This window comes from Purpureocillium lilacinum, assembly GCF_023168085.1.
Source record: "Purpureocillium lilacinum CBS 284.36 DNA, scaffold_1, whole genome shotgun sequence".
In the NCBI taxonomy this organism is placed as follows: domain Eukaryota; kingdom Fungi; phylum Ascomycota; class Sordariomycetes; order Hypocreales; family Ophiocordycipitaceae; genus Purpureocillium; species Purpureocillium lilacinum.
This window is the reverse complement of record NW_027072111.1, coordinates 1175395-1238737: the sequence shown is the minus strand read 5'-3', so window position 1 is coordinate 1238737 and position 63343 is coordinate 1175395. Positions and strand designations below refer to the sequence as shown.

Genomic DNA, 63343 nt, shown 5'->3' with positions numbered 1-63343 from the left:
CCCAGTGCGTTGGAGATTACGGGGTCCCTTGGGCGGCAAGATCCGTAGTGTAGTAGCTACCAGAAAGTACAGACAGCACCACTAGGAAAGCTGGAGGCCAGCAGGGTGAGGTGGCGCGCAACAGCGACGACACCGACCAACATGCCCCGTCTCTGTTGTTGCTTGCCGTCTGGCTGCCCGTCGTCGTCCGTGTGCCGGGCGGGATGAGAGAAGAGACAACAAGATGCCGCACTCCGAGTTGGCCCAACCCTGCCCTTGCTGGTCCCTGCCTGCTTTGCTAGCCCCCGCCAGCGGGTTCTGATGCGCCGTGCACATCCATATTGTGGCCGCCTCGTCGTGTGTGTGTGGGCTGTTGCTCCAGCGCGCGAACCCGGTGAGCGAGCTGCTGTCGCTGGGTACCAACCACAGTGGAGGACCCTTCCCCAACTGCATGCCCGCACCCGCACCCGCCCCTCCGGCTGATGATGCCCGCCCCACGAGGACAACATGGAACGATAACGGCAGCCGTACTGGTACGTCGCCCGCAGCCCCCATTGCGCGGATACCCGTGGTAGCCCATACGTGCTCCGCTACCAATCGTGGGGCTACGTTGCGTCCTGGCGACACGGTGGCTGCATCGAGGCAGCTGCACGGTGCGGCGCGTGGTGTTCAGTCGCTGCCAAAGCAAGCCTCTCAAGCCTCCCGTCTTGTGTCTGCATCTCACGGGGATCGCTGCGCTGCATGGGCTTCGCTGGAAGCGCCTATGGCGTCACGGGGGCGCTGATCCATTTTCTGCTTTCCCCGCCCTCGAGTCGAGTCGGTTGGGAACGGTCCCCTAACGGCCTCGTCTAGCGTAGGTCCCCTGAAACCACCAGGCGGCCCTCTCGACGTTCCTTTGGGTCGCGGAAGCAAAAAGTGGAGGAGGGTGCCCCCCGTCCGTGACCGCGGGTGGATGCGATGCGCGCCTTCTCTCTGGGCCCCCAATCCAATTGCCAACCCACTGCGTCGTGCCAACGTGTCGAGCACATCACTCACCCAGACTTGCCAGACTGCAACCCTTGCGCGCCCCGGCTCGCTGGAGCGGTGGCCTAGCGCGGCAGCCCACCTCAGCCCGCGCACCCGCTGGAAGGATGGAATGGCAAGGTACCTTATGGGGCGCCTCCCATTCGTTGCGCCCACCGCCATAAGCCTCGAGCGACACGGAGGTAGTGGTGAAAATGGTACTTGCATATTAGCGGCAGGTAATATGGGACATAATATGGGACATTGATGATGCAGGAGCATCACCATCATCTTTGCAGACATTGCGGTGTCGACGGTGGGTCGCGTCCATGTCCCGCCGTTTGGGCGGGCGGCGGGCGACGCAGGGTCCTGTGACAGCAGCAGCAGAAGGAGCAGCAGCGACCTGGGCTGGAACAAGCAGCTCTGCCAAAGCAGCCCGAAGCAGCCTCCATTGTAGCAGGCTCGTTCCGGAGACGGGTACCCAAAACAGCCACTGCCATCTGTACCTACCTACCAAGCAGGTGCCGTCTGTTGGTGCGGACTGTACCCGTGCTACGCAAGATGTAGTACTATGGGGAAAGCGCATCACGGGACCCCGGCGTCGTGCAAGAGACGGCGTCCACGGATCCCTTGTACGAGGGCGGCCTGTTGCTCTCCAGGCTCTCGGCCGCGGCGATTCACGACACCGTCTCGTATGTCGGGGACGGTACAGTACAGTACCGCAGGCGCAGCCTCGTCAGGCGCATGGAAGCAACACAACGCAACGCAATGCCCAGCCAGCCAGTCCACTCCCTAGGTACCTAGCTGCGGCCAAGCAGCGTGCGCGCGCATCGTCATCACCTGGCGACGAGAGCATGACGGGCCCCATTTGTGTCAATCCGTCAAAGTCGCGTGTCAATCATTCCATGGGCCTCCACTGCCTCGTCCCAATCAGCAGGGCCCGTTGCTGCTTATGTCCACACACACACACGCGCTCGACACACTCATCACTCACACACAAAAACGCAAGCTTGACAGGTACAGACGGAAAGGGAGCAGAAAATGGATGGATGGATGGATGGATGGAGGGCAGGAGGGCAAGGAGTGACGGGAAGAGACGCTGTCTGCTGTTCCCCACCGTCGCCCGCTCTGCCCACCCACTCAACTTACACCCCGGGGGACGCTACAGTGCCCTGCTTCAGCGACCGGGCGCCTGCCCACCAGGCAGGCACCTCAGTACCTGGGCACCAAGCACTGGAGCGTCCCGTCCATGCCAGCCCTGGGGCCCGGGAGGACAGTGCCGCGCCGCCGCCAGTCCACACTGCCCTGTCCGCCGCCATCTGCTCGTCTCCGCGAGAACCACTCCGGACCCAGCAACGACAAGCACACCACCAGAGAGGGCCTCGTTCGCTGGCACACGACAAGGGAACGTGGACGAACAGAGCGGGAGAAAACACCCAGTTCCTTGCCACCGGAAGCGAGATTTCTCTTCCTCTCGCACCCGTCGCAGCCGCAGGGTCTCGCAGGTGTGTCTGTCTCCGTGGTGCTGCGTGCCCGACGACACACACTGGATACAACTACAAAGTCGGAAGAAGACAAGAGCTCCGCGCCAACGACGGCCCCATCGAGACAAGCTGGAGAGCCTGACCGCCCTGATGAGTCGCAGCTGCCAACCCTCACTCCAACACAAACGCTTTGCTTCTTCGACGGCCCCGGCGCGAGCAGCAAGCAAGCAAGCAAGCAGCACGTCGCAGGCTCTACCTTCCCCACGGACCGACAGCCAGATCGTCTTACCGCACCGGCCCGCGCTTCTGTCCACGTTCCACCTATTTCTTGTTGTTGGACCCAACACCCGGCGGCGACCCTGCGCTTGTCTGTCCGAGATACAAGACAAGACAAGCAAGCAAGGGCGAACGGGACGGACGGCCGGTTGAAGATACGGACTGTAATCTGCCCAAAAAAAAAAGCTCGCTCGCATGCACACTGACTCGTCTCGTCGTCTCGACTTGGCCTCTGCTGGCTCGCCTCCGGTTTGATCGCCACCGGCGGCTCCGCGCGCGCGCACCGGCAGCCTGGCCGCATGACACGCCCCTTTCGTCATCAGCACTGGGCGGCCAGCCCGGCTCTTCATTGCTGCTCTGGGCCATTTGATGCTTGCTTGCTTGCTTCTTCTGCTCCTTCCGTGAATTTATTTGCGCCCTTGAACATTATGCCGACCCGGGGCACCACTAGAGTCCAGCAGCCAGGAGCAGACGGGGCCTATCACTGGGTTGCGCGCCGCCTCTCCCCTTGGGCACTGTGCTAGGCGCTCCGCTGCACCACTACGGGTAGCCCAGCTTTGGACGGGCTACTGGCGATTACTGGCGCCTCCACTGGACCGTGCTGGACGGGCAGGCCAGTCCGCCTGCCCAATGTCCTCGAGTGCCCCCCGGAAACTGGGACCCCCCCCCTTCCAGGTTCGGGCTGGCACCCCTGCCGGCCGGCGCTTCACTGGCTCGACTGGCACGCTCAACCGCCCAGCGGTGCCGTCATAAGTCGCCTCCCCCTCCACACCCACCCGTGGGCCTCTGCACACGATCCACGCCCCCGTTAGGTACCGCACCCTAGGTACCCTCCCCTACCAAGCCAACCTTGGAAACCCCTTGTGCACCTCCTCGTCATTCTCGCGCGCCCCCCCTGGCCTGGCACGGTACGCTAGGTACACGCTTCGGTACAGCACGGTTCGGGTACTTCGTCGTTGGGTCTCCCCCCATCCCATTCTCTGCAACTCGACTCGACTCGACTGCCCTCGAGGTACCTCCTCCCCGTTTACTTTACCTCAGCCAACCTTTAACTCACCTGCCCACCAACACCACCATCTCCTCTTCCTCCTCTTTCCTGTCCACCGACCCCGTCCGTCCTTCAACACCACCCTCCTCCGCCGTTTTTCCCTCCTCCTTCCCCGACCAGTCTGCCTTTGCCAGCACCCGCGATCCGATCGTTTGCTGCAACGCCACTGCGCAGCCTTGAGTTTCCGCCTGGCACCCGCCGGCGCGACGCTGCCTGGATCTGGATGGTCGCACTAGAGCTTCCCGACGCTTGAATTCTGACGGAGGATCTGGGGGCCTCCCTTTTCCAGCTCTACTCGCCGCCTTCCGCACAGGCGACCGCGCCCACGACGCACGACGAGCTCGACGAGTGCTCCCTCACCCTACTACCTCTCCAACTTCTTGCCGCCGTCGTTTCTTGCTAGCGGCGTGCGCTTTTTCGACGCGACATGGACGATCACGAGACGCAGTCGGTCGGCTCCAACGCCAACTCCAACGCCATGGAACGATCCGACTCGTCGGCCTCCACCTCGCCCTCCGAGAACAACGAGCCCATTATCCACCAGCCCGTGCCGACGCGACCGCGCCTGCCCAGCCGCAAGAGCAGCGGGCCCATGGTCGTGCCCCGCGACTCCTCGGCCGTCGGGCCCGTCGAGCCTCATTTCGGACCCGACGACGTCCGCGCCATGAGCCCGCGGCGGACCAGCGAGGACATTGACAAGATGGGCAAGGAGGCAAGGGAAGAGCTGCGAAGGCAAGTAGACTGCTATCGCTCCGCTTGCCGAGGGCGTCGAGCAATGCTAACAGCCGAGGGCAGACACGCCAAGGCGCTGCAGGAGTCGCTCATCACCATCTTCAACCGGATTGAGGCGGTGCGCGAGGAGCACGACAAGCTGGACAGCAACAACAAGTTTCTGCAAAAGTACATTGGCGACCTCATGAGCACGACCAAGATCACGGCCTCGGGCAGCCGCGGCAAGAAATGATTTGAGGGCGACGCGCAGCCACCGGTCTCGACAGGCATGAAGCAAGATGCAAGCATGCACCACAAATGATACCCCCCATATACAACGAGACGCCTCGCCGCGTTGGACCTCCTGGCACGGCCGGTATTGCGCTCCGGAGGCGCGCCACAACACACAACACAGCATTGCACCCATTCTCATGACGGCATAAAACGGAACACGATTTCGACACGAGGAGCGGATCCATGTTCGATCCTTTGCATGGCGCACCGCCATGACCACACGACGCTGCTCGACTTGTCCTGTATAACTACTACCACTACTTGCACCACACCTTCCGGCGGCCGTCCTTTCGACAAGCTGTTAACTTTTTCCATTCACCGCGGCTTGCGGAGCCGCAACGAAGCGGTCGACAGCGCCATTGTGCGCCCGCGGGAGGCACCACGGGACTCGCTATTTGCCGCCAGCTTATTTTGTTCTCTTCCTTCTTTTCTTTGCCTGTACACCGAGCGTCTTGGGCGCGGTAGGTGAGCATCTGGGTCGGCGTTGTTTTTTGGGAGCGAGCTTCTGGGATTTTCCTTTGCACCACGAATTTTCTTGTTCTGCATGGCCAAGTGCAAAGTAGACGGCGCGCGGGCAGGGGGACACTTTTTGCCGAGTTTTCCTGGGCGTGTCCGGTAAAAGGGCCAAGATGGCACTGGGATGATGGTGTTTTACAGGCCGAAGGAAGTGAGGTGCGGCGATGGGAAGCGCCGGGCCGAGATGCAGACGGCGGCGCGGAAGCTGGAAAAGCAAGGCGGTGACAAGAAAGACGAATAACAACATCATCATCACATCACATCACGTTGCAGTTGAGACATGTTTGTTGCCGCCACACTTTGGGCCGAGTCCTCGCTTATCGATCTGCGATTTGCGTAAATTACGGTGGAGGGCGACGCATGTCACTGTCCCGAGGCTGACGCCACCAGGGGAACAGGCGCGTGTATGACACGCCCCTTGCCCTGCACTGCCCTGTCCCCGAATCGAGAGTGGTAACGTTGCCGGGGCGCGTGAACCTTGGGTCTCGCCGTGCGAGCGAGTCGGAGTATCAGAGCGTGGACTACGAATTACATACGGCCCGTCTACTGTACAGTACTGTACCACAAGAAGTGTGGGCGGACGGGCTCGCCCGCTCTTGGGCAGCCACGTCGGGACTGGGCGGAAAAGGCGTGGACGTCATGGGGACAGAAGAAGCGGTCGGTGGACGAACATGGCATGACATGAACTTTGGACGTGACGGCCAACGGCCATCGGCCTGTGCGAGTCTACATGCGTGCGTGTGTGCATGCATGCCGGTCGACGCAAGGCAAGGCAAGGCAAGGCAAGGCGAACGTGAAGGTAAAGGCAAAGAGGCAGGGGCAGAGGCAAATGCAGGACAGAGGCAAAGGCAGAGGCAGAGGTTAAGGCAAAGGCAACCCAGCTCAACGGGGCTGCATGCACGCTTATACGCAATCGGAGGCGGTTTTGTCGCCCGTGATTCACGGCGAAGCTATCTGGAGATGGCAGTCGATGGATGAGAAAGCCACTACTGTACCACAGTTAGCCCTTTTGACAACGGCACGACAGCTTGTCACCCTGCCCAAGCAAAAGGGTCCTGCTCGTCCTGCCATCCTAGGGCTCCCCATCCCATCCAGCCACATGCGAGCGTCCAGCGACAGACGGGATGCAGCAGCCCCAGGAAGCGGCAAACGGCATCAGCAAAGAACGGACAGGCCAGGGGAGCCATGTGGCCCGCGCTAGAACGCGGACAGGCAGGCGGGCGTGCATGCATATGATCCATGGGGTGGGTTTGGTGCGTGGTGGTGGTGGGCCAGGCCAGCAGACCACACGCACATTTCTCAAGTTCAGTTACTGGACCACAAGCGCGCACGCCGCGGCGGGACGTTGGGGCTAATAATTTGGCGAAATCTTGGGCCAAAATGAGGGGACCTGCGAATTAGGGGGGCGGTAGTTCAGTTAGTGGCTAATAGTTCAGAGCGGGAGCGCTGCAGAAGCGCATGATGGTGATGGGAGGAGCAAGTCCCCCGTTCAGGCGGTGAAGGGGACACGGAGGACTGGGAAGGACGGAAAGGAAAGAGGACGATGAGAGTGGTTGGCGGCGGCTCCTTGGCGTCTCCCAGTCGAGTTGCTTGTCCATCTCGCACCGCTCCTAAGGGCGTCCACCACTGCGCGCGGCGCACGTGGGACCCCGTGCTGTGATGCAGCAGTGGGCTGCAGGAGCTGAGGTGCTCACGACGTGTTCTTGCTGAGTTTAGGTAGCGCACAGTACCTTGCCTTACCTACTACGTACCTTGCCTGCTTTGCATTTGCAGCGAGGAACAACGTATGGGCGCTGAGAGCTAGCAGGCGGCACTGCGAGCGCATGGGGTTCCCTGCCGTCTGCATGGGACGAGCGGGAAAAATGCCGGTGTTGACGAGCGCAGGCGTTTCGGCCGGGGCAAGCGAAGCGGGGAGAGAGGCCATCGTGAGGTCCCGTTTTGGCGACCATGGTGGACACTCTTGGTGGTGCTCCTCCTGCCAAAGTTCCAAAATGGGCCGGTGAACACACACACACCCATGTAGGGAAGGGGAGGGGAGGGGGACCCCATACTTGGGTAGCAACGCCTTTTGGAGCGAGTGAGAGAGTGGAAAAGGGGAGGGGACCGACCGGACCAATGTTGCCGGAGGTGCAGCAGGCCAGGACCCTCCGGAGATGGGGAGTTTCTCCTGGGTCCCTGGGAGAGCCTTATCTGTGTGTACGGAAACTCCGTACACTCTGTAAACATTTGCCGAAGTCCACGACAAAGATTGAAGACAACAATCGCCGTACCGTACAGTACCGTACCGTGCACAGTCGGCAGCGGACTGACGGGCGGAAGGAAAGGCGGGTGGCCGGTCGGCAGCGGGAGTCTGTCCGTCCGTCTGTTTGTCTCATTGTGTATCGTGTAGACAGACGCGCCGCCCAACAACCTACGTCGGCGACGGCAGCGACCAACGACAACGGGACCGACAACGCGCCAGCCCCTCCACATCCCGTCCGTCCACAGTGGGACAGCGGCACAGCACAGCACGGTACCTACGGGACCTTGGTCCGAGACCTTTGTCCGCAGATGAGAGGGACGGACCCAAAAAAGAAAAAGGGTCGCGCGCCGGAGCAAAAGCGCGCGCCAAGGAGACGCGGGAGGAGCTAACCCTCGATGCTAGCCGTTGCTGGACTCCGTAATTACTCCGTCCTGGGCGCATCCGTTCCTGGCGCTGGAATTCTGCTCAGGGCCCCGTCCGGATTGCAGCGGCGAGCGGGTACGTTCTGGTGGCGAGTCAGGCGTCTGTTGGTGGCCGTGCCGGACATGACTTTTCGGGCGAGTAGACCAGACATTTCGCTGTAGTACTCAGGGTGCTGACGCCTGTCTATGGCCGATAACGAGTTTGTCGCGAAAGGTACAGCAGTCAAAGCCGTTGTCGTCCGCTTTGTTGGTCCATGTCTGGTCTGCAAGGCAGAGTCTTGTCATGACGTCCCAAAAGGAACATGGGACATATCTGGGATTGAACGGCGTCCCATTCGCCGGCTCCTTTCATGGCATTCAATGGGTATCAGAACGCTTGGCTCATCAAAGGTGAGTTGCGAGAAGGTCGACATCTGGAGGCAGCCCATGAAGATCCGGAAAAGTGTTTCGCTGGCATCAGGTTAGCTGGTCAGTGGAGAGGGGTTGACGACACACATACGTAGAATGTGAATCCTATGGCACCTTATACAATGGCCCATGCGATCCTTTAACCTAGTTTCCTGTAGGTTCCTTGTTTCTGAGGTGGTTTCTTCACACAGTCACCGGTTCTGGCCGCCGGACTGCCCGGAGCGTACCCTCGCACCTGCGCCGCGTTTTAATAGCGCCGGACGAGTAACGCTGTGTCGCCTGGCGCGTAGCGCGTGGCCTGTGCCTGTACCGAAGGCGGTCATATAGCTATGTTAAAGCACTTGTATATAAAGGCGTCGATCCGGACGCTCTCTACGCGCGGCACGGTGGAACGCCGGCTCTCTTTGCGGCGTCCACCGGGCCACGTTGACGTGGACGACCCAGTTTATGAGAAAGCATCGATCCTATGTATAGCGGATATTGATGGGCGGCAAGCAGAGGAGAGTAGAGAGAACGAAATGGGTTCTCACGCATCTACTCTGCCGGGGCGGACAGTCGATGCCACTTCTCATAACCCTATAAGACCGCTGTCTCGATCGCACTTCTCTACCTCGTGGGTGACAACGCTCTTGCCATTCTTTCCTACTTCTCACACCCAGACATTGTGCTCAAGCTTTTCAATCACAGCTCCGAGACAGGGCAAAAATGCAACTCGTCGGACTTGTCCTTGTCGGCACCATTGCCATGCTTGCGACGCCCATCAATGGCTGCAAGTGCCTCAACTATGGCCGTACCAAAAACAACGTGGCCACTCGGGAATGTTGCTCCAGCCTTGACGGAACATTTCAGTACGGGGAAGACTGCAAAGCGAGCTCCATTTCTGAGCGGCTGCAACAGTTTGACCGGTGCTGCGACATGAAGCGCACCAGCTCAGACTGTCATTACCCATAAGTACCACGCGCATGGAGACCGCGGGCACAGTTCGGCCGTGGATGTGGACGGACTGGCGATGATCAAGTCAACTCTACTCTAGTTACCTGGTGGTAGATGTATTACCGACTGTTCCAAGTTACTTTACCGCCTCTCTGAATAACCATTCCACGTACTCCCTGCGACTGAACCCTGAATATAACTACATTACGGAAAGGCTGAGCCGTCTTACGGATGTATGCACAAACTGAGGATTCAGTTGGCGTGTTTTGAAGTGAGCATACCCTCTGAAGTAAGTACCGTAAGGCACGGGAAATTTCGGTCTTGCCCGTTAACATAATGCACCGTATGCACCACACGCCCTACTCTGAACGTGTCCATCCCTCACGGAAGCTGCCTCTCTGCCGCAAGGTATCTACAGAACACACGCGCCTCTCCTGCGCGGCACCAGACGGGAGGGGCGTGCCCCATGCATGCACGCTCCCCTCCTTCTATCCTGCTCGTCGTCTCCTTCTGGACTTATTCGGGCCGCAAAGGGCCATCCTCTTTCTCGCACTCCGCGTGGTCCCCCTGACCCTTTGGTAGTGGGCATGATGGTGGCTGCCTTGACACACACATATTGTGCCCTAACACTAGCACGCTCAGTGCTGTCTGACAAGTCTCTCGTTACTCTGATGTACTTTACAGCCCACGGCTATATATAGCTACCATTCCCAGGCGCGGCAAAAGAAACAACGCGTCTGGAGCGGTCTACATTTGCCCACGCAAGGCTTCGGACCCGGGTTTTGCGTTCCACATTTGCCTCGCTCCCTGTCACCCCAGATCCGCACCCCCAAGAGGATGGATCACATCCGCCGGGCACGTGGGAATGCCTTTGCAACGCACACGTTTACGCTTGGCACTGTACATGGTCATTATCTGGTCACGCGGCGAAGTGCGGCTCGGCTGGGCGTGCCAGGAGGACCACATTGTGTCCCCGACTTGCATGCTGTGCGAGGGTCAGTCTACATGTCTGTACTTGACTGTACTGTACCATGTAAGTGCCTCGAGCCAACAAGATCATCATCCGCCAGCGTTTGCAACGGCGAACAGCATACACGCCCATGTTGTACGGAGTATGTATACCTGTACTGTACAGTGCCGCCGGAGACCGTCGGGCAATAGACGCTCTGCACCTCCGGCAAGCGCCGCAATCTCCGGACCAGCCTGCCAACAAGACTTCGCTCATCCTCATCCCCAATCACGACCAGATCCGTCGTTAGCCTGCCCCTTCCGCTCCGAGTTCCGCCCCGGGGTCTTCTTCTTCTTGCTCTTTCCATCTTCCCATGATCCGGCAACTTCCACGCCCATGCGTCCAAGCCCCCTGCCCCGGGTAGAGTTCAACACGGGCAGACATGGCCAACATATAGCCGCCCGTCCCATCGAAAGCGCCAACCACAACTCTCCGATATCAAATCACTTGCCCACGGCTCGGAACGCCGACAGAACGCCGACAGAAGAGACTTCCTCATCCTCCCTTAGCCAAGCGCCGCGGCCAACACGCCCAGTGCCGGCACACCCCAAAAGGCTACGAGCGGGACCGGCTCGCCCGCCCGCACGCACACCCACCCTTCGCGCAGTCCGCCCAGTGCGAGGGCCGCCAGAGCGGTGCCCTCTTCCCACCCGTGCGGGCCGCCCGACCGAGCCCACTTGACGTTAAGGAGCACTGTCATATGCTCGTCGTGTCAGTCACTCATCTGCGTGTGTGGGTATGGGTGTGTGTGTAAGTGGATGTAGATGCGACCATTCTCCACGTCGAGGCCCGGGAATCCCAAGACGCCAACCTGTCTACTATAGACACGTCCATCCACAGCAACACGGACCAGATACAGAGCAATCCTGAGCCGCACATGTCGGTACAGTGTAGCACTCCACGGGTCCCCAGGGGGCCGATCCGGGGGGGGCCTTACCTGTCAGTGCGTACCCGACCGTCATGTAGTCCCACGCCGTGCGCGCCGCCCGCGCCGGCTTGGCCCCAAGGCGCGCCTTCCAGGCCGGGTACAGCTCCGCGAAGCCCCGGTGCAGGTGGTGCGCCGCGCTCACGGCCGCGACCCCGGCTGCCGCGTTGAACAGCAGAGCCGCCGCCCTTGACGTGGGCGCTGACTCCATCCCTTCGGCGTTGGTAGCCGGCGACCGGAATCGCTTTCCGACTCTTCGACGAGGCCAAAAAACGAGGATATGCGTGGCGAATGACAGAGCCAAGATAAAATTTGCATCTTTTGCTATGGACGACGCGTAGCGGCTACGGCTGCGGGCCGCTTTGTATAGTCCCATGGCGTTATGCCTCGGCGTTATGCCGCCTCAGCCCATGTCTGCCGTGCTCTAAGATCCCACGCCACGGCTCCAGTACATGCCGTTATGTCGGCTCACGCAACGATTCTCGTCCCCCGGTCCAGGCTATCGCTCTCGAAGACGAGCGGCCCACCCCCCGGCCCGCTCGCATCCAGGCTCACCGTCACGCTTCGCCGCTCGCTGATCACGCGCACCGTCTCCCCCAGGTTCCGGAAGTCCACCTCGCACGCCTGCGTTGACTCCTGGCCGCCCGCATCCGTCACAATCTCACGGATCTCGACCGACGGATACGCCAGCCACCCTTCGCGCTGCGGCATCAAGACCAGGGGAATCTCCGCTTCCGTCTCGGCCGTTGACGTCATGTAGCCGGTCGGCGACGAGGCCGACGACGTCCCCGGGATGACAAAGTGGCCCCTGCGGCGCCCCCCGATGATCCAGGTATCCGATGGCGCGCCGACTTCGTAGCTAAACTCCTGGTCCGCTCGCTTCGATGCCTCCGTGTCCCAGGCACGTGTCCATTTGAGGTGTAGTGTCGTCGGGAGGGCTTGGTTGACATTGACGATTGGCGTCCCGTTATTGATGTCGCCAAGTGAGCCCGCGACAGGTCTATGCAGGCGCATATCTGCCGTGTGCACCACGGACAGCGCCGGCACCTCGACCGGGATGAGGATTGTCGACAGCTCAGCGGCCGTCGAGGCGGGCACGGTGATGCGGGGGTTCCTGCTTTGCCATCCCCTCAAGACGCCGCCAAGCTTTGTCGCCGCATCCTCCGTTGATCCTGGCACCGTTCCTAGACCGTAAAAGTGCCTCTCCCAGGGCACAGCTTCCAAGAAGGACGTCGTCACATCGCCGAGGAGCGCGGCCCTCTCGAGGTCTTGCGCCTGGAGAGACCGCCTGACCTCGCTCATGACCTGATTCGCAACCAACTTGGAGTACTGCTCCAAGGGAGCCTCTCTGAGCTCGGCGGCCACCGAGTCCCTGATCAAGTCCTCCACCTCGGTCTGCAGGACCCTGTAATGCAGTCTGAGGTGCATGATCCGATCCGCTCGCTTCCCCGGCTTAGAGCCCGTCTTTCTCGTGACCTTGTACATCAGGCACGCGGGCTGCTTTGGGAAGATGGTGATGGCGTTGGCGGGAGGAACGCCAAACGAAGACTCAAAGAGCGCAGACTCGAGCAGCTCACTCTTGTGCAGCCGTAGCGGACTCGACGTCGCCGTGGATACGTTGAAGCGCGAAAATAGCGCCTTGTGCTTGAACACATCTTGGACGTTGACGCCAAGAGCCAGTGAGACGGGAACCGTGACCGCCTTGGCCAAGTAGAAGGACTCGCCCGACTCGGTCAGGTATGTGACCTCGACCTTGGCCAGCACGTCGGACAGATCCTGTTCGATAGAGTACGGGAATTGTAGCGCGACCGTGGCCCCTTCTGCCGTGGGACCGAGAAAGAAGGCGCCTGCCTCCGGCGGCTTTGCGAACTCCACACCGTCGGTGACCAACTTGGCCTCGGTCGTCAGCAGGCGTAGGCCGCCTGTCGCCGGCCTCACGCGGATCTCGCAACTTTTCAGCGCATTCCATCCCGCACTGAGCTCGAGTTCCAAGGAGTTGTTCTTGTCGAGACAAATGTGTTTTGCGGCGGAGATGCGCACATCGAGGGCGCCGGTGCGCTGGAAAATCTTGACGTCCGCGTCCTTGAACACGTCCGCCGTCCTCGGCGGAGCTTGCTGTGCGTCTCGGTCAAAGTGCATGTACACCTTGCTGGCTTGCAGACTGAAGTGGCTGATTCTGTAGTTGCTGGGGACGACAGACTGGGCCATGTTAGCCATGCTCGCGCCGAGGAGAGATTGACTTACATTGCAATGCACGGTGATGCTGTTCTTGCCGGGCGCCAACGTCAGCTCGCTGCTGGTCTCAAAGATGAGTTCTCGACTCGGCCCTCCATCGACGCAAGCCACCTTCATCTTGGCACCGTCGATGGTGATTGTATCGGGCAGCAGGCTGTACAGAAAAATGGACAGTGAGCAAGTGTCTCGGCCCTCTTGATACTGCGGGGCCCCGGACAGCCGGACGCCGGTGAAGAAGCTGGCAAGCGGCACTTTGACGTCCGTCTTGAGGCCCTTGGCACAGTCGAAAAGCTTCCTCGTAATGCTCTGTATCGGCGACAAGTCGGGTTGCGACGACCGCGACGCTCGCCTCCGCAGCGCAGACTTTTCCTCTAGTCGCTCTCTCTCGGCGGCGCAGGCCTTGGTCAGCAGCTTGAGGGCGACAATGACAAACTCGTCGTTCGACTGAAGCTCGCCGAGGCACTCGCAGTACATGACCAGCATCGACAGCTCCAGCGAGCTCCAGCCACTGTCGCCAAAGAAGGGGGTCGTCTGCAAAAAGTACTCGGCGGCGACACGATAGTCTTTTAGGTGGTATTTCAAGATGGCCATGTCGGCTTTGCACGAATGGACTGCGTGACGGTGGTTGGCTACGGCAAAGTGTTGCAGTGCCTTGTCTGTCAGGATCTCGTACAGTCGGTAAAAGTCGTCGGTGTTGTCGGTGGCAGTCCGCAGGATCTGGCTCTCGATGCCTGCGTCGGAGACGGATGGGGGTTGCGATGGTCCTGCCGTCGTTTCGTCGTCGTCGAGGCTCACGTCCACCATATCGTCGAGACCCGGTTCTCCGATGATGGGCGCTTCGCGCCAGCCGTCGGACCAGCCTCGCTTTTTCCCCAGGCCATCGAGGATACTTCGCGAGAGCATGTAGAGCTCTGCTCGCTGAGCCGCGAGCTCCTCTAGCCCGACTTTGAGGAACTTGGTCTCGGCGTCGGAGACGCTTGCTCGCCGCCCCGGACCGGGAAACAGGCCAGGGCTGGGTGGCGGTCCGGGCATCTGACCATACAGTGAGGTGCTGCGTGCAGGGTGCAACATGGTCTTGGGTTCCGGGATAGAGGACTTTGGCTCGTGACCGTCCCCCGTGGCCAATGTCGTCGGCGGTATGGGCAGCGCACTGGTCGAGGTTTGGGCAAGTATCTGTTGCGCGACAGAAAACGCGAAGGACGCGACGAGGTTGTCAACCGTTTCGGACGCGACCGCATCCAGGGTTGCTCCGTCGACGTTTGGCTGCGTCTCGGCCAGTGCAACGGCAATGTCTTGACGCATGACCTGGGAGATGGTGGGTATAAACTCGAGAGTGTGTCGACAAATCTCGGCGAGCATGGACAGGTTCTCCGGGTCCTGGCTGTGGCTCGCAGGCGGTGCCAATGGCGCGACGCCGTGAAGGACCGACTCGTGCTGGTCGCGGAGCTTGGCCATCAACTCCTCCCGCGTCACCCAGGCGTTGCCCAGCCGCAGGAGAAGAGAAATTTGCCGCGCAAAGATGTAGCATCGAAAGTCAAAGACCGAGACCTTGTTCGCCAGGATCATATCGCGATACGGCTTCTTGGTTGAGCTGACAATGATCGCTGATTGGTCTTGGCCAGGGCCGGTCGACTGGAGATTCTCGGCCCCGGCATCCCCATCTTCGCCGGCCGCGGCGGTGAGCGCGACGCGAGCAGCACTCTTCAGCTCGTCTGTGTGTCCCAGCATCGCTCCGCCGTGGCTCTCTGGAGAGCCCGAGGCAGCCTGCTCTTGAAGAACAGAGTCCAGCCCGACGCTGAGCTCGTCGTAGCCGACCAGCGCATCCTCCACCAGCCCAACGCTCTCGAAGCCCCTCGCCAAACCTTCCTTGAGGATGAAGAAGGTGCAAAAGTTCCAGCCAGGCAAGGACCGCTGCCCGTCCTTTTCTTTAATGTCCTCCTCGTATTGTGTGACCCGCTGATCAAATGAGCTGAGGATGAGGCCCTTGAACTTCGTCACGAGGTCGTTCCACGCATTCTCGGCATCGTGTTCCGTTTCGGAGTAGCCCGAGGGTACGGCAGGGACGACACGCGGGAGCTGGTCGTAGGGGACGTCGTTGATGCCGATTCGAATCTGCGCGACACGGTCGGGAGAGCCCTTGGCGGACGAGTTAAAGTCGGAACGAAGCTTTTCCATGAGCGGCGTCGAGCCAGTGCGCCAGCGAGACGAGGATGTCTTGTCGCTCCCCGTGCCATCGGTCTTGCCGCCGCTCCGGGGCTGTGTAGCGGCAGCCGTGTTGGGAAGGACGACGTGGACGATGAGCCATTCGAAGGCGTCATGTTTCTCCTGCTTGCTCGCCTTTTTGGAGCTCAGTGACGGAGGCGTGTGCGCCTTGACCCATTCTCGAATCTCGGCGCGGACGGCGCTCTTGTATGAATCGTTGTCGTCGCATCGAACAAAGAGGACCTTGAGGTAGGAGGTGCGTCGCAGGCCGGGGATCTGGTGTCGGCGCTGGGCGCGCGCGGGCTTGGGCTGCAGGGAGGCCGAGCCGCGTCTCTCCCCGGCGTCGCTGGAGCCAGCCTGGCCGCTGACATGCTGGGTCTGGAAGCCATCGTCGCGCGAGGATGAGCTCTCCGACTCGCGCAGGGCGGCGGGTGCGGAGCTATCGGCGGCGCCGGCGTCGCCTCCCTCGACGAGGTCGACGTGAAGGGAGTCGATGGACCGCAGGGGCCCGGCGTGGGACTGCCAGTGCAGGTTGCGCAGCGGGAGGCGACCGACGAGGCCCGGCGAGATTAGGCGGTAGACATTGTGGGGGTCAAAGTACTCGACCGTCACCTTTGACGTCGAATGCTGCTGTTCCATGGCAGGCGCTGCGTCGCGGCCGGCATTGGCATTGCAGGTGGTGCCGTGTCGCGCGTGGATGGGGAGGGCGGAAAGACGGGAGGTGGTTGTGGTGGTGGTGACGGTGACTCTGTGGTGGAGGTTTGGAGTCGCGAGCTCTGGCCAGATGGAGTTCGACAGCTCCGGGCTGTGGTCGTGCTGGCCGTGGTGGGGAGGGGAGCTGCATGATTGAAGGGGGAGCCTGAGTTCTTTCAGGGGCAGCGGAGCCGCTATTTTCCGGCCCCCAGGGGTCTGCCGCCAGGGCAGTGCAAAGCTGGAAGGCGCGCTTCCACGGCTGTCGGCCGCTTGTTCCAGCGCTCTCTCCGTTCACTGGTCGCAGCGGAGAGGCGCGCCCACTGAGCAGCCTTGAATAAATCGTCACGAGCCGTCACAATTCACACACACTCGTCGCCGGATGTGCAGCACCACGGGTGCCAATTCTCGTCGGAAACCGGCTTCAATTGCACCACAAGTCGGCCAATTCGGGCTCGCACATGGTCCCACGTTGGTAGAAAAGCGCTGTTTTCTCTTCTTCTTCTAGTCCGGATACGTTGTTACTCGCTTGCTGCTATGCACCATCCTTTACCAGTGGCTGTTACCTGCTCTGCACCTTGCACTCGTATCCCCGTCTCTTTGCGAGACCACATTTGCCCTGCTAGGCGTCCAGGACTTTGCCTTGCCTCTTCGAAAACACCAACCCGCAGACATTGCAAAGTGTACCATAGCCGTCGGGGCCGTTGCGCCATTGCGGCGTCCTCGTCCGCCCGCATCTGTGACAGCTCCGCGCAGGTCCGTCCATGTCCTCGCCTACCTGGCCATGCCGAGCCTCATCCGGCGTGTTCCTGCTTTGATGGCTGTTAGGCTCTGACGTGTGTTGTTTGTGTCCGCCTGCTGCACCAGCGGTGATCGAGTGTCCTCCGTCAGCATCAGACGCTGCTGTCTGGTCCCCGTCATCAACTTCGCAATCGCAGATATTGCTGCTTGGTCTAGCTCCGATGTCCTTGCCGGGTTCATCCGCGTCCTGCACACTCGCTGCTTGGTCGGGGGCGTCGGACATGCTGGATGAAGGCGCAGCATCGGGCTCGCGACGCGTCTTCGTAGAGCGTCAGTGCCGGGTCGTGAGACCGTATCCGACTGTATGGGAGAACGCTTACCGTGTCGGCGCTGCCAGGTCTGGGAGTCGGATCCAGGGGTCGCCCATTTTCCGGCTCATCGTCCCGGTTCCGTGCCGTTGCATGAGACTGTGGTGTCATCCTCGCTTGGGGCGCTGTGGCACCCGTCGTTGGCCTCGGCCGGTTCGACTCGGTGCAAATCAGTAAGCCATCGCGGGCACCCCGAGTCCGGGGCGCAGATGACCAGTCGTCCTTCTGACCGGGCTGTTATGGTTGTTGCCGCGGCCAAATGGTTATAATCGCATGCTGGGAAGTCGGTAGGCGCACTACCACACACTTGGTCGGTCTCTTAGACGGGGCGGGTGGCGAAAGAATCGATGGGGAAAAAAAAAAGGTCGATTGCCCTGCAAGCCGATGCCCGAGCCTTCGGGCCATTATCGTTGTCTCTCATTGTGGCAAATTCGGTAGTCGCGCCTGGCTCACGGCATCGCGATTGCTCTCGAGATCGGGAGGGACAGTGGCCATGAAGTAATTATGACGCTGGGCGGACCCTGCCAGAGCCTGCCAAGCAAGTAAAGCGAAAGTCGGAGCCACTGGTACGGGTTCCAGAATCCAGGTACTCATGGCCCGAGACTGCTGTCCAGGGAAAGGAAACGACGAATGCGCAGGGTGAAGCCGACATTGGCGCCACGCATCGGCCAGCCGTGGCTGGGACAGCACCGACACTTGCCCAGTCATTGTCGACGCCGATGTTGAAGCGCAAAGTAAACATGGCTGCATGCGTGGATTCGGCCGGCACTGACGCCATTTGACACCCCACGTGGGGCCTGATGCTGATGGATGGATGGCGGGGTCCCCAGTCCAACGACTCCAACTGTCGATTTTCTCCATCCTCGAGCACCATCCCCAACTCCCTCAAGTTCCAGCCATTCCTTCACCTTCCTCAACCTAGCATCATTAGCCCGCGCCCTACCATGTCCCTACAGGCCGTCCGCTACTCGCGCGGCAAGCTCGAAGTCCTCGACCAGCTGCGGCTGCCGCACGAGTTCCACTACGACGCCGTCGCCACCCGCGCCGACGCCTTCGACAGCATCGCCAGCATGCGTGTCCGGGGCGCCCCGGCCATCGCCATCGTCGCCAGCCTCGGCCTCGCCGTCGAGCTGCACAACGCCGGTGGCGTCCCCGGAGCTTCCTCGGCCGCCGACGCCGTCGCCCACATCGACGGAGCCCTCGATTACCTCAAGACGAGCCGCCCGACCGCCGTCGACCTGACCAACGCCATCGACCGCCTCAAGACCTGCACGCGCGCTGCCGCCGCTGACGGCTCGGGCTCCACGGAAGATGTCGTGCGCGCCTTCATCGACGAGGCCGAGGCCATCTTTGAGCGCGACCTGCAGACGAACCTGGCCATTGGCGAGCACGGCGCCGAGTGGCTGCGCGCGCAGGCTGGCGCCGCCGATGCCTCCGACAAGACCATCTCTGTCCTGACGCACTGCAATACGGGCTCGCTGGCCACGTCGGGCCACGGCACCGCCCTCGGCATCATCCGCACCCTGCGCGACAAGAAGCTGCTCCGCCACGCCTTTTGCACCGAGACCCGCCCCTACAACCAGGGCAGCCGCCTCACGGCCTTTGAGCTCGTCTTCGAGGGCATTCCCGCGACGCTCATCACCGACTCCATGGCCGCCGCGCTCTTCCGCACCCGCCGCGACGAGACAAACCTCGCTGCCGTCATCGTCGGCGCCGATCGCGTCGTGCGCAACGGCGACACCGCCAACAAGATTGGCACCTACCAGCTCGCCGTGCTGGCGCGCCACCACGGCCTGCGCTTCGTCGTCGCCGCGCCCACCACGAGCGTCGACCTCGAGACGGAGACGGGCGACGGCATCAAGATTGAGGAGCGCAAGCCGTCGGAGCTGACGCAGGTCACCGGCGCCGTGATCCGCGATGACGGCACGGTGGACGAGACGCGCAAGGTGCGTGTCGCGACGGCGGATCAGCGCGTCGGCGTGTGGAACCCGGCCTTTGACGTGACGCCGGCCGAGTACATTGACGCCGTGGTGACGGAAAAGGGCGTCGTCGAGAGGGGTGCCGACGGCGTCTTTGACTTTTCGAAGATTATGCCGGAGCGGTGGGCCGCCGTCGTGGGCAAGGAGGACGAGCAAAGGGCGAACCAGGCGCGCCTGGGAGCCAAGTTTGGGACGGCCGTGCGGGCGGACACGGGGGCTCCCGGCGCTTTATGACCTGATGCGACATGCAACGTTCAACCATGATACCACATTAATTCAACATGATAGATTCTACTACACGGCTCATTGCGCGTGGTCCAGCGCGTGCAAGATGAGCTTCTTGTACCCCTCGACGGCCTCTTCCAGGACGCCTACCGTCAGGTTCTCCCGCGCGCCGTGGGCGACAAGGATGTCGCCTGGGCCGTAGAGGTAGCGCGTGTGGTTGCCCGCCAGGTTGGGCACGTCGGTGCCGTAGTTGACGGTGATGGTGTCAAAGTCTGCGCTTGTTAGTTACGGAGTGTACATGGAGCATGCATGATGTCGGGCAGAGGAGAGGGGGTTGGGATGACGGAACGCACCCGGTACGTCGCAGTTGCACTCGACGGAGCCGTAGCCCTGGCTGCAGGTAAACGTAAAGGCCTCGTCGTCCACCTCGTCCAGGATGCGCTGGATCTTGTCCTCGACGACCTTGGCGCCCTGCTCTTGCGGGCCGATGGCCACACGCACGCCAATCTTGACGAACGCCCTCTCGGGAATCACATTGCCAGCGACGCCACCCTCAAAGAGCCCGACGTTGACGGTGGTGTTGCCAAAGAGGTCTGAGGTGCCAAGGTCGGCGTCGAGGACGCGGTCGAGGGCGCGCACCATGAGCTCGTTGGCCGACTTGCCGAGCCAGGGGTAGCCGCTGTGGGCGGCGACGCCGCGGGCGGTGATGTCGCAGAACAGGGCGCCCTTGTGGCCGCAGGCGAGCTTGTTCTCGGTCGGCTCGCCGAAGATGACGGCCGAGAAGGGCCGCGGCGGGGGGTCCATGCGGGCGAGCGAGTCGGAGAAGGCGCGCATGCCGGCGCCGGCAACCTCTTCGTCGACGACGAAGAGCAGCATAACGTCGTCGCTCAAAGAGGACGCCGGCGACGCAGAGTCAGCGTGGAGGAGGTCGTCGAGGGCGGTGATGATGGCCGCGACCGAGGCCTTGGCGTCGACGGAGCCGCGGCCCTTGATCATGGTGCGCGACGTGATGGCGTCGCCGTCATCGGAGATGGAGTAGGGGATGTGCGGCGGCACCACGTCAATGTGACTCGTCAAGACGACCCTGGGATCTGCACGACCGCTCCTCCTGCTGCTCCTACCAGCACCGTTCCCAGTCCCCTCATCGTGGCCGCCGGGCCAGGCGACGACGTTGAAACGCTCCTTGCCCTCGGGCGTGCCGTCGCTGGGCGCCACGAACTGCAGCTCGGCGGCATAGCCGCGCCCGACGAGGTAGTCGACGAGCCAGCGGCCGACCTCGTTCTCGTTGCCCGTGATGGACTCGATGGAGACGAGCGACTTGTGCAGGCTGAGGAGTGAGTCCCTGTACGGCGGGGCAGATGCGGCGTCGACATGGTGGTGGTGCTGCTGCTTTGGCAGTGGTGACGGCTCATCAGCGGTCGGTGGCTGGTGCGAAGGCCGGAGGCGGGACAGCGGCTGCTGCTGCTGCTGCTGCTGGTCGGCGAGGGTCAATTGCAGCAGCAGCGCGAGGGCCGCGGGAGCGAAGGACGTGGCCCGCATGCTGGATGGATGCGCGCGAGTGATTGAGATGGCGCTGCGCGGGAGGGAATGCGAGGTGTTGAGGATGGGAAACGGCGAGAGTTGGTAAGGCGAGGCAAGCTCATCAGGGTCGGAGGAGCTTGCTGCGAGCTTCCAGGTTGGGACCTGCATCGGCAGCTGCCCCGCTTCGGACTGGCGGCGGCTTACACCGGCAGCGCGAACCGCCCGCCCGACCGCCGCCCTCTGCCGACAGCTTGGCCCCCACGCAAGCTCGACATGCTAACTATCACCTTGGGGGGTTGTGTCTTTTTCGTTCGCAGATGTTTCCAATTGCCAGACCATCTACCCGTATATACGCATATCGCGATATTAGCTCACGGGACATGAAATGCTTCGTCGCCATGTTGGCTGCGTACCCTGTAGCTGCGAGCCATACTCATTCTGGTGAGCTTCAGCGGCAAATGTACGATCAGGGCAATCCATGAACAAGCACTCGCTCGAGTCTTATTTCACGTTTCTAGGCCAAGAGTCCGATTGCGCGTCCGACAGGAATCATTGGGCCAAGTCCCTACCGACTGCCCTTCGCACATGTCATCCCATCCATGTTCACGACGCGGCAAGATGAGACGAACCGACATGCGGCCCCACCCCGCGCGGCAATGGTCACCAACACCACCATCATGCCAGATCCCTCACGGGAGTTTGCCGTGATCGGGACCATGAAAGCCCGTCCGTGGTCGCCGCCGCGTGGGGCCTTGACGCCTCAATCCGCCCACGACTCTCAAGATCAGTCATATCCCAGCACAGGGCGACGAGGACTGCGGACGCAGACGGCATCTTCCGTTGCCGAAGGCAGATCTAGGCTGCTTGGCAAAGTCCGAGGTCCCGGACCTGGCCACTTGCCCACTTGTCCGATACGCTCAGCCCCCGACACCGCAGATCTCTGTCCCCCGACTCCCCGATGCATATCAACCACCACATGCACCGGGGACCGAAAGATCCCAGACCGTAACAATCACGTCGCAGGCCAAGACATCACATTACAAATCCCACTCTCCGCAATGCAAACTCCGCCGGGAGCGAAATGTCTAGGAGGCTGGCAGGCATCAGATGAGGGGGACTTGTAAACTCTCGTCTCTAACGCGACTGAAGGCATGTGAAATGTGTGATATAAATGCCCGGCGCTGCAGCCAAATGAAGCATTTTCCACCATCTCGCATCATCGCTCGTCCTAGTAATACATCGCGACACATTTCCGACAACCGTCATGGCCGTTCTCGCTATTGCTGGAGGAACAGGGGGTGTAGGCAAGACCGTTGTCGAGCAGCTGAGCCTTCATGGCGCTCACCATACCGTGTATATCCTGACTCGTGAGGTAGACATGACCCCATTGGGATCTCAACGCGGTCACGGAGACATCAGTTTAACACTGCATCATCAGATCCCACCCAAGCCAATTCTGGAACACGCTCGCTTCCTCAAGGTCGACTACGGACATGTCGATTCTCTCACCAAGACTCTACAAGACCACAAGATCGATACCGTCATCTCGACCATCAACCTCGAGACGGACGCAGGCAGCCAAGCACAGCTCGGTCTCATTGAAGCAGCCGACAATTCTTCAACCACTCGTTGATTCATTCCTAGTGAATTTGTGGCGCTCATCGATGAAGAGTATGTCCTTCGTAGGTATTACCATGCCTTGATGCTCATGTCAGTTCACAGAGATCCCAACGCGGCTCCCGGAATTGGTGGCTGGATCCCCAACGCTCGCGCGCTGAAGAAGACAAATCTCGAGTACATCCGCATCTCCATTGGCCTTTTCTCAGACTACTGGGGAATGCCTCGCATCAAAAGCAACCTCAAGCCCTTCCAATGGCTCCTTGACATGGACAAAGGAATCGTTGTCGTCCCTGGCAGCGGCAACGAAAAGTTTACCGTCACCTACAGCGAGGATCTCGCTCGAGTCTTTGTCAAGCTTCTTGATGTGGACGAGAAGTGGCCCAAACGTGGCTTCCTCTCTGGCTCAGACATCTCCATCAACGAAGTCATCGTAACTGCCGAGAAGATTCGAGGCATGTCACCAATCAAGTCTCTTTCATTGCATGCTGAAGTGATCTGACATCGGTATCCAGGATCCAAGATTCATGTCACTCGTGATCCCCTGGAGAAACTGCAAAAGGGAGATGCTACGCTCATCTGGAGCCCGGATGATGTTCCCAAAGAGCAGTTCAAGCCCATGCTGGCAGGACTTTGTCAACTGCTCATCTCGGGGGCGTGTCTCTTGCCCAACGACGATCACAGGCTCGATCGGCGTTTCCCTGAGATCCATTTCACCACCGTGGAAGAAATACTCTCCCACTCCTGGAAGAGCAGGTAAAGATTAGGATCCCGTACCTGTGTTTCTATCTTTGGGAGGTTGGGTTGTTGTATCTACTTCAAACACAGGAGCTAAAAGGCTTACAAAAGGCTTCGCTGGTCGTGCATTCTTACCTGCCGTAGTTGCTCATCTAAACGTGCCTATTTGAGACGGAACGTCGACGCCCCTTTGTGAGGTGCAGGTCAAGCTTGACGCCATGCCTATTCCTGTGATGCCTATCAAGACCGCTATAGCTCCAGCCTATCTGATCTCAAAGAGGATGTCGCATTGAACAGGATGGTTCTGCTTGTGTTCAGGCGGCCCTGCATCGTCTTACGCGTGTGTTCCACGTCAGCGCCGCTCCTGCGGCCCAACCTTGGAGCTCCCAATAACTTGTCTACGCAGCTTGCAGGCTAAGGTCTCGGACATGTTCCATGAATAACCTCTACGACTATTTTGAGCGTACAGAATTTCAGATGTGTTCAGAGTTGAGCTGGGACAGCTGAGTGATGTCTGCACACTGTCTGAGGTGCCTAGGCGGTCAGCGCAGAATGCGTCTGCACTGGGCATGTCTCAGGGTGATCACCTATGACCCGGCAGAGCTGAGCGACCCGAACGAGCCAATATTAACGTCAAGATCAGGTTGCGATTGGACATGCTACCTCTCGCATTGCGCTGGTTCCTAGCAGGCACGGAGACACCACACCGCATCATTGGCCGCCGCCCATGGCCACCGAAGTATATCACAGAGCGCCTCATGCTGATCTCAGGTTCAGGCAAGAACGAACGAATAATGTTACAGGATAGCAAGGGGCAACTTCACTCCGAAGGGTGCCATGATTACGTTCTGAACGGCGGTTCGTGAACAGAGTGTGGCTATCAAGAACGGAATTGATCCGGACAGCTAAGTTTAAATATCTACTCAGGTCTGTCACAGCGACCAAATCGATCCGGTCAGTTAAAGATATCTCTGCCACCGGATCTTCAAGACTTGAAAATTTACAAACACTCAATACTTCAATATGCAACCCCCAGCCGTTTTCCGCTTTGTCGCCACGGTCTTGGCCGTCGGTGCCTCCGCCGAGTTGCATGAGCGCGATGTCTACGTCCGTCACATCGCCCCAGGGCAACTGAAGCGCCTCGACCATTACCGCGCCGAAAATGCCCGTTCCCTCACAGCCGAGCAGGTCGACGTGCTGGAGCGCGTGAAGCGCATTGTCAGCGACCACGCGACACACGATGTGGTCGCCGCGCGCGAGGCTTGCAAGGCCGCGTTCGGGCATCAAGAGTGTCGCAACGTCCTCAGCGGGCGGTCGGAGAGCGCCGCCAACAAGGGGCTCCTGGGAAGGAGGGCTCCGGACTGTGAGTGTGCGGACCAGGATCCTTACTGCGATGACCCGCACATTTGCAAGTACAAGCTCTCCAACTGCAACTTCCAGAGTAAGTCATACTTCAATCGTCCTCTCCTACCAAAAGTGAAGGGACAGCCTGACACTAGAATTCCAGAGGGCTGTGGGCTTGGTGGCCTCTATGTGTGCAATGGCTTGTGTGAGTAACGTGAGCTGGAACGGGACCTGAGGCAGTCGATCAGGGACAATGTGTGGGTAACGAACCCCTGAGATGGAGAATGAGGCAAAGAGGGATTGGAATATCAGTCATGACTACGCATGATCGCGTCTCTTTGGCCAATCCTCTATTCGTGCTGCACTTCAAAGACAATCAACATCTTTTCGCGTCTACCTTTCTCAGTACATGACTGATGCGCGCTGCTCATTTTCCCCTGTTACGTGATAGAGCGTGCAGGCTTCGTGGCCTCTGCGGAAAAGGACATAAAGGCGCCGGAACGGCTTGCTAGGGAGTGAGGACTTCGCCTCCTTCGCTCCACACGCCGGACTATGTGTGACGAGCTCAACTAGACGAATCCTACGTACTGTTCGGTCGGCGTTTCCGGCTAGCAGGCCCCTTAAAGATGCATCGCAGCGACGCTTGCCACCGGGCTACCCCATATCCTGATGTCACCGGCCCCAAGTAACTTATACGAGCCGACGCAGAGAAGAGCGTCCATCGCCCAAGTCCAAGCAAGGCAAGTCGTCCTCGCTTAGAAGTCAATGGCTCCAGCGATCGCCCGCGCCGCAAAGTTATTGGCGAACCCTTGCATGCCCCACGTCGCAGCCGGGAATCCACCCGAAGTTGGCCGGCTGGCGCGTAGCACACGAGGGCATAGGCCACTGCGGCCTGTTTGAAGCTCCTGCGACTTCATGGGGTGAGCTGAGGCAAGGAACTAACTGGGCGATGAATCGCACGGCTCAGCTCAGTGGCGCAGCTGGTCGAAGTTTCGCTGTTTCCAACGCTGAATCCTCCTAGTACATGTGTCCATGGCTTGTCAAGCGACGCCATCACAGTGACATTCTGCTCCCGTTGTGCTGTGTGAACAAATAAACACTACACTACTCCAGTGCCAGAACTCTATCTTCTCGTTGATGGCCTTGGGTCCAGGCTTATCGATGCGGCCGTTGGTGCATGGTGGCTGACCGAAGTTCATGTGTGTCGGGCGAACCTCTGCCACAAGGAAGCGCACGGGCTGAAGAATGCGGGGGACCTCGCACCAGCACTAACCGCAGCGATGGCGCCCTGCCGAATGACGAACCATGGTACGTTCCACAGCAGGACAAGAAGGCTCCAGACCATCCACAAGCTGACAAGCACGCCCGATGCCAAGATCCTCCACGAGTCGCAAGACTTCATCTCATCTGTTATCGGTCATCGTGGTCCGACAGGCAGCTCGCAGAGGGGCGACAGACCCCCAACAGCAACTGCCGCCGATCCTCCCGAGCCATAGCGGCCCGGTCCCACCGGGCTTTCGGGCAGGTGCTCAGGGGCTATTATTAACTGGCGTGGGATGGCATTGGACAAACCATCCATGTGCAGCGTCACAACAGGGGCGCGGATCCTATGTTTGCCCAGCTAGTTTCAGCAGAACGACGAAGCGAAACGCCCTTAATTTTTTCCTCCAATCCTATGTGCTCGATTGAAGCGGATCGCCAATTGGAGGACCGTAGCTGGCCTCGGTTGCTCGACACGCTATGAGAGTATGCCGAGCGAGGCAAGAGCCAAATGAAGTGAATATATAAGAGCAATGTCCGTGGCCCTGAGCAACTCGGCAGCAATACCTGTACCTAGCTTCATCCACTTTCACTGAGACCCAGCAAGATGCGCACTTCGACTCTGTCGGCTCTCGCAGCCTTTGGCGCTGTTGCGTCGGCGTATCAGCTGCCTGCCAATCTCAAGAAGATTTACGACAGCCACAAGGTCATTCACGACCACAAGTTTTCCCACCATGTTTTCATTGCTGACACCTACGGTTTAGTCTGGCACCTGCTCCAAGAAGCTCTCCTCCGCCTTCTCTGGCGGTGCCGTCTACTGTGGAGACCTGCCGAATGCTATCTTCCTCAAGGGCAAGGCCGGCAACTACGACAATCTCGACATCGACTGCGATGGTGCCAACAACTCGGCTGGTGAATGCGCCAATGACCCCAGCGGACAAGGCCAAACCGCCTTCAAGGACGATGTGAAGAAGTACGGCATCCCCGACCTCGATGCCAACCTCCACCCGTACGTGGTCTTTGGCAACGAGGAGCACAGCCCATCCTTTGACCCGGAGGCACACGGCATGGAGCGCTTGAGCGTTATGGCTATTGTCTGCAACAACCAGGTGGTATGTGTCCGCAACCCAGCCACGAAGTCAGTCCATGTGAGCTAACGGAACGGCAAGTTCTACGGAATTTGGGGCGATACAAATGGTGGGACCTCCACTGGCGAGGCGTCTCTCGCCCTTGGCAAGCTGTGCTTCCCCAACGACGGTCTCAATGGCGACAATGGCCATGACCCCAAGGATGTCCTGTACATTGGCTTTACCGGAAGTGGGGCTGTACCCGGAAAGAGTGGCGCCAACTGGAAGGCGAAGAAGACGGCCGATTTCGAGGCCAGCATCAAGGCCCTAGGCGATAAGCTCGTTGCCAGCCTGCCAGCCTGAGTTGGTAATAATGAAGACCTATGCTGTGGTGGCATGTAAAGGAGACAAGCATGATCATGAAGCAGGGTAGTTGGAAACAAATTTATACAAATGTCCCACGTGTCTGTCACTTTCTGATATTCACTCTTCAAGAATTGCGTTAAGCCGCGACGGCTTGCCGAGCTGCTGGTATGCGAGCTAAAAGATCGACGCATGTCAACTAGATAGCGGTATCCCGCAATCTGTGTCCTGGACTCTCAGCCCGTCTTTGTGGCGACTTCCGAAACATCAACCCGCACCGCCGTGAATTTTCGCGCCGAGACCTTCTTCTTGAAGAGCAGATCAAGTTCTGCGACGGTCTTGTCCTTCGGCTCAGGTACAACAAAGTACGCGAAGATCAGCCCCAGAATGCAGGAACCACCCCAAAAGAACCCAGACTTGGCACCCCATCCCCACGCCGAGGGATTCAGTTGATACGGCGTAAGAACATTGGCGGCAATGTTGAGCACTGTATAGGAGAACCGGGCAATAGCGACCGACTTGCTTCGGAGGAGTGACGACGGGATCTCTGCAACGAGTGCGAAGATCACGGGTACACTGCATAGGTATGAAACGAAGGCTGATACCACGAGAAGGGAGGCAATTGCCCACGATAAGTTGCTCGTGGCTTTTGGAACGCCGAGGCCGCCGATGGTGAAGTCAATGATACAGAGTGCAACAAGGCCAGAGATGAACAGGGTTCTCCGGCCAACGTATGGCATCAGGCACCACTGTAAGACGCTGGATTAGTATGGTTTCAAGTGGCAATTGGCCACTATGAGTACGGGGAACATACCATTACGCAGGTTCCAAGAAAGCTAAGCACATAAGTCACCATAGACATATTGAATGCCTGAGTTGTCGACAGGCCGGCTTGAACGAAGAAATATGTGGAGTATGCTCGCAATGTAGTGCCAGCGATGATCTGCATGCAATAGCATCCCATCACAATAATAGTTCGGCGAAGATCAGTGCCTTGGAAACAAGCCGCAAATGTTGTGCAAGAGCCTGCTTCACGTTCGTGCTCTGTAGTGAGTACCATCAGGGTCACAGTCTTGTCAATATCCTGGGCATCCTGCCCAGAGGTCAGCCGGCAAAGCGAAAGCTTTGCTTCTTCGAGCCGATTTTGGCGTACTAGCCACCATGGAGATTCTGGCGCAAAGAAGACTGCAATAGCCACAGGTATAGGCCAGAGCCATCTAGAATTGTTAGTATATGTACATATCCCGATAGAAGAACCAACGTACTGTACAGCGAATGGGATACGGTACGACCAGGGTGCTTCTACGTTGAGAACACCGCGAAGAACGCATGCGGCTACAATTTGTCCAGTAACCTGGAAGCTGTCAGTGCTATGTAGCCATGACGGGGAGTAAGAATGTGGTCAAGATTGTACCCAGTTCTGGCTCACGTAGCTCGTCAGGAATGCGCGTAGACAAGTCGGAGCCACCTCGACAGCGTAGACGCAAGTAATTGTTTCCAGTATGCCCAGGGGTATGCCTATTTCCGTCGCCTGCATCAGTTTTGCACCACGAAATCCGTGCATACAACATTACCTAGCAGAACTTGGCCGACCTCTAGAACAGCCAGGCTCGGTGCAAAGAACTGGAGAAAAATAATAAAAGGAATGACCAGTAGTGTAATCATCATGCTCCTGCGGAAGCCCAACTTGTCGCTCAGGTAACCGGCCAGGTACAGGCCCACCATTTGCCCGATATTCGACCCGTTTGTGAGGCCAGACTGCCACGCGGCGGAAATCTGATATGTCCCGTCCGGCTGAAGCTTGCCGTATTTCTCGTTAAAGGCAGGCTGTGCTACTAGGAGACCAAAGAGCTTGAAGTCGTAGCCGTCCATGATCAGAGCTGCTGAGAGAACTGCACTCCAGGCGATAGCCTTCGGGTACACCTTGAAGGCCTGGATGACTGTCAAATCATGGTCCTTGTTCGTCACTTCCTCAATGTCTGCTATCAGATCTCGCTGAGCAACTTCAGGCCCTCCAGATTCCTTGGAAGTGTCCATTGCGAAACAAACGAGGCCAATGTGAGTGGCGTTGGGAAGAAGCGCGCACAAGGAGGAAAGGCTACTGTGATGCCTATCGAGAGACAAGTCGACGTGTCTTACCATGGATTTATACTTGCTGCGGACATGCCAAATTGAACGAGGTGGCGGAACTGCAAGCAGCTGTGGGGCCGGAAGTGTTGGTCGTCGGTCAATCTGGACAGCATGGGGTGCTGATGACGGCTCTGTTGGTTGGTAGGTCGCTCGCTTCAGACCACATGCACGCCGTCACCACGGCTGCCACCTGACCGTGTCAGGATGGGCCAACTGGAGCAGGGCCGGGGGTCTATGACTTACCTCGAAGCGTTGTTGGGTCCCGGCTGAGAGTCTGGTCAGTGGTGACTACCCCTGCTCTCCTGTCGGTAAACGATAGTGTCGGCAAGCGATAACGGTCGGCAGGCGATAAGAGCTCGAGGACGACGACCGACGGCAAACGAGGTATCCCGTCGATTAGCCCAGATTGGAGAGGGTCGTGGCCGCACCCTGGACCTCTGTGTTCCTGGAAACGGAGAACAAGGAGAGCCTGGAACATGCTTGTTGGTAGGCACTGAGGTGGCGTCTGCAACGCTTGTCGTGTTCGACTCGTCAGCGTGAACAAGCGATCGGCTAGAGATACGTACAAGCCGGCAAGAGATAGACTATAGATATAAGAGTGTCGTCGCCAGTGTCCTGAAAACATTGAGTGGTCTCGTGCCGTGTTCCTTCCTCTGGTACTGCTGTGATTGATTCGGGAACGTCTCACGACGCACGTGTTCAAGCTTCGTCAGATACTGGACAAGACATGAACCCTCTCAGAGTGACGCCCGGAAATGTCCGGATTGCGGCGCATCGTGGCCACAGCGCCGGCGCACCTGAGAATACCCTAGCCGCGTTCCGCAGGGCCCATGAGATTGGCGGCAAAGGAGTGACCTGTGAGACGGATCTCGCACTCACCAGCGACAATGAACTTATCTTGATGCACGACGCGACCGTTGATCGAACCACAAATGGCAACGGACTGGTTCGGCGTATGACTTGGTCAGAGATTTCCAAGTTGGATGCCGGCGCATGGTTCAGAAGAGTACACGATCCGAATCCCGACATTTGGAATTTCCTCTCTCAGTCATTTTCCTGAGCTCCCGCCGCTTTACCCTGAGTAGCGCCTGAGCAGCCTGAGTAGCGCCTGATTAGTGCCTGAGTAGCGCCTGAGCTCGCCACCTGAGTCGCCCTCCATGTACTGGCATCGGGTGGAGCCGATTGGGTGATAAGTGTGCAAATGGATCTGCTCGCCCCGCCCGATGCCCTCGCAGAGGATTGACTGATGGCAATGTCGTCCAGGCTGGTTGTCGCGGCATGCGCGCACCCTCTCGTTGCGTCATCAAGGCGGAGAATGCATGCTCTACACGATGCATCAGCCTTACTTCTGCAGTGAGGCACTAGTTGCCAGCTATTTGCCTCGGCTCACGCCTCTGACCACAAAGCGGATCGTACCATTCCGTAGGTTCCATCACACATTTCGCAGGACCTTAGCGCCAGCTGAACAATTGGACAGAGTCGTTGACGCCCTGCCACTTTTGCTGCAGTTTACTTCTGTGTAGTCCGGCAAACTTTCAGGTCCGTCTCTTGTGCCAAACAGGGCGTCTCAACCTCTCCATGGCATCGAGGACGGCCTCCGCCACTGAAGGTGGAGCCCCAACGGTGACCTCGGGCGCTGTCACTGGGGTAACCAATCATATGCCAGCGAGGGGGCCAAGATGAGACACCTCGACAGCCTTTCATTGGTTGCAAAATTTGAGACATTGCTGGCGAGTGCAGCGGGGCAGGCGGCCAACAGGTTTCCCGGCAAGAGGGTAAAATGGCAATGTTCGGCAGGTTGCGACAGGGTGCCAGGACCACCTACATTCCCAAGTCCCGCCAATTCCCGCTAGGCAGAAAGGAGGGCGGCATGATCTCCCTGGATCATTAGGAGCGAAAGCAACAGCGCTTCCTGCCACGTCTCTGGCCACCCAGTACTGAGTTTCCGATGCACATATCACTCGACCAGTGCAAGGTTGCCTGCCTTACACCCAAGAGTAGGTTTGTGACGTTTTCTTTTCCGTCCCTTCTCGCTAGAAGAATCCAGAGCAAAAGGCCATAAGTCCGTCCTGCCCCGGGCGATCTCCCGCGCCATCCGGCGATTTCCGGGATGTCCACCCTGCTGAGTCTCAACCATCATGGTTCGATGGTCGTCATGTGCTGGCCCTGCTATACCTCCCGGCACCGCACGCATGTCCAGCAGGAGTTGCAGGCAGGGTTCACCGCGACTACTGCGCACGGCGGCACATCGACAACTCTCGCCTGGGGGATCGCAGCGTTGCACTTACGTATCTCAGTCCCCGTTTCCTGCAATGTAATGGCTAGCAAGCCCGAGGGCAAATGAAAACAGAGCCTGCACGTCAATGACGAGGTTATCGAGCTTAAGCTAACTCGTGTGTGGCGGACCGTTGTGACCTGACTGACTAGGCGTCCAAACAGTACGTCCCTGTCAGCCTCTCACCATACAAATCGTACGATCTTGGGGTATGGCTGAGGACTCCCCGATTATAGGTGCAGCACGTGTACAAAATTTATGGACATGAAAAACACAATACGGAAGACCTCAACAGCGTTGACCACGCGCCGTAGCGCCGAAGGGCTATATGTCTGCAGTGCCGCCCCACAGCCTCCAAAGCGCATTTTCTACTCCTGCTGAGGCGCCATTGTTCGAAGCATGCTACGACAGAGCTCCCGTAAGTACTATTTTAACGTTCAGCACAGCAATGTAGCTATGGTGTCATTAAGTTTCAGGTCGAGAGATGCTGCTGAAGGACCGGGAGGGATCCAGCGACTAGGAAGATTGAGAGCTTTGTACGACGCAAGTCCAGCGGTTCGCCACCTACATTCCATATGCGTGCATGTCTAGATCATCATGCATGCTGCCCGCTGGCAACTCGTCACGGATGAATTGATTCTTGACTTGCCTTAAATGTCCACACTTGGGCTCTCACGACTCATCGCCCAGAGGTAGCGGCTCCCTTCCATTGCTCCCGCTACTCTCCAGATGATCTCAGCCAGTCATTCGACATCACCGTGGGTTTGAGGGGACAGAAACACGACGTTTTACTGGTGGCGGGAGTGGATATCTCATGCTCCCGCGAACATTAGAAAGGAACCACAAGTCAGTGCTCGACTGCCTGTAAATATTTACTGCGGCCTATGCAATTCAACAACAATGCCGCAAAATAAATGCACAGAGATGATGAAGAGTCACTCAGCACTTCTCACAAGGCCTTGTACCAAATGCCCAGTTCCCTTTAGGCCACGTATTGGAGAGGCTGAACACCGGGAGACTTCTCTACACTTTGCACAATAGGCAGCGACACTGGCGACGCCAACGTGTTGCACAGCAATCTGGAGGCGCCTCCCCTCGAGAGAGAGCGGCACGGTTGGCTTCTGTGACAGAGCGCTACGCGTCCTATGGTAAAGGGCCACTGACAGGCGCTACAGGGGATCGCGTCACCACACAAGAGAGCGTAGTGCGTCACGAGGAAATATACACTGCATGGTCCGAGCCTCTTCAAAGCGAGCTCGACTAGGCGTCCTGTTCTCGGTAAGACCGGTCTGTCCAGCCGTGCTTGTTCTCTATGGTACGGACTATTCCAACTACGTGATTGTAGAACCGCAGACCAAACATTTGACGTCCAATTCCCATTCTCGATCGCCGCAAGGGATGTTTTGCCGCAGATCAGCCACCTCCCACACTGCTTGGTGTCGATCTAACCGAAGCTTTGCATCGAATAGCCCGACGTATGGCGCGCCATTTGCTCTCTCCTTTGTGCCCGGTTCTGTTATGTGTTCCGACTGATTAATCTTGTCGTGCGCCACTTCCATGACTTCTGTTGCAATCTCCGGCGTACCGGCTGGCTGTGATGTGAGGCCGTTTGTGCACTCTAACTTTGAGTAAGGCTTCTCACTCTCTTTCTCACCAGCAGCTAGCTTTGTCGTGTCGTCCTCCTTTGCCGCTATTTTTGCTTGTACGTCTGGCTGTGGATTTACCACAGTTTTCCCCTTCGATGCTAACTCTGTCTTATGCGGCTTGTCTGTGCCCAACTGCTCGTAGACACTCATGAGACAGGCATGCAGAAGACACTCGTAATGAAGCCATTGATCGCAACTTGGATTCGAGCAGCCAATCAATGTTTTGTCCGGATTGGCAGGCATCTTGCAATAACATGTGAGATCGACAGTCTAGCACCGAAAGATTAGGCTTTTATCATAAGTAGATGGGATTCCGTAGGTCATACCGAAAGCTCAGACGTTCGACAGTCAAATGCTTGCCGCCAGTACAGCGAATAGTGCACCGCTTCATCGTCCGACTCCACCCACTGCCTGACTTGAGCGCGCATAACAACACTGAGGACATCAATGATATCCACTGACTCTCAGTTAGTGACGGTTCGCGTCGAGTAGATGAGGCAGCTCACTATGATTGGACGCTATTAACTCATTTTGTCCATGGTAAGGTTGCCGTCCTGGTACCAGCTTGTTGTTGTCGAGTGCTTTGGAAGGCAAGTCATCCGGGGAATACATCCAACAAACACGAGCATAGACGTGGTGTTGATCCCGCGCCCTGATATCAAGTATTTTGGCCACCCAGTAGTCGGTGGGCTGGAACCCATGGTGTTCGGATTCCCCATTGCCAGCCATTTGTTGCGCGATGGCCCGATCGGTCGCCACATAAACAAAATCCTCCCTGTAGTACTTCACGCGGTTCACTGTACGTGCTTCATCATTACCGCTCTGATCACTAGCGAAGTGGACTGTTGGGGGCCTTACAATCAAAGCTATTGCACCGTGTCATGCCAGACCACCACTTATGCGGCTCGACGATATACGCCACGTCCATTGTGTCATGCGTTAAAAATCTGCCTCTGGGCTCGAAGGGCGATCTTTGCAATAGCTCTTGCTCGGCGTGTCGAGCGCCGCGCTTTCGCTTCCGCTTGGTCGACACTGTCACCACCGAAAAGGGACACTGGGCACGGCTTTTGCCTTTGGCCATGCGGCGCCCTCCTCCCGCCGCTGGATTCATCGTCGAGACGATGACATGGCAGTGCAGTGGAGGGTCTTGGGGCGGTTGACTGTCTTCTTGTGAAGGCATGACTGAAATGGAATCAGAAAGTGGGGCATCACTCGGTAGCGGTGAGATTGATTGGATGTCATCCATCATTATGTGGGACTTTGTTGCGGTTGAGCCAGCGCGTGGGAGAAGGTTTTTAGGCTTTTCTCCCTTCCCGAAATTCTGAGCCGTGCGGGACATACTTGGCTCGGCGACCATGATGAAGTAGAGTTTTTGTGACTATGGGCATTGTTGACAGGGCCACAAAGGGCTCCGCGTTTAGATATGAGGACCATTAGGTGCGAAAAGTGAGCATTCTCGTGCAGCAGCAGGAGTGGGATCGACGCCAATATGTGCCAGATCATTGGAAGGTCGGTAGAGGCCTTGCCTTATAGTGGCACCAGCAGCGCCTGGAAATGGATTCAGCCAGTTCCCTCGTCACAAAGATTAATAAGTGCGCTGTTCGTGTTTGAGCATCCAGTGTGGCATCCTCAGCGGCCAGCACTGAGCTGATCAGTGGCCAAAACCCTCAGTCGGTGTGGAGGGGGGCACCTGTCGCGCGAAAAGAAGGTACCAGCTCAGATAGTGATGGCGGAGTTTTTGGCGAGACGTAACGCGTACATGCACTTTGTGGCTGTATGCACACAACTCGCTGATGTGAGCTCTTATACATTGGGTCTGACGGGGGCCTCGGGTCGCGGAAGGATGGAGTGTTCGAGTGGCGCTCTGCTGGCGAAGGGACTATGAGAATATTTGGCGACTGGAGAACAGAGAAAGGAATGTGCTTGCGGTCAGTTCCTTTTGTGGCCTGCTGGAGGGTTCCAGAGCTGGGTCTGGCCCTCTGGCGCGCCATGCTGCCATTATCCAATTGGCCTAGTGACACACCTGCGGATTCATTGGTCGTACCGTTATTTCTGCAGGCCTAGTATCAATTGCAGAAGATGCGTTGACAAGCGTTCGTCGACAGACAAATCTGCGGAAGTCATAGCGATGTTACCGGGACTGGGAGATCGGGCCCAGAAAGACGATGAACCTTATGTCGGATTATCCTCGAGGGCACAACCACCAGTTGGTTTGTTCAACACTCACACTGATATACCAGAGGACCGTCCGTGATCCCGTCAGGGGATGCGCTCTGGTCTTTGCCTCTGGATGACGATTTCGCGTACGTGGATCACAGATTCATGCTTAGCGGCGTTGAATTGCTGACTTCTGCCTAGATCTGGCGAAATGTATTCGTCCGTGCGGGATCGCGGGATCTTTGCACCTTCGGTCGATCTATTTTGGCCAACAAGCAGCTTGCTTCCTTCAACAACGCAGCGCTGGCTCAAACCTGTGGCTTTCACTCGGTCGCTTCTTTCAGCTATTGGCATGCCTTGGAAAATCTTTCACCAGGACCAAGGGATGAATGTCGTTGATTTCTATACCAAGGGTGGGAGCATTGGACAGTACCAGTCACTGCTTGTGGTGATTCCCCACTTCGACTTCGTGTTCACCGTCCTTACAACCCGATCAGAATCTAGACTCTGTTAGGACGCATTCGAGACAATTCGGAAGCATCTGATACCCGCGCTGCATAGACTAAGTTGGCGTCAAGCGAAGGCGACATTGTCAGGCCTCTACACCGGCCAAAACGGCAACCACAGCCTCGCAATTTCGAGAGATGAGCTGTGCCGTTTATCTCATTACACTGCACCATGCTGGCTTCGCGCATGAACTCGACTATCGCCCAAAGACAGCTGGCTTCGGTGATGCACACGTGCCATCTTGGTCATCCGCTCCATTAGCCAAGAGACTCGCCATGAGAAAGCAGCTAGCCTTCGTCCACCTCCCATCCCTACCCAAGCAGTCTCCTTTCTCGCTGTAGCAGCGAAGGTCTGTTTCATTTTCGACCGCTAGCTTACTCTCTCATTCCCTGCTAGTAATGCAACTTCCGCTCGTTTCCTGCAATGGTCCAGGTCTTCCCGCATTCGTGTAAGAACTCCCGTCTGAGTGTTGAGATTTTCTCAACACATTGGAAATCGCCTAACAGCGCCGCAAATTCCGTAGCATCCAGGAGGCATTGCTCTACGCCTTCCATGCTGACCTTACGGCGGTGGACAGCGTTATGGCGGATGTTAGCTACAGACCGAAGAAGGATGTCCAGCGGTTTCGTCGGATTGATCCTGGCTGGGAGGAGATCCTTGATCGCCCGCAACTCGGTAATGAAGCGATTCAGCTCCAACGATTCGGCGTCGTCCCATTGATGCTTCCGGAGCACCTGGCGGTCCAGCGCTTTGACTGCGAACGCATAACAAGAACGCTCCAGGATGTGCTGTAAACGAGTCAAAACGCGCGTGCTGGAACGTCGCGTTGAGGCAGAGAGTGTTGACTGTGACGAGTCTTCATGTTTTGAGACAGGACGAGGGCCTCGTGCTACGTGGCCGACGGCCGGACCCATTAACCCGATGCTCTCTCTTTGGGAAGCAAGAGACTCGACGAACTCCTTCTCCCTTGACTCTGCGTGATTGCTGGGGCAGGGATCATTCGTTGGCGATGGTCCAGCAACGTCGGTAAGAATACATGGGGGTTTGGCAGCTTTGATTCTGTTGGCGCTGGCCGCCTCGGGTTTGGAATGGACTTGTGCTTCCTTAACGTCGTCTTTGAACGGTGTTATCGACAAGAGTGGCCGTGTGCTTCTGGCCGATCTTCCTCCCTCCATGGTTGATTCTCCCGACGGACTGAGCAATACGCTAGATGGATTTATTTCGCCCAACCACTACTTCAGCTGATTAGCATTGCCATCATCTCGCATCACATAGTCGTTCAGTGCTAAATGTGTAACTCACTGAGAGTTTTGACGTCCGATAATCAAAAGCCCATTGCCAGTGCAGCCCGCCCTCGTCCTCGGCGGCGTTTGCACACACATGGTTGACTGTTGCACGCCCTACAACGCTAACGACATTGATAATATCCACTAGAGTGCTGTTAGCCACCGCGAGGCAACTCAAACACATACGATGGTCACTGGTGTTAGCTGTCACTCACTGTGATTAGATGCTATTAGCTCGTTTTGGCTGTAGCCCGCCACCTGCTCGGGTACCGGCCTTTGATCAGCAGCACTCTTGGGAGGCAGGTCATCCGCAGAGTACATCCAGTAGACGCGCGCATAGACATGGTGCTCGTCCAACGCTCTGATCTCAAGAACCCTTGCCACCCAGAGTCCTTTGAGGCCAGCCCTGTCCGATTGATCTGGATCTTCATCCGCACGCTTTTGCCGCTCGACCGTCGTGTCATTGGCGACGTAAACGAAATCGTCGCTATAGTACTTGACGTTATTGACTACACTCGGTTAGTTGTGTTTGATACTTGAGGGGGACTACATTCGGGGAAACTGACGAAAAAAACTCTTGTACCGTGTCATGTCGAGCCATCCCTTCAGTGGTTCGATGCGGTATGACACATCCATCCTCTGCGTGCGGGAGTCTCCGCTGGGCCCAAATGGCCATTCTTGTGGCCGCGTCTGCACCAATCCTTTCTCACCCTGTGTGACGTTGCGTTTACGTTTCTTGCCAGTCACTTGACTGTGAATGAGTGGTAGGATGTCGCTCACGGTGAAAGGACAAGGAGCATACGTGTCCACGTTCGATGAAGGGGAGTGTCCTTTTGCGGGCATGTTTGGTGCGGCCCCGTGATAGAACACGTCTGAATCTGTCACACTTAAGTCGCCGGTGGCCACGTACTCGTGTCCGGACCCGCGTCGCCTCTTTGGTTCGCGATGTACGTACGGGATTGGAGTGTTATTTTTCTGTCACCCTCAAGAAACCCAGACGATGGACAGGGGGCACGTGACCGGGTGGCTATTTGTGGGTACTGGGTGGGTTAACCTGTGACCTATTAACGCCAGGGTGATTTAATGGGCGACAAGTACGGCGGGAGGCTTGGTGGTGCCCGCCACCACAATGCTTCCACTAGTGCCTCGTCATCGAGTATAGAGTATACCCCTCCCGTTATGAGGGAATTCGCCGTCTGTGCAAGACGTCTCCGAACAAGGGTGGGGGAGGGGAGGGAGCAGAGCTTCTTCTCTCGACCGCCGCTTTGCTCCGCCGGGCCGTGACGGTGTTTTCTCGCCCTGTCACTCTCGAGATTCGGCGCGCCACGCAACGTGGCCTCGCGTCTGCCGCGTCCATGCAAGCAAGGCGCACTTCCGGGAGCCGCCCAGGTACGTACCCCTTTTGGGGGAGGGGGGCGGCTTGGGAGGCGACTGCTTTCTTGTTCGTCTTACCCATTTCTTCTTGCCTTGTCTTCCTTTCTTTCGCGGCGGCGCATGTCGCGATGACAGAGCCGCCTACTTTTGCAGGGCCCAAGCACCGTGGCGCCTGCCGGTCTCCTGTAGTCAAGCCTTAACGCTCCGCGGCGCCAGTGTTACGATACGATACGATAATTATTTAACGTCCGGGAGCTATAGTGATAGCTAAAAGCCCCTATTGGAGCAAAGGACGTGCTGGGCTAGCTAAGGTACAGGAAGATCCCGCCTCTCTATCCAGCATCTCAACGGCACGAAGGCGCTGTGGTCGACGAAGGGGCATTCCCGTCCGCGGGAAAGAACCCCGCCCAGTCCAGAATTCTCTTGCACAGGTAGACGTAATCGAGCTCCAAGCCCCAAAGCCCAGAAGCCGTGTCTTCTCCCATCGCCAGTAGCTACGATGGCAGCTGCGCAGCCGTGGGGAAAATCCCTCAAGGAGCCAAAAACCCACGGCAACTAGGACGCTGTTGTCTGAACGGAAGGTTGTTCCGATCCAGGGCCATCGATGAGAGCTCTGCATCATGTGACCCAGCGATTTGTCTGTCAATATGGTATTTGCAAAGCCCGGCGATGGCACGGGCGGCAGCCGAAGCTGCTGAACAAGAAGTGTTGTCTCTGGGCAACAGGTGTTGCAGAGGTCGGTCGGGGCGGCTTTTGGTAGCCGCTCTGAGCGGTGGCATCAAGATGATGCGTCGGGGGTTCAGGGGGCGTTTCAGGCCCAAAAAGCCGTAGGCTATGGAAGCCAGAGTCGGGGGGCGCATCGAGGCCCAAAGGTCGCGGTGAGATGCCGGCCAGTCAGGCTGGAAGCACCAGTGTTATCTGGGCAGCGGGTGCTGCAGATATTGTCGTAGCGGTAGCGAGCCGCGAAGGTAGCTGAGATCGCATGGTCCCAAATGGTCGAAGGGCAGTCTTGCCCGAAAGGTCGCGAGCGGCGGTGAGCCAGACGAGCAGACAATGCTACGTCCGAGCGGCCGAGGCTGCGGCGAAAGGCGTGAGCGCAAAGGCTCTGATTGTGACGACGAGCACCGCGATCGAAGGTGAACTCTCCTAATCCCTTCGTCGAGGCAGCTGTTAGGGCCACGATGGGCGCCGAGCTGCAGGTGCTGTTAATTGGCCTGTGAAAAACCCATGGCTTAGCGAGACGCTAACAGCGCCGGGCAAACAGAGATTTTTACAGGGGAGAGTTGTATTTAGATTAGCTTAGTTAGTTAGTTAGTGTATTTTCCGTCCAGCGGCCGTGAGGCCGCTCAGGTCCCTTTGGGGCACAGGACGTGCTGGGCTAGTGGGTCTATCCTACGTTATCGATACAGGTTCTGGTGGGTCTCTCAGAGATTACCTCCTCGTGTCCCCTCATCTTCCCATCGCGAAAAGTAAACAAACCACCATCCAGCATTTCATCGGCTCTGAGGCGCTCCAATTCGTGCTCGATGCCCGTCAGCGGGTCGTTCAAGCGTGGCATCCAAATGCCGTGTTCTACTGGCCTCGAGAGAGGCCGTCGTCGGAGGCTGCAGGAGCAGCCTCAATTGACCCGGGCGGGCAAAGGGTGCTGCTACACCCTCCGCCTACACGGGCCAGAGTATGCACTGTGAGCATGCAAAAGTACAAAGGAAAGAGAAAGAGAGGACACCATCCGCCTAGTGGCGAGGACACGCCCATTCGAAGAACGAGCTTGCCTTCGCCAGCTGGACGAACTTGTCGAAGTCTCTGCCTATTGCACGATTGACTGCCGCAATTGGTGAGGGTGCCAGCCTCATCCGATGTCGCGGCAGGATCTTTCGGCAATAGAAGAGATGACTTGGTTCTTTTCGTCGGCCACACGAGCATAATAGCCGCGCATCGTCGTGGTTGAATCTCACGTGGTAGTCGGCAAAGTCTCCGTGACGGGACCGTGCCGCAAGCAGGTGGTGGAGCAGTGGTCGTGGGAGCTCTAGCTCTGGTGGGCAGCCGGCGGTAGGCTTGAGATGCAGTGGCTTGTACTGGTCGGGTGCAGAGGCGTCCCACCAGGCTTCAAATGCGTCTCTGGACTGCTGCCGGGCAGTCCTGCGCAAATGAGCGAGAGTTGGGAGAGCGTCTGCAGGTTCGGGCAAGGAGGTGGCCGCCTTCGCTAAGGCGTCCGCCTGCTCATTGCCTGTAATGTTGGTGTGGCCGGGGATCCAGCGGACCTCAGCAGCGCCATGCGTTGTGGCTAGGGCCTGAAACTCGAGGAACACTTCCTGGGAAGAGTCCGCGGGCATGCCTCTCAGGCAGGTTGCGACCGCGAGATTATCGAGACACACAAAGATGTGTCGTGGGCTTGGGAGGTTCAGTGCAGCACGCAACCCTTCAAGGGCACCCTTGGCTTCGGCGTCGAAGACCTCAGCGGGGCCAAGGCGACCGCTGCCACTCGTCAAGGTGAGTCCATTGCGATGAATCACATAACCGTACCCAGCGGCCTTCTTTGTCGATAGAGATCCGTCTGAGTAGACAATAAGTGTTTCGCTTGGAATAGACCGGAGCCATTCCCGGAATTCTTCTGCAGACTCGTCTTTCGACGCGGTCTGTAGGGGCGTCGCGTGCTCGTCGAACTGGCGGGGGAGGAGCAGTGGTCGTTTGCTACGAGGTAGCAGCTGATCGCTGCGTCTGAGTCTAGTCCGGAACGCCTCGCGAGGGATCTGGTACTCCAGCTTGATTGACCTGTGGATGGTCGGCTGCTTCGGCTGCAGTGTACGCTTTGCGAGCGGGTGCGCTTCATCCAAACGCTTGAGGCGGGCTGCGAAGCTCATCATGCGAGATTCGAGCAACTGCACGATGGGCGGGATGCCACTCTCTCGATGCAGTGCGGCGATAGGCGTCGTTCTCCAGACTGGCAGAACGGCTCGCATGGAGTTGTGGAGAGACTTGTTCATCTTCCGCAGGAGCTCCTGGATTCCTGAAGGGCCCTCTTTCGTGGGCTGGGTCCAGCGTGGGCTAGTCAGCCCGGGGTACCACGCCTCGACGCCATGGAGCAGCACTGGCTCGACACAGGCACGGACGGCTCTTCTCATGGCGCTCGGAAGCGGGCCGTGTTTGGTGTTTGCAAGCCCGCGGAGATGGTGCGCCACGGCGGGTGGGATTTGGGTAGTAGTAGTAGTGTATTTTCCGTCCAGCGACCTTTAGGTCGCTCAGGTCCCCGAGACGGGGCACAGGACGTGCTGAGCTGCTAGGAGTCTACAATCTGCTTATCGATACAGACAGGTGGGGCGGCCCACACAACGCGAAAACGAAGTGAGCGCCAACCCGCGCGTCATCTGCCCCTTCCACAAAACGTAAACAATCCATCATCCAGCATTTCATCGGCTCAAAGGCGCTCCTTTGCCCTTCAGCTTGTTGCCCGTCAGCGGGACGTCCAAGCATACGGTGCCGTCTTTCAATGTGCCTCAAGGGCCACGGTCGAACGAGATACAGCGCTGCAAGCAGCAGAATTGACCCGGGCGGGCAAAGGGTGGTGTCAGCACCCTCCGCCTGGCCGTGTCGGGGAGAAGAGTTGGAACAAAAGAAAACGTGGAAAGAGGGGAAGGGATACAGCTGCCTAGTGGCGCGGGCAGATCGTCCCGAAGAACGAGCTTGCCTTCGCCATTTTGACGAACTGGTCGAATTCTCGGCCTATTGCCCGGTTGACCGACGCACTCGGTGAGGGTGCCAGCCTCATCCGATGTCGCGGTGGGACCTTCCGGCAATAGAAGAGATGCTTCGGTTCTTTTCGTCGGCCACACGAGCACGTCAACCGTGCATCGTCGTGGTTGAGCCTTTCGTGGTAGTCAGCAAAATCCCCATGATGGGTCCTCGCTGCGAGCAGGTGGTGGAGAAGAGGTCGGTTGATAGTAAGTTCTGGTGGGCAACCAGTTGTGGCGTCGAGCCTGAGGTCTCTATACTGTTTAGGTGCAGACACTTCCCACCAGGCTTTAAACGCGTCTTTTGGTCGCCGCCGAGCGACCTTACGCAGATATGCCAGCGTCGGAAGAGCGTCTACAGGTTCGGGTTGAGAGGTACCGGCCTTCGCCAAGGCGTCGGCCTGTTCGTTGCCTGGGATATTGGTGTGTCCCGGGACCCAGCGGATCTCGGTGGCACCGTGTTCTGCAGCTAAGGCCTGGAATTCCAGGAACTCACGCTGAGAGGAATCTGAGGGCATGCCTCGGTGGGATTTGGGTACCGACTATCTAACCTCTGCAGGGTAGCTTCCGCATCTGCGCAGGCTGACCGCTCATCATCATGCCGCGAGGATCTATCTATTCTACCCGAACGCCAAACTGGCGCGAACTTGACACGAGAGTGTCGGTGTAAGACTCGCCAACCTTTCAAGCCAGTAGACATGGGCTCATGTTCCGCGGCCATCATTGGCCAGAGGATTGAAGGTTGAGCCAAATTGGAATTTGAAGGCAGAGTATGAAGTGTGGCGCGTTTCACGCATGGGCGCGCTCGATCATAAAGTAGTCAGTCGCTCACGTTCCCAGACCGAACTTGTCAGACGCGGGCTCGGCGAACGATCCAACCACGGTCCCTTCCTACCATTATCGCTATCTTTAACTATTGTCTGCATGCCGTTTTTTCTGCATCATGTCTTCCGTCGTGGATCATTCCGACGCTGCTAGTGCAATTGGCAGCACCAGCCCTCTTGATGATTCGGACCTTCCTATCGATACAGCTAGCTTCTCGTCGTCGGCGCCATCGTCGTCGCCCTCCCTTGGCGTGTGCCGCAAAACGACGTCTCCCATCTGGCAGTACTGCCGAAACGAAGAAGGCAAGAGTGCTCCGACTGCTTGGCTCGATTCCAACGGAACGAAATGGTGGCATTGCCAGCCCTGCTTCGACAAGAAAAGACCGAAGAAATACAATTACTCTGGAGGGTCGTCTGCCATCGTCGGCCATTTGCGAAAGGAGCACAATATCGTGCTCTCGAGCAGACAAGAGTCCAGGCGCGAAGCCACACAGAGCCGTCTGGGGGACATCACGGCCTTCCTCGGTCATGATGCAATGCCCGCAACCAAGAAACGCAAAGCGACAGCGGAGCCAGATGCGCTAGACCAAGCCACCCTACGCGAGCTATACTGCCGCTACACTGTAGCCTGCAGCCTCCCCTTTGCTCACGTTGAGCAGCCGGCATTTCGAGACTTCGTCCGGTATATTCGCCCGGTCCTGATGATTTGCTCCCAAGGTCTGCAGGTACGGTGAAGATCGACTTGCAAAATGCGTACGACAACAAAAAAGAGTTTATCAAGCGCGCGCTGCAGAATGCCCTCTCCTCGATTCACATCGTTGCCGACAATTGGACGTCGCCAAATTGTTTGGGTGTCATAGGATTCACAGCCCAATTCGTCACTGAAGATCACGGCCTACAGTCCATAGTTCTGCGGATAAGAGAGCTGGACGGCCAGCACAGTGGTGAGAATATGGCAGAAGCGATCATGGAGTTCATACGGGAATACGGGATAGCGTCAAAAGTGGGGTATTTTATGATGGATAATGCCGGCAACATGAACACTATGATCGACAAAGTTTCTGACGGCTTGGAGCACGAGTTCGACATCTTCTACGATCCTCTTCCACACCGACTTCGCTGTTTCGGCCACATCATCAACTTGGCGGTAATGGAGTTTCTCATCGGAAGACGACCGCCCACAACAGATCCCTACCACGGACCGTCTGACGAGGAAGTTGAGCAATGGAGAAAGCGAGGGGCGATAGGCAAGCTGCACAATATCGTAGTCTACATTACTTGGACTCCACAGCGGCTTAAAGCATTTATTGCTCTCACCGACGGCCTGAGACTGCGGCGCGACAACGACACCCGCTGGAATTCGTGGTACAGAATGGTTGAGTGGGTTCTTCGTCCTAAGATTCGGCACGCAATCACCATATTTTGCGCCCAGGATCCGGCTCTGCAGGACGATGCCCTGACCTCATCTGACTGGGTAACATTGGCCGAGATTCACAAATTTCTTGAGCCATTTCACGATGCTACAATAGCCAACGAGGGTATGAGAGATTCCATATGTAACGTCCTGCCCACCATGGATTATCTCCTGCATCACATTGAGGCCGCCAAGAAGGCCACCGCGCTTCCCCAATTGGCGACGATGATGGAGACGGCGTGGGCGAAACTGGCTGACTATTACGAATTGACGGAAGACTCGCCAGTCTACTCAGCAGCGACGGTATTGAACCCTTCCCTCAAGTGGGCATACATGGAAAAGACTTGGGAGGACAAAGCCGAATGGGTTGAGAGAGCCAAAGCTCGGGTCGGCCAGCTGTGGAGGGAGACATACAAGCCCACCGACTCTACCGCGTGCTGCCCTGCCCTTTGTTCGGGATCAACACAAGAGCCAGTTCCACGACGGCCCAATGGATACAAAATGTGGATGAAAGAGCAAAAGGCTACTATTTTCAACATGGACGACGACGAGTACGAAGTGTACTGCCGTGAACCTGTGATAATGGTATCAGATCCGTTGAAATGGTGGCTGGAGTCAGCGCAGCGCCGGCGATTTCCTAATTTGTCATTAATGGCGATCGATATCCTGTCGATTGCGCCCATGTCTACTGAAACAGAGCGACTCTTCTCCAAAGCAAAGCTTTCGGTAACCGACCAGCGAGGATCGATGAACGTTGAAACCCTGAATTTACTGGAGTGTCTCCGATCGTGGGATGGCAGTGCTCTGATAGTCCCATCGGAGGTGAGCCTTCTACTGTGTCATGTGTGTCATTGTCTAATCGTGACCTGCAGAGTCCGTTCGTCGATCCAGCTGCCACAGGTACCGTCCTCGACATATAGGACTTAGGAACATGATGGCGGGGGCGGATCCGGGAAACAAGGCGGTAAAAGGCCTGGAAGCTAGGGAGGGGCATGGGAAGAGCTACAATCTGGGGCTTGTATTTGCTTGCACTAATAGTGCACGCCATAGTTTGCAGTGCAGTGCAGTGTGGCAATTTAGCACAGACCAACAGTGTAGTGTCGGCACTTCGCGCAAACTGGTAGTTTAGTGTGGCCTACTCAAATGGACTGCTGGTTTGGTGCGGCCCAGTCACACGCAGTACTTGAGCAGTTTGAGGTGTCCACACGCACTGGTTGCACTATTAAGAGCACTGGACGCCAATAATCTCCATGTGTTGTATTGCTGTCCGACCTGTAAGCGCCACGAAGCAGGTTTCTTCGTGAAAACAGGATAACAAGCGTCCAATTCGTCTGGCAGTTGAGCGATGGAGAACAAAATATGGCACCAATGCAATAGAGTTTAAGTGCAGAGAAGGAAAGTGGGTGACGGTACCAAGTTCAGGCGTGTACCATAGCGTTACCTTTCCCAGCTCTAGTGTGCTTACCAGTAACTTTTCCTCAGCACATGCGGCACAAATCCAACGGCCAGGCACGTATCCTTATAACCGGTACAGAGGTACTTAGTTGCAATAACCTATAGCCAATGCACTACTGTAGATAGCTGCATGCCAAGCTGATATACTTGATTGATGTACAATATTGCTCACACTCGGCTACTGCAAAAGAATAATATAGCGACGCGCCGGCTTTTATGCTCTATATTAAGGATACGTCAACCACAGCATCCCGTGGTACTGACGGGTTTCAACCATTAGCTCGAGATCCAATGAGATACTCTGGCTGCTTTGCGTCGCACCCGGGAGGTATTGGTCTGGGGGACTGTGCTATACAGTAATGTAACTGAGCACAGTGCATAAGAGATCCAAAGAGCTCCATTTATAATTTCGCTCGTCTCCCAGCCCACTTATTTCATGTATCGTGTGTGCATGGTGCCAAATCGAGACGCCTGGACCGCACGCACGCACCGCTTTAGCACGACGACTCGCGTAACGGGCCGATTGCGCTCGATACTTCATGCAATTCGCCACTGGCATGAACCTTAAGGCGTCAGTCCACTTGATGCGGAGGTGACACGATGACGCGTGTTCACATGTTATAGCGTTTTACGGTACTGTACGACACGGAATATACTGTATATCATGGATAGAGCGTTTGCCGTTTCCGCACAACACAGCCCTTATATTCGCAATAAGAGCGAAGCGACACATGACGATAAACAATCCCATTTTACCTCAGCCAACATAGGTATGGCCCGGTATCAAATTTTGGTCATCCTATACCCTGGATTCAATATTTTGGACACAAGTGGCCCGGTCGAAGTGTTTAATCAGGCCGGAGATGGGACGCTGTTCCATTCAACAATCGCTTCGGAGACAGAGATCACAGCCTCCGCTGAGGGCATTCGGATCCAGGTATAATCAGGTCGGCAAGAGCTTATGAAGTTGCACTAACGACCACAGCGCGACATTGCTCTAGATGAGAAACTACTCGACTCGCTCGAAATCTATAATATTCTTGTGGTTCCGGGAGGACCATTGATGTCTATCGACCAGCAGAAGCACAAAGAGAGCGGCGTTTTGATGCAAAGTATCAAGTTGTATGGGAGTTTGTTGGCCAGAGATGCTCTCGAAAGCAACAATCGTCCGAGAATCCTCCTGTTCGTCTCAATCCGCATCGCTAAGTGACAGGCGTTAATTATGAATCTATCTAGGTCGATATGCACAGGTGCGTTCCTGCTTGGAGCAAATGGCCTGCTGTCCAATCGTCCGTGCACGACGCATTGGGCAACACACAGCCATCTCGAAGCTCTCCTCCGACAATTACCTACAGGGCATGAAAGCCGCAACACGGTGCTTCCTGTTAGATTCGTGGACTTCGCAATCAACAATTCCGGTGCACGGGTCGTTACCAGTGGCGGGGTAAGTTGCGGCCTGGATGCGAGCATCCATATTGTGAGGCTCCTGGCCGGTGAAAGTACAGCCAATACCGCTGCCGCGAGACTAGATTATTCCTGGCGCAAGTATGATGGTATCATGATCGGGCCATGGCTAGACTCAACGGAGCCCCGAGGACAATAAGGTCCAAGGCCTGTAGGGGCATAGCTCGTACTATCTTGGTTGGGTCGGAGGGGAGCCCTGTATGCCTGTGCCTTGCAACCCTTAGCATGCGATCAGTAAAAAAACCTGCCTTTGGCTGCTGGCTGTTTACTGTACAACAGGAGACAGGGAGTGAGGGCGGCGCCAGTTTGAGGAAGAGCGGAGTCTCAACGTTGTGCTGGCAATATCGCAACACAGATCCGAGTGCCAGCGAGGCACGTCCGCCGTACATCTCGTATCAAATGTTACGGTGCGAATCCCTCCCTATGTTCTTGTCTTTTTGACATGAAGCGGTGTAACAGTGTAGCCTCGTACTGTAAAAACCGTATGCCTTGATCGTGAACAGTAGTTGCTCCACAGAGCGCTCTGCGCAGCTGGCCGCGGCTATGGAGATTTGTCCGACAGCATCGGCCTTGTCTAGCCTGTCTCATGATGGTAATCCTTTCAATATGGATCCTTTGACTCTGTAAGCTTAGCCCGATTCGCGCATGTAGCACCTTTCGCAACAGCCCCGCCACTTGAAAGGGCAGAGTGGGCTTCTCGCGTTATACACCACCGAGGCTAACACGCCATCATCAAAGCAGAGTCGGCCCCTTGTCCGGCTTGACCGGCTCCTGGCTCGCCGTGAAGCATCAACGTCGTCTCGGCTGCCGAAGCCACCGACAAGCTTGTCCTCGCTCAGAGCGAAGTACACATCACATGCGCTAAGCTACGAGCACCGAGATAATACACGATTCCGCGTAGTCAGCGAGCTCGACTTGTCTCAAATATGATCGCCTACCCGCTTGACTTGAGCGTTTCCAACCCAGTTGACTGCGAGGCTGGCATCTGTTGGATTGCCCTGTGTTGCATGAATTAGGCTCGATTCACCAGCATTTCTGGCATAAGCTAGGGAGCTTAGGCCAGCTGGCCAAACAACGGTGTGAGGCGTCGTGTCCGATGGCATCGTCGGCTGCGAGACCCGCTTGGTTGGACTTGACTGCACTGCTCTGTACCTGTAGCGGCGATAGTCGAGATTTCATATGCCCCGTGCAAGCGCAGACAATCACAAATGAATTGCGCAATACGGTTCAGGAGCCTGCAGACGAAACGTATGATCATGCCCCACATAGCTCTGCTGCCCCAACCGGTGTCCGGTCACGCTATGGTGACATGAGAATAGAATTCATTCTTGAACGCTATGAACAACGAGCCCCTGTTGTATACAAACTTGTTTTAGCAAATGGCAAGAAGTACCTTAACTGGCGCGCTGTAATGTAATACTGTACATCGATTGGGTGGATATGATTGGGCTAACGCCTTACCATAGACATTGGAACAGTCCGACCGGCATAGGTTTCGTTGCACTTGCTCTGTGAGACTGGCAATCCTCTCATTTGGCGATGTGGAATTGTCAGCGAGAAGGCCAAAGTGTTGACTGCATTGCTTTGACGGGCAGACGTTACGGGCTCCGGCGCTGCGCGGCGCTGCGGCGGTGCCTCACAACTACCCTGCGTCGTTGAATTATGGAAGGGCGTAGCCTTTGCGGATAACAAACAGGACTACCAAGTCCACCGCCAACCAGATCCGCTGCTTTGGGAATTTGTTCCATGTGGTAGCTAGGGTTATATTTCTCAGCTTTTTGGGAAAAAAGACACCGGATGGCGTGATTGACGATGATCTTGAGGCCTATGGTTACAATGGGTTGCCGAAGCGAGGACCTTCTGGAAATCTACACTGTCTGGTGGTTTGATTAAGCCAGTCAAGCTTCGGGATGCCCGGGGGCAGACAAAAATTGACCTCGGTCACGAGACATCTTCGTGGACAACAGAGCCAGTAATTTTCTTGGTACGAATAGTGGGTTTGCCACCAATACGTCTTCTTCAGCGAGGTTGGTGGCCAAAGCGGCTTGCGTTGATTCAATGGGTCTCCAAGCCCGGTCCGTTGGGTGTTGGTTACATTTGGATGGGAGCTTGTCATTGAGGACCATAGTTACGTAACTACGCTAGCACTAACAACCAAGTTACAGTACACTTGTAAGACCCTGACTCCGCTCTCGTGGAGTTGGTATATAGAACTCCAAATACCTTTCGAACTATACGGTTAAAGCTGGCGCATCTATGCAGAGCTCTTGAAACTGTGCTTGCGGAATTTACGGTAAGTTGAAAAGTACGCTTGTATGCAGCGTGACTTGAGACGTGATATTGTCGCTTCAACTTGTTGTAATTATAGCAAAGTGAACCAACTAGAGTCTCGGTACATGCGACTAGGGCAATACGGCTCGCACAGTGCAAGGCCTGAACGGGCCTGAACGGGCGGCGAGAATGACGCCCTTCAGTTTGTCATTCATTATCCTGTTATAATGAGAAGGCCTTGTAATCCCCACCGTCCCCGGAATTGGTACAGATGCCCTCGGTATTAAGGAGGACCAGTTGAGGTATGTAGACCGATTTTAGACTTGAGACGATACAATCGGTGGACAGTTCGTGATTGAGTCCAGTTCCTGGTTCACGGAGGCGATTCTTCTGGGTGAATACGCCGTCTACATGCATTCTTACTCTGTGGTCGTACCCCACGATGTTTGCTGTCAAAGACAGGATCTAATTGCCAAAAAGATTTAGCATGCAGGAGCACCCAAGGGTGGCGGAGGACAAAACAGAATCGGCAACGTAATCAATCGAAACCTCTCCTATTCGCGTAATTTTCCCTCGGAGGTGAACAGCAACCCGCACCTCCAACCTTTCATGATAGCAAGGATCCATACTAAGACGTCTCATATTGCTTGTCCTCAACACTCGAGCGGCGTGTCAAATCGCGATGCTATTGGTATTGCCACAGAAAGTTGTCATGTCAAGCTCGTCGGTGTGGGGGAATAAAGCAATTTGGGATGAATCTCATCCTCTATCTCGTATGCAGTCGACATGATCTCGCCGATGATGCGTCGTCCTCCCTTACTTTTGAAAGCTCAGTAACAGCATCGAACGTGGCTGGGACGTCGTCGATAGCAGTCTGTGAATCACTCCGGCGATAATACTACAGGGGTCAGCACCGCTACGACGGAGCAATAACTTTGGGCACTCTGTTTACTTACCGCCAGCGCCAAAGGCAATGTCTACATCTACTAGACAAATATTTTAGATATGGGTATGGCTTGTCAACTGGTGAACCACGATGCTGAGTCTCTGCCAAAGGCGAGCCAACAGTCGAAGGTGCGACGGCACGTATGGGATACCGCATGGCGCTAAGACACTATATCAGGTAGTCCTGACAAAATTGTGCCACAAATGGAAGACCCCTGCTAGATATGTAACACAGTCTCACAGATTTATGACAACGTTGGCATATTCTCTGGTACCGCGATCGTGTCATCATACAGAAGGTTCCTATACACGCCGACGAGGACAGGATTGCTCTGGGACGCTTGCAGCTCTGGACTACAAAATCCACCAACCTCTGCATCAACTTGGGCCCCCAACACTGCCCACTGTAACAGGATGACAAGGTCCTCTAGTTTCGGCCCGCCACATATGGAAGCCACGTTGTGTCTGGATCATACCAACTGACGCAATCGCTGCCTTTAAGGCTAAGTTTGATAAACCTCATTGCGATCTCGCCAACGAGTCTATCGCATCTCCTCAGGGATGCAAATCTACGTCCAGTGGCTTGACGCTTGTTAAACTTGTTCCTGTTTAGACCACAAGTGTTACGACCAAAGCCCTATGTCATGGCGCGGCATTAATGACTTGTGGGGAACGGAACCCTGCTGTGATCGACAGTCGGTGGGGCATGGGCTTGGTTGCAGGCAGGAAACTATGATCACCATTTTGAACTTAAAACCACGCCACCGCTTTTGGCAGTGAAACTCATGGGCTGGCGCCCCCATACTGTGAGGCAGACGCCAAGATGAATCCAATTGGCACTAAAAATGTTAGATGCACGGCGCAGCAATCGAATCGCGATTGCCTGCACATTAAGCTAGCGGCTACAACCGAGTAGAAATTCAGTTCAGTTCAGTTCATCAATGCCACACCATGATAGCAACAGCAATGCGACTAAGCGAAGCATACAAACAACTCGATCGTTTCGGATGATCTTTCTGCCGCTCCTCAACGTCCACGAGGGCAGTCATGGCCCCGTCTTCTGAGCCTTGACAGCCGAATCGCCGGTTGTCGCATCAGGGGCCAAGCTGTTTCGCATTTGTTGCGGACAGACGTCGTCCACGTTTGTGCATCGTAGAGGACGATATGAGGAGCTACGGATGCAACCTCACGATGAAAACGATCGCGCTTGGCATGCCCCGTGTAGGGACCAGTGCGTCTCACTGTCACAACTGAGTGCGTATCATGAGAACCATAGGACACATTGAAGCCCAACCGAGCAACATGGTGCGTGGTTTTTTGATTCCCTCTAGATGCGACTCCCCAGGTTTGTGACTGCGCTGTACTTTGATCGGTATCAAAGCGGGCTGTCTGTCGATATCGAGGGGACAATACACTTATATTGTCCTCAACGAACCCCTCCGAGGCGGTGCATTTGTACATATCATATATAAAATGACAACGTCCAAGCTCACTTAATGTCTCAGTGGTCCGAGACGATGGCCTTTTCCTCTCACCTCCAGCTCTTCTCGGTTGAGTACCACCGCGGTGTTCCCGGTCGCTTGCTCACTCACCCTAACTGAACCCCGTGTTTGGACCTCGAAGCATGATTGTCACCCCATCCTAGAGTTGCCGCGGCGACATTTCTTGTTTGATTCGTACATGGGTAGATAGTGTGCGCAGATGTGTGCGGTATGACACACTCGCATGAAACGACACTACGTTTCATTGATCACACGTGCCTTACTAGTTGCTGCGGATTAGGGTCGTACGTGTGTGCTCAAATGATTCATGGAAGGTTCGAGCTTTGAGGATTTAATATTTTCAACGCCCGTCTTTGATCGATGCCTAGCTGGGTGTGTCGCTACTCCTGTCGCTCTCAGCCAATACCACCATTCTTTCTATACAGCCCACCTCTTTTGACGTATCGGCAGACTTTCCCATAACCCGAAAAAGTCTACCCGCGGAAATTAGACGCAACGATACTCTTCACCCAGCATGACAGAGGTGACCATGAAACGAATCATGGGACTCGTCTGGGGATTGACGGCAGTGCAAGTCCACGGGGCGCCGTTTGGTTGCCCTGCCGATGGTGACTGCGATAAGGCCGTCTCGTCGCCGCCGAACCATCTCGCACTACGACAGTTTCTTGCAGGCGATATTGGAGGTGGCGGCGGTGGTTTCTTCGATGGATCGCCGTCACAGGGCGTACTTCTCAGCGGCCAGCCGGGTGTCATCAGCGGCGGTGACGACAACGACCGTCCTCAAAATGCGCCAAACGACGTGTCAGGCACGAACCCTGGCGGCGTCGATAATGGCAGTGGTTTTCGCGGTGGCCCGCCTCAGGGTAGTCCGCAAACTGGTGAGCCTCAAGACGGAGTGCCTGATAGGGAGGCCCAGCCTTCCAATGACGTGCCACAAACTGGGCTTCTCCCTAACGACCGGCCCCTCAACGGCCCGCCCGAAGATCGGAACGGCCAACCTTCAAACCAGTCACCGCAAAATGGACACTCTAATGAACCGCTCCGAGCCGGTAAGTCCAATAACGGCCTGCTCACAAATGGGGAAGCCTCAAACAGTTCGCCCCAAGGTAAGCCCAAAGAAGACCAGCCTTGGAAGATTCAACCCCAGAAGGGGCAGCCAACGAGGAGGCCACCAAATTCGATAAAGGAAAGAGAAGGGCTGATCCACACGGCCTTCGTCCATTGCTACAATTACGGCGTCCAGTTTCCATTGTCTGCTGGATTTTCCCTTTTTGTGTCATACTCACACTTTGCCTCGACCCTCCGCTGTACCCGAGAAACTGAGTTGATCAAGTCTTGACCAGCGCCTTCGCTTCCTTGTTCGGTAGAATGTTGCAGTGGAGCGTCCGATAGGGTCCTTACGTCTCAAACCAAGGACGGCCGCAAGGTAGGCTGACCAAGGAATAGACGGAGGGGAAGACAGTGAGAGCCCTGTCGTGTATGCTGCTGGCAGAATCCCAGAAGAGGACGCCAGGGTCACGTTAGCAAGCACGTCCACCCAAGGATCATGAGGAACACAAATAAACCAAGTGAGCCAGGCTGACAAGGATCACATTCATCCAAGTGAGCATGAACCAATTAGTGAAGAGCTGGATGCACATGTATATCACAGTCATTACATTACCATAGAGTAGATAGCCAGATCTTCAGTCATCAAACCATATATCGGGATGAGAAGTCCTCAAAGCCTCCCAACAGACTTTATCAATTCTTTACCGCCCGTCGAGTCCGACCCACCTTCTAAGGAACAGCAAACTGTATAGCCCTGTCGAGGATTACTTACATGTCGCCATAAAGAGCATCGATGTGAAGACAGTTGCTTCAGTATCTCCATCGCGATCTTCTCTAGTCCTGCTCTGCCTGTCTCTCGCTCCCATTTACCCCTTTAGTGAGGCATGCAGCTCACTTCACCCACCAGCATTATGTGATCCTATTTTCGCACATCCACCATCGCAAGACCTAAATGGGACCAACGATGGGGCCGGGAAAACGTCCCATGTACTGCAACAGACCTGTGCCAGTATCAATTTGGCATGCAGAATCCCCCGAGACCGAATCCAGGCTATAGGCTCGTCAACCACGAATGGTCCTGAAATATGCGAGGATTCAACTTACAAGACCAGGGGCTTCAACACAGTGTGATCCGGAGCAGCAAGGGGTTTTGGCGCACCCTACGGCGCCAGCACCAAGGCAACGCTTTTCGAGCATCACTTCCCTGTCGACGGGGTTCGCGAAGCCTAAGCCAAGGAGAGCTGTCATGGTGAGATGACGAACGCGCATGATGGTACGTTTGCGTAGAGAAAAGGAAGAACAGGATGATCGGGTGAGTGCGGAGCAGGCTTATCGTATTGCTGGCTCGGCTTCATAGGAAAAGGGGACTTGATTGCGTTTAATATCTAGCTGGGTCATCACAAACCACTGGTGGGTCATCAGACCTGGTCACGCCACCCACGAGCCGCCCTCGGCCTTGGCGTGCGTGAGGCATTAATGTAATGTTGACGATAGAACATCAAGTGCGTGATATAAACGCTTGCCAGTGGGAACAGACAGTGTGTTCGATCAAGATGATGGGCGTGGGCCGGCGTGGATGGCGGACCATTGTACATCACAGTGGAACATTATGGTCATCGAACGAGCCATGGAAACTAGGCGAGTAAGTGCCCGGTTAAGCTATTTGCTCAGCCCACTTTGGGATATAGGGCTAAGTGATCCGCCTCAACCCTTCCAAGGTGCCCGAAACCATTTCATCTGCGCCGGGCCAGATCCCCGAGCCTAACCTAGCGCTTCATCTGACTTGCCACGGAACATGTTACCTCCGATACTCTCAACAGGAGGAGATTTGTACCAGACCACCCGTGTTATATGCTGTCCTGTGTTGGAAAGTTATATTCCATGTAGGACAAGCGCCCGTCTGCTACCGCATAGTCGCAGTTAGACAACTAAACACCCTCTTAACACCCACCCTTCACGTTTGTCGGGAGTATTACCCACATACAGGATATGCATGCTTGACTCCTAGGACCCCTCAAAGCTAGAGTTTTTAGAGTAGTTTCGCGACGAATCTGACCTGATGAGTCCATAAGGAGCTGGGTGCAATGGTGCCACGCGTACTTAAACTGCGTAGGCGTACGAGCAACGACGTGCCAGAGTTGCGAGTTCAATATACTCTGCCAACTATGTCACTGCAGGGGGACTCGAGGCGAAAATTTCACCCATGTTTGGAAGTAAATGATGCCTGAGGCCGACTGCGCGAAGAATTCTACAGAGAACTCCATACAAAGAAGCTACCAACCTCCAGCCAACTCGGCAAGCCCCACCTAATATCTCCGCCGAACTCTGCTGTCACCACGCCGGTGGCGATGCTATCCTAACTGACAGATCCATCCTGCTTGAGTTAGCCAGATCCTTCTTCCAGTTAAGCTGCTCGGAGCGTATTTACCCAAACACACCAGCGATAGCTCGAATGGCACTGCAAGTGCGCGCAGCAATCCGAATCAACGCGGCACTTCCCGAGGTATTGACGGCAATCCGCCGCATCCTGCCGTTCTGCGATTGTGGCCGCAGAGGCAGAGGCACAGATAGCCGTAATCAGAATGGTGGTTGCTTTCATTGCGACGCAGTGTGGGCAGAAATGATGCAAGTTTGGAAAGGGTGAAAGCTTGACAACAATATCTGGCTAGAAACAAGACGTGAAGGGTGGCTGTCTGCCTTTTGAGTCTGATTTCAGACGCTACCCGACGTTCAACTTGACGAGCCCATCAAATTTCCCTGCAAACGATGCGGGCTGCGCAGGGCTGGATGACATGCCATTTGTGACGGATAATTCCTAGTCGCCGCCCACTGGGTCTCTTACTCATAAAGAGGCCAGGCTACATACGTTCTCTTCGTCATTCCTGTTCGAAGGATCGAAACCTTGTATCGCAATGCAAAGGGCCCCATGAAACGTAAAATTCTGACACGCTCCGTTTCTCTGTCAACCATAACTGCCTCGACGTCTACCGGAAGCACAATAGCAAAATTTGAGCCAATCAAAAGTGTACAGCCCACCACGTCTGGTACTCAAATACACAGGCCGATAGGCAGCTTGTACGAGGATGGAGCAGAGAAAGACAGATGGCTTAGGACTCTACAGACGCTACGTGGGTCTTGATTCTGACGGGGAAAAGATTGACAACGCCGTATGTGCGATGCGCATAAACTGCTATCAGGCCATTTCATCCTCAGCTGATCTCGTTAACCAACGCCAAGTCGGCTCAAATGCACCTACATCGCATCGAGGGAGGCAGGAAAGTAAGGAGACATGCGAATATAGCAGCTCCTAAGTTGGGCTCGGGACTTCGAGCGAGTCTTACGGTATTCAAGAGCAACTGCCGAGACCCGCACGAGTCAAGCCTAAACATCGGCTGATCCTCCCTTTGTTGTAAATTCAGCCCCGCCGAGCGATTCGGCCCGTCTATCCCCTGTGATCCAGTCACGATCAAGCCCCGAACCACAGCCTTATTGCACATCCGGACTACGGAGTTATGCCCGTCCACGGGTGAATCGCCTCCCAATTTCAGCCATGACCATGTTCCGTCATGCTACTCCAGATGTCGCAGGCGGCGGTCATCAGACATATGCTGGGAAAGGTTTACGATGCCGGCGGCCGTTCAGGGCCATTGCCCCACCGACTGGAAATGTTAGTTATGTCAGACACGCTCTTCCTTCCTACAATTCTCTTTGACGTATTAGACAAGTCTGACTGTACTCGCTAATCGCTACATCCTACCCACCAGGGGATGTCAAGTGTCAACATCAAGTCACTCCTTCACAGTACGGTCTCTTGCGCATGTCAACCCGATAAAGTTGTTATGCGTCAATTCCCCTATCGTAGCACAATTGTTTCAGCGATCAAACAACTCACTCATTCAACCGCACAAACTGCTCAATTGGAGTCACTCGCAGCTTGCAGACAATTATAAAAGCTGGAATCAATCCAATAATAGATAGAAAATGCAAGAGTCTTTCGTTGCCCGGTTCACAGGGGATCTTCTTCTCGATCGTTGTCCAGTTATCCAATTGACCGTGGCGTGCGACATCAAGTAAATCATACACTGTACTGCATGCATATAGTAGTACGAGCCTTCGGTGAGCTAGCAAAATGCCTCGCATGGGCGGGGCCTACTGTACAAGAGTAAGCGTCGAAAGTATCAGGAACAGCACGGTACGGTACATTGCGATACTGTAAAGATACTGATCTCAATAGAATGTCACTCAGTGGTGAATCATTCAATACAGAATTGCACCGTACAGTACAGTAGATACCACCTGGACATCCTAGGGTGATTACAACTTAACTGTAAGTCCTCCAAACGGCACTGAGCTTTCAACTGTAAGTCTCTCGACGGGCGTCATCCCCTTGTTAAAAGGGCCTCGCGGAAACCGCCCCGAGCGCGGCACACTCGGAACCCCAGCTCGACCCGACGTGTCAAGCCAACGTTTCAGTCGAGGCTTCAACGCACCGACCAACTCCTCCCGAAGTGCCATCGCCTGACGCTCCTGCCGCGTCAGTACTCCGATACAGAAGCCAACCCTCTTCAGACTGCAAAGAAAGCCGAAACCGCTGGTGACTTCCTCGAATGGCTTGGAACCGCCGCCGCAGCCACGCTCATCATCTACTCCGACGGGTCGCAACTCCCAAACGGAGCCGTGGGATTCGGCTTTGCAGTACACCGGGATAAGCAATCCCTAGTCCGAGGATCGGGCCGCTTAGGCCCATCCGAAGTCTTCGACGCTGAGGCAACCGGCGCCCTAGAAGGCCTTCGGGCCGCTCTCCGCCTGAGCGACACAACAAGTGAAGTTGTGGTCTGTACCGACAATCTCGCTGTAGCCAGTTGTCTGCGTGGCAACCCAGCCGACTCGTCGCAGGACAAGTTCACCAAGTTCCAAGAACTGGCGACCTCGCACGGATACGTGCAGGTCCGCTGGATACCTGGACACACCAACATACCGGGCAATGAGGAGGCTGACGGCCTCGCCAAAGCGGGCTGTTTGCAACCTGAACCACCAGAAGCCTTGCCATCTCTGGCCCACCTGCGCCGACTTGCGAGGCAGCAACCGAGAGGCGCCTTCAAAGCTTGGTGGTCGACTGAAGCGCCAGAGTCATACAAGACTCTGAACCTCGAGGCGACCACAAGTTGCCCTCCAGAGTTGGCGCTCCCAAGGGCGACGCTCCACAGCCTCCTTGCGGCGAGATCTCGCCATGGAGACTTCGCCGACTACCACGAGCGATTCAATCATGACGACGCACGTCTTGACTGCTCATGCGGACGACGCGAAGCCCCAGAGCACCCGTTCTACTGCAGGAAAGTACCGCCACGGCTCCGGATGAGGCTTGCTCCCTCACCGGCCGAAGCGATACGTCGTGCAGTAGGCAAGGGCTTCAAAGCCTTCGTCGAGATGACGTCGGAAAGCTCCTTCTTCCAAAGGATCTGCCCACGCCATTAAGCGACTGCCACATTCTTTCGTTCTCTTCTTTGTTTTTGTTTCATGTTTCTCCAATTTCTGGTCACGGTCGAGTAAAGGGCGCTGGCACGCCCTTCACCCGGCCGAGGCCCTCCGCTCTGGCTGCGCACGCAGCCGGTGAGGAAAAGCCTTCCCAGGCCCATCTGAAAGATGGGTGACGACAGCGACGCAACGTCGCATGCAACTCTACATCCCGCGGACGGGTGCGAGGCTCCGACGAAAGAGCGCCTTGAGCCGATGAGATGCTAGATGGTGTTTGTTTTGAAATGAGGACGCGTCGGTGCGAACTGCGGGGCGGCCGAAATGAGAGCCATTGGTGCGGTGAGGTGAGGTGAGGTGATATTATTTTACGTCCGGGAAGCTATTAAGCTTGAGCCCCTATCGGGGCAAAGGACGTGCTAGGCTGATGAGAGTCTATCTACAATTGGCATCAGCTCCAAACCGCTGTGCTTCGCCAAGTTCCTGCCGGTTGGTCCAGGTTAGCAGTCACGGAGTTGTGGCTGCCTCAGGCACCAATGGCGCTTGTCAATATCAAGCCGCTCATTCACGTAGACCGTGGACGCGTCCTAGGCTCAGAGAAATTCTCAAAGACTTCTATTTCTATCTCAATCAGAAAGGAGCGTGTTGTTGAGGGCTAGTTCGCAAGATGAGCGTGGCCGCAAGTGCGGGGACCGTGGTGGGGCCGCGGGGTAGCCTGACCCCAACGGGGCGTCGGGTCGTGAAGCGGAAAATGGACGATTCGGGAAATGAATCGAGTCGAAATGGCCGATACGCGACGAGAACGACCGGGAAAACGGCGCCGGCGACCGAGGCCGGCCGTGGGACCAGCGCGAAGGACGGAGGCAGCAACGGCGGCGACGCGGCCGCGGCGCTCCATCACGTCTCGCAGCTTCTAGGTGACTGCCGCGCAGAGTTCGCGGGGTTCAAGCAAATGATCCGTGGGCAGAGCGACCTTATCCGCACCCAGCAAGAAACGATCCAAGACTTGAAAGAGACGTCCCAGGAACAGCAACAACTCATCCGGGTCCTGAAGCTCGCGCTGGAGGACACAAAGCAGCAGATGGGCGAGGAGCTCAAGGCACTGCACGACAAACTCGACGCCGTCGCTGCTCGGGCACCCGCTACCCCGCCGCGATCGTTCGCCGCCGTAGTGCAGTCGCAACGGACGTCCCAGCCCACAACGGCTGCGCCCGACAGAGCGTTCAACACCTCTCCTGCCAGCGAGTTCTATTGCACAATCGACACGTCGCGAGTAGAGGAAGCGAATCGCGACCAGGCCCAGGTCAGGGCCGTCCGACAAGCCATAGAATTGGAGATGAGGGCCAGGGACGGCCTAGCAACGTGGCGGTGCGCGGCGGTCCTGAAGGACGCTCGGGCTGCGGAGCGCATCAAGATAATCTGCAGAGACGAAAACGAATTGAGACAGGTCAGGGAGGCTGCGCAGAAGACAGCCGTCGTCGGCGCGCGAGTCATGCGCGATCAGCTCTTTCCAGTGAAGGTCGACAATGCGAACAGGAGCATGGTGCTGGACGCAGAAGGGACTGTGCTACCGGGAGCTGCCGAGGCGCTTGGCGCAGAAAACAACGTCAATATTGCCAAGTTGTCTTGGCTGAGCAAGAAAGAATCGGGAAAAGCATACGGATCGATGGTGGTCTATGTCACCAAGGAGAGCGACGCCAGACGGCTCGTTGACGGCCACTACTTCGACATAGTCGGCGAATCGGCTACCACGAACGTGTTCGAGCGACGCTCCGGACCAGTGCAATGCTATAACTGCCAGGCCATCGGGCATAAATCATTCCAATGCAAGAATGCACAAGCGTGCGGGAGGTGTGCAATGTCAGGACACCAGCGTAAGGAGTGCCAGGCGGTGGAGCCGAAATGCGTGCCGTGTGGTGGGCCGCACGAGTCGCTTGGCCGAAACTGTCGTATGCGCAGTACTCGCAGCGATGAGTGAAACTTTGAGAATATTGCAGCTCAATGTGCAAAAGCGAGAGCCGGTTCAGCAAAGCTTGATGAACGATGAAACACTCAAAGACTACGGAGTGTTGGCGGTCTCCGAGCCGTATGCAAGGCTAGTGGACGACAAGGTCGTTACGAGCCCGATGTGGCATAACAACTGGACGAAGATGATACCTACGCAGAAGCACGATGCGAGCTGGCCGATCCGAAGCATGCTTTGGGTGCGGAGCGACATCGAGGCAGAACAGCTGGCGGTCCCCTCAGCGGACCTTACGGCGGCGATGCTTCGGCTGTCAGAGAGGGACATTCTGGTCGTGTCGGTGTACGTGCAAGGAAATAACGAGCAGATGCTGCTCTCTGCCATGGAATCGCTGCATGGCCTGATTCGATCATTCCGCGACGGCACAGGCAGACGGACTGACGTGGTGCTGATGGGAGACTTCAATCGACACAACCTACTTTGGACGGGAGATAATGTTGCGACCGGGAGGCAGGGCGAGGCCGAACCGATCGTCGACTTGATGAGCGAACATGGCCTGTGCAGCCTGCTCCCTAGAGGAACGAGGACGTGGCGGAGGCAAGACCAGGAAAGCACCATTGACCTAGTGCTAGCGACGTCGGAGCTGGCGGACGAAATGCTGACATGTGCCCTGCACACGACCGATCACGGGTCAGATCATCAGGCAATCCAGACTACTTTCGATGTCAGACTGCCAGAACGGATCGTGACACCAAGGCTGCTGTTCAAGAACGCTCCGTGGAATCGCATACGGACAAGGGTGGAGGAGGTTCTCGCGCCGCTCCCGTGGACGTCAGACGTGCAGACTCAGACGGACCAGCTGATGAACGCTGTGACGGACGCGGTCCTTGACATGACGCCTCAGGCAAAGCCATCACAGTATGCGAAACGGTGGTGGACCGACGATCTCACGCGGCTGCGCCGGACGTATGCTTTCTGGCGCAACCAGGCCAGGGCGCGGCGGCGGGCGGCGAGCGCATGTCCTGACCTAGAACGGCGAGCCAAAGAAGCAGCGAAGCAGTACCACGACGCCATTCGGAACCAAAGGAAGTCACACTGGGACGAGTTTCTGGCGGAGGACACCAACATTTGGAAGGCAGCCAAGTATCTCGAACCTGGCAAGGGCGCTATGAGCGACAAGGTGCCGCCGCTGAGGAGGGTGGATGGTACGACCACCACCAATAGGGCGGAACAATCAGAGCACCTACTCGAGACATTCTTTCCTCCCCTACCCGCAGAGATTGGCGATGAAGGCGAGCGGCCCCGGCGGGAAGCACTGGCCCTGCCGCCCTTAACTATGGAGGAGATTGAGGTCAAAGTTATGGCAGCGAAGCCGTGGAAAGCGGCCGGGGGCGACGGCCTCCCAGCGATGGTGTGGAGACAGCTCTGGCCAGTAGTGAAACACCGTGTTCTGGCGCTCTTCCAGGCCTCGCTCCGACATGGCGTTGTGCCCCATCAGTGGAGGACAGCAAAGATCATCCCATTGAAGAAGCCGGAGAAAGGCGACTACACAGTGGCGAGGGCGTGGCGACCGATATCACTGCTGTCGACACTAGGCAAGGTCATGGAAGCGGTCATCGCGGAGCGCATATCATACATGGTGGAGACCCACGGGCTCCTTCCTGCGAACCACTTCGGAGCGCGAAAACGACGGTCGGCCGAGCAGGCGCTCCTCCTGCTGCAGGAGCACATATGTAACGCGTGGAGAGTCCGGAAGGTGCTGAGCCTGGTGAGTTTCGATGTCAAAGGCGCTTATAACGGAGTGTGCAAGGAGCGACTACTCGACAGAATGAGGGCAAGAGGGATACCCATGAGGATAGTGAAATGGGTCGACGCCTTTTGCTCCGCGCGAACGGCTTCGATCGTCGTCAACGGGCACACGTCGGACCTCCGGCAGTTGCCCCAGGCTGGCCTGCCGCAAGGGTCACCGCTGTCGCCGGTCCTCTTTCTGTTCTTCAACGCGGACTTAGTGCAGCGAAGGATCAAGGCGGCAGGCGGATCCATCGCGTTCATTGACGACTATTCGGCTTGGGTGACCGGACCGACCGCGGAGGCGAACCGGGTAGGCATCCAGACTATCATTGACGAAGCACTCGGCTGGGCGAAACGCAGTGGCGCGACTTTCGAGGCGGACAAGACGGCGATCATTCACTTCACGCGCACCAAGACGCGGAGCAGTGGCGCATCGTTCTGGATTGAAGGGCTTCAAGTCAAGCCCAAAGATAGCGCGAAAATCCTGGGG

The 63343-nt window shown here is 56.8% G+C and overlaps 9 protein-coding genes across 9 annotated transcripts; 5 read left to right on the top strand and 4 right to left on the bottom strand.

Annotated features, from left to right (window-relative positions):
* Window positions 1-4216: 4216 nt before the first annotated feature.
* On the top strand, window positions 4217-4753 carry PLICBS_000095 (uncharacterized protein; the record flags this gene model as incomplete). Its single annotated transcript, XM_018327397.2, has 2 exons — window positions 4217-4525; window positions 4580-4753. 2 exons carry the CDS (start codon window positions 4217-4219, stop codon window positions 4751-4753), a joined length of 483 nt encoding a protein of 160 aa, XP_018174093.1.
* A 6076-nt stretch (window positions 4754-10829) lies between these two features.
* PLICBS_000094 (uncharacterized protein) lies at window positions 10830-11460 on the bottom strand (the record flags this gene model as incomplete). The annotated part of the gene is made up of 2 exons (XM_065599523.1): window positions 10830-11017; window positions 11262-11460. 2 exons carry the CDS (start codon window positions 11458-11460, stop codon window positions 10830-10832), a joined length of 387 nt encoding a protein of 128 aa, XP_065455595.1.
* Window positions 11461-11717: 257 nt separating this feature from the next.
* PLICBS_000093 (uncharacterized protein) lies at window positions 11718-16325 on the bottom strand (the record flags this gene model as incomplete). The annotated part of the gene is made up of 2 exons (XM_018327400.2): window positions 11718-13448; window positions 13494-16325. The coding sequence occupies 2 exons, from the start codon at window positions 16323-16325 to the stop codon at window positions 11718-11720; spliced, it is 4563 nt and encodes a 1520-aa protein (XP_018174096.2).
* A 2104-nt stretch (window positions 16326-18429) lies between these two features.
* On the top strand, window positions 18430-19698 carry PLICBS_000092 (S-methyl-5-thioribose-1-phosphate isomerase; the record flags this gene model as incomplete). The annotated part of the gene is made up of 1 exon (XM_018327402.2): window positions 18430-19698. One exon carries the CDS (start codon window positions 18430-18432, stop codon window positions 19696-19698), a length of 1269 nt encoding a protein of 422 aa, XP_018174098.2.
* Window positions 19699-19767: 69 nt separating this feature from the next.
* PLICBS_000091 (uncharacterized protein) lies at window positions 19768-21228 on the bottom strand (the record flags this gene model as incomplete). Its single annotated transcript, XM_018327403.2, has 2 exons — window positions 19768-19961; window positions 20043-21228. 2 exons carry the CDS (start codon window positions 21226-21228, stop codon window positions 19768-19770), a joined length of 1380 nt encoding a protein of 459 aa, XP_018174099.2.
* Window positions 21229-22474: 1246 nt separating this feature from the next.
* On the top strand, window positions 22475-23587 carry PLICBS_000090 (uncharacterized protein; the record flags this gene model as incomplete). The annotated part of the gene is made up of 4 exons (XM_065599522.1): window positions 22475-22582; window positions 22649-22802; window positions 22935-23260; window positions 23351-23587. The coding sequence occupies 4 exons, from the start codon at window positions 22475-22477 to the stop codon at window positions 23585-23587; spliced, it is 825 nt and encodes a 274-aa protein (XP_065455594.1).
* Window positions 23588-24588: 1001 nt separating this feature from the next.
* On the top strand, window positions 24589-25122 carry PLICBS_000089 (uncharacterized protein; the record flags this gene model as incomplete). The annotated part of the gene is made up of 2 exons (XM_018327406.2): window positions 24589-25006; window positions 25073-25122. The coding sequence occupies 2 exons, from the start codon at window positions 24589-24591 to the stop codon at window positions 25120-25122; spliced, it is 468 nt and encodes a 155-aa protein (XP_018174102.2).
* Window positions 25123-26776: 1654 nt separating this feature from the next.
* PLICBS_000088 (uncharacterized protein) lies at window positions 26777-27599 on the top strand (the record flags this gene model as incomplete). Its single annotated transcript, XM_018327408.2, has 3 exons — window positions 26777-26875; window positions 26934-27281; window positions 27339-27599. 3 exons carry the CDS (start codon window positions 26777-26779, stop codon window positions 27597-27599), a joined length of 708 nt encoding a protein of 235 aa, XP_018174104.2.
* Window positions 27600-27835: 236 nt separating this feature from the next.
* Window positions 27836-29636, bottom strand: PLICBS_000087 (uncharacterized protein; the record flags this gene model as incomplete). The annotated part of the gene is made up of 7 exons (XM_065599521.1): window positions 27836-28348; window positions 28414-28542; window positions 28657-28692; window positions 28753-28816; window positions 28865-28953; window positions 29014-29117; window positions 29174-29636. The coding sequence occupies 7 exons, from the start codon at window positions 29634-29636 to the stop codon at window positions 27836-27838; spliced, it is 1398 nt and encodes a 465-aa protein (XP_065455593.1).
* Between the last annotated feature and the right edge of the window lie 33707 nt (window positions 29637-63343).